Below are 72,089 nucleotides of genomic sequence, written 5' to 3'. Positions count from 1 at the left end.
AAATGGTCCTTTCGGGTGGCTGCATTTAATTTCCTATATTCCATGCAAATCCGCCACCCTGTGACTATACGAGTTGAGATTAGCTCGTTCTTCTCATTCTGTACAACTATCATTCCACCCTTTTTCGGTACACACTGGACGGGGCTTACCCAATTGCTATCAGAGATGGGGAAGATGATGCTCGCGTCTAGCCACTTGATTACCTCCTTTTTCACTACCTCTTTCATATTCGGGTTCAGCCTTCATTGATGTTCCCTGGAAGGTTTTCTCCCTTCTTCCAAACGAATCTTGTGCATGCAAAAGGCTGGGCTGATACTCTTTATGTCTGCCATGGACCAACCAATGGCAATTTTGCATTCCTGCAACACCTGCAATGATTGTTCTACCTGCACAGCTAGCAAACCAGATGATATAATAACAAACAAAGTAGAATTGGGACCCAAGAAAGCATATCTGAGGTGGGCTGGAAGCGGTTTCATCTCCAGTTGGGGTGGTTCCTCTATTGATGGTTTTGCAGGTGGTGTATCTCTCTTTTCTAACTCAAGGGACTCGAACTAAGGTTCCCTCTTCCAAAATCCTTAGCCTTCGAGTGCCATGACCCGCTCTGCCAACCCTTCATCATCCATCTCCTCTAAATTTGTCAAGCAAGCTCCCAATGGATCTTTAGAATTCAGGATCTCACCATCTTCATGCAGAATCACATCCACAGCTTCCACTAGTGAGCAATTTGCATATTCACTGGGTCTCCTCATGGATTGTTAAACGTTGAATATAACTTCTTCATCGTTCAACCTCATTTTTAATACCCCAGTTTCACAATCAATCAATGCTCTCCCAGTGGCCAAAAATGGCCTCCCCAAAATGATGGGTATCTCCTCATATCCAGAATAACAAAGTCCACATGGAATACAAACTTTCCCACTTGTACCAACACATCATCAAGAATCCCCGTCGGTCTTTTAACCGTGTAGTCAACCATTTGTAACAGCATCAAAGTCGGTCTAGCTCTGCCAATGCCCAGTTTTGTGTATATTGCCAAATGTATCAAGTTTATGTTGGCCCCTAAGTCACACAATGCTTTTGCAAAAGCATAACTCCCAATAGTACATGGAATAGTGAAGCTACCTAGATCAGACATCTTTTGAGCTATGGGTCTTGTCACTACTGCACTGCATGTCTGTGTCAGAGTTACTGTGGACAGGTCCTGAAAGTCAAATTTTCATGACATGAGGTCCTTCATCATCTTTGCATAGCCTGGCATTTCCCTCAAAGCATCCATCAGAGGAATATTCAATTGAATTTGATGAAGCATCTCCATGAATTTCCTGTATTGATATTCTTTCTTTTGTTTTGCCAGTCTCTGAGGGAATGGTGCAGGTATCACCCTTTGTTCAATGCTTGATGGCTTCTCTTTGTTGGGGTTTTGTGTCACAAGAGGTACCACCTGTTCTGCACCTTGTTCACTCTCTTTAGCCTTACCCTTATCAACCTGAACCTGTCCAACCACCACTTTAGTGAGTTCCGCTGATTTATCTATATCTAATGGAACTGGAGTGGCTGGCGTAGTCTCTCTTCTGGATTGAACAACTTCTTGATCCCTGTCTAAATCTCTCCCATTCCGGATACTTACTGTCATCAGCTGATTCGGGTTTTGCTCCTTGGGGTTAATGTTGGTGTCAGCTGGCAATGTTCCTTGGGGGCGGTTATTTAAGGCCATGGACTGATGCCCCAGTTGAGTTTCAATATTCTTTATTGCTAAGTCATGCACTGCCAACTTTTCCTACATCTTACCATTTGTTCCAATGAGTTCTTGCAGCATACCCCTGATTTCTACCATGAAGCCATCTTGTTGCTGAGGAGGTGGCTAATATGCCAGCTATTGTTGGTGCTGCTATTGATAGCCTTGTTGTCTCTGATATGGCACCATTTGGCCTTGGGGCTGCATACCTCCAGGTTGTGGCATGTTCGGTCTGTACTGCTGATTGGGTGTTGGTCTCCATTGTTGTCCTCCTTGTCTCTAATCCCCAAATTGTTGACATAATTCATATCCTCTCTTAACCCTTGGTTGTCACCTTCTCCACTCCATGAACACACATAAGACTGATTAATGCAAGGTGTACACAGTCCTCCATTTGTTGTTGTCAACAATATGCACTTGCTTTGTACCCACCTCATCAATCTTCTTTGTCAATATACTCATCTGAGTCATGAGTGTGGCTATGTTCTCTATATGTGAATTATTTGGGTCAAGAGGAACTGAATGCACTAGTGGTGTCAGGGTCGTACCTCTCGTCATCCACCCCGAATTCTGGGACATCTTGTCAAGAAGGATTTTACACTCTGTGAATATCTTGCTCAAAAATGCACCCCTAGCTGAAGCATCTACATTGTCTTTTAAATTGTCTGCTAACCCCATGTAGAATCTCTGGCCTAGCATCTGGTCTGGAATACCATGGTGGGGATACTTCACTAGCATCCCTTTGAATATTTCCCAAGTTTTCTGTAAGGTCTCAGTAGGTTGTTGCTTGTACTGCAATATCTTATCAATCTGTCTTGCAGTCTTGTTGGGCGGGTAAAACTTGTTCAGGAACTGCTTGACTAATTCCTCCCAAGTGGCAATGGAATTTATTGGGAGCGAATTCAGCCAAGTATGTGCTTCCCCAGTCACAGATAACGGGAATAGTAACAACTTGATGGTTTTTGGGGTCACATTTGGCTGCCTTTAGGTCACACAAATCGACAGAAAATTTTTCAGGTGTTGTTGATGGTCTTTAATGTGTGACCTGGAGAACAATCCCTTATTCTGCAGAAGATGCAGCATGGTGTTGGTGATCTGGAATGTCTCTGCTTGTATTGGGGGCACAGCAATGGCGGTGGCCAGGTTGTCAGTTGTTGGTTGTGCCCAATCATAAAGTGCAGTTTTTGGCACAAGAGGTGCCACCACTCTGACGTTTGGGTCAACTTGATCATCCCTGATGTTCTCGTTGACGTTATCTACATCACCCATTTCAATTTCAAGTTGGTGTGTTTGTTGTGATTGTTTGTTCTTGTTGTTGGCACGGTTTAATGCCCTGAATGTTTTCTCGAGGTCTAAGAGTCCTTCAAGCAGTTCACCAGTCCTCGAAGAATCTCTATGCATACACCTGAATCACACAAGAGTTCAAACGTGAGAATTTCAATGAAAAATTATCTAACACCGTAGAAAATTGATCTAAACTAATAATTCTAGCACTACTTCTAAGTTGTAATAAATAACATTGTTAGTTCCTCGGCAACGACACCAAAATTTGATCACGCCCAACTATGCCTTATAAAAGACAAAGCGGTCGTTGCAAATATAATTTGATTTTCAAGTCCGGAGTCGAATCCTCAAGGAACTAACCTATCTATTACAACTCTTCGTGATGCTATTACAAGCTCAAACAATTTCCGGATGCAAGATTTTTATCAATAAATATTGGGTTTTGTTTAACTAAAGCAAAATATATTAAAACTAACAATATTCTAAATCAAAGATAATTCAATGGTAAAAAGATCTAGGGTATTGATTTTCCCAATTGCTAGTTTACTTCTTAACTCTTTTGCTATAATCTCACCGTAATACTCTATGGAGATTATGAGCTATGAGTTACCGCAATTATCTCTTGATCAACTACGATAATTTACTAGAGCATTCTCTCGAACTACTCTAGCTGATAATTTATACAGCTCTGAATTATCCCACCAAAGTTTCGTTATCTCTAACCCCACTTTTAAATTCAAGTAATGAATCTCTTCAATCACCCAAAAGTGGTATTGTTCAATAACAATCTAACCTAGTATTCTTTCTCAAGCAACACAAGGCAATTAGACACGATTAATCAAGGGCACATTCAATTAATTACCATACAAAATATAATTGAATAATCATATAATAAACCCGGCTCGATTATAACAAAATTGAGTCAAAACTTCATCTAACAATTAGTTCCATCAACCCTAGATTAAATATTTAGCTACTCATAGTAAAGCAAGATAAAACCATAAAATCATTCATAATTCACAAATAATGATAACAAGAAGAAGATTGAAAACTCTAATGGTGTCTTGATATTCTCACACTTGTTCTTGCCTCCAATTCAGTCTACAAACAAGCTTAACCTTGACTTGGGCGAGTTTGTTGAGTTTATATAGGGTTAGGATAAGTTTCCCACGATTTACACTTTGGCCCTTAAACTTCTTGGCTTCCTCCAGATCGACCATGGCACGACCGCGGTCATTTCCAACCATTCTATTTTTCGCCTTCTTTCACCACGTTCCAGTCGCGGTCCCACCGCGGTCGCGGTGGGCTGTTGCCTAGTTTTTCTTCATCTTTTCTTGCTCGTTTTCATCCGGGCTCTTCTTGATTGGCCTTATCTCTACATAATTGACTCCAAAACACTCTATATCCTCCTCTTAATTTGTAGTAGTTCCTGCGAAGCATAAAAACCTCAATTAGAGCATTTTGTTATCATTTAGCACTTAAAACATCAATAAAGTATGGTTAACTTCGAGCATAAATAGCATCTACATCGCATAATATAGGCTACTATCAACACTCAGGTCTAATCTTCATTAAAACACTCTCAAAATTGAGATATAAACTTCAAACCATATTCCCAATTGTTTGCAACAACACTCAATCCAAACAAATAATGATTTTTGATAACCTAATTCGAATTCAAAGCTTCAAAGCTTTTTAATGGCTGTCAATGGTGGAACTGTTGCTCTCTTTTCCTTTGCTTTACATTACTGGAATTAGGGATTGAGAGATAGAGAGAGACGTAGAGAGAATTCTCAATTGTTTGCAACAACACCCAATACAAATAATATTTTTTGAAAATCCAAATTCGAATTCAAAGCTTCAAAGCTTTTTAATGGCTAGCAATGGTGGAATTACTGCTCTTTTGTGCAAGATACGTGTGGGAGAGGGGTAGGATGTGGAGAGAGAAACATGGGGGGGGGGGGGGGGATGTGTAGAGAGAAACGTGGGGGAGTGGGAGTGATCGTAGGAATTGATTAATTATACTTAAATCCTAAAAATATACATAATTGATAATGTATATAGGAGGTAATTAAAGTGAAACTTGAGGAGAAAGGGTAATAAAGTTTCCAATAGTGTATATGTATGTAAAAACTAGTTATTTAAACACACAAAGAAGTAGTTACTGCTTCCAATTATTTTTAATCCAGTAATTCTCATCAGCTTTGTTTCTTCTAATATCATTTAATTTATTATTTTTAACTAGCGGACGTGTTCTTTTTTTTTTGTTGGTGAAAAGGAAGAACTGAAAAATCAATAACTGAACTAGTATAGCATTTTACGTTTTATATATGTTAGATAATCCAATATATTCGTAAAAATTGCACGGGGCACCTTATTTGATCGCCCCCATTTAACCTATACCTTATTTGATCGCCCCCATTTAACCTATACCCATATTTTGAAAAAGTTTTAACTTGTACCCACTTTTTAAACAACTTCTGCCCCCTTTCTCCTCTTCCTTCTCCTCCTTCGTTTTCTTCTTCTTCTTCTTTCTTCTGCTGCTGATGGTGCTGCTATGAAACATCAGTTCATATGATGATTGCCATAAGTATGTTTATCAAATTATTTAAAATAAATTATAAATAATTACGTAAGTTAGTAGACAATAATTAATGAATATTTTCACGTACGAGAAGTTTAAGGTCACATTTAGTGATTCTTTTTATGATAATTCTGTTCTTTTCACGTTTATTGTTTCCAAAATTTATGATTTAGATATTGTTAGCAATCTGATTATTTATCTAGTATGCTAGAAAGCTTTTTCAAAAACTTCAGCTTATATAGTGCTGAAGTTTTTACAAATGAACTAATAACTTCGGCATCTTCTGCTGAAGTTTTTGAAAAAGCTTTATGACTAAACTAATGAATCCAGGACAAAAAAACTTCAGCTTATTTGGTGCTAAAGTGTTTATAAATGAACTAAATAACTTCAGCATCTTCTGCTGAAGTTTTTGAAAACTAATGAATCCAGGACAAAAAAAACTTCAGCTTATTTAGTGCTGAAGTTTTTATAAATGATCTAAATAACTTCAGCATTTTCTGCTGAAGTTTTTGAAAACTAATGAATCCAGGACAAAAAAATTTCAGCAAATAGAGAACAAAACTTCAGCTAATATGCTTAAGTTCAGCAATTACAAACAAAAACTTCAACAAATAGAGAACAAAACTTCAGCTACTATGTTTATGTTCAGCAATTACAAACAAAAACTTCAGCACACTTGGTTTAGCAATTTTTGTTGCTTCAGGCTCGTCTACTATAATGCTGAAGTTTTGCGTGATTGCCTTTGCTACTTTAGCCTTGTATGCTAAAGTTACGCGAAAAGTGGGTACGCTTGCAAATTTTTTTACAAAGCGAGCACAAGTTAAAACGTGACCTAAAAAGCGGGTATAGATGCAAATGCCCCAATATATTATATAAAGTAAAGAAAAGAAAAAAGAGAAATACAGGACAAGACTATTGGAACCGTGAACCCTTGGAATTTTCTCTTGATGATAGAAAACGACTAACGAGGACTTAAAAAAAGGACCTAAAAGGGGGTGGGGTGGGGGTGAGGGTGGGGTGGGGGAATAGCTCACAAAGTATCACGTGTTCACACAAGGTCGAGGAAGTGACCGTATGTCCTCATCGCAAGGTGATATGATATAGACAGTCTTCCTGATATAAGTATTAGTGGTTGATTTCACGGCTCGAACCTGTGACCTATAGACAACTTGACCGTTGCTCCAAGGCTGCTCTTCACATTAAACAAAGAGAAAAAAATACCAAGAATGAATTTTGATATTTTCAAAAGAAAACTAGGCTCAATAATATTTTGAAATTCCATTAGGAGAATACGAATTTGTAAAATTCAGCATCCATAAGTCGTATAATTAGTGATTTAATGCATTATAAAATTCTAAAATTAATCTGATTACTGTTGTCTATTTACGAATTTTAAAGTTATATCCCTATTTTCGTACTACATTATCTTTGAAAAACTCTTGAAAGGTAACTGCTACCTTTGGGATATAATGGGATACTAATCTTAGGGTACGCGCGTTGCGTGTACCCATATTACAATCAAAATCTTTATAAAAATCACATAAATATTATTAATCTAGATATAGAATTTAAACTAAAGGAAATAGTTAACTTCCTAAAAATATGGATGTTAATTTTGTTTAACTAATTTTATAAGAAAAGAAATGTCGCCCCACAAAGTCCTGATATATTTTATTGGATTTCGATATATGGGCTTTGTATTTAATTTAAAAGCTCAGAATAAGCACAATACGTTAATTTGTATTAGCAGTAATTTCTAAATTTCTTTATAGGAAATAACTTAAAAGGTTAAACTGAATGTAACAAGTTTGTATTATTCTAAACAAAATGAACAATAAAGAGGATACCCCAATTATATAAGGAGCCATGAATATGCTATAGTTTTATTTATTATTCATTATTAAACAATTTTATATTTTTGTATGTATAATGTTTTGAAGAAATAGTACATCATTGAAGAGTAATATGATTTATTAACATTACAAAAAGATATGTTCATCCATAAATAATTGTTTGTGTTATAATATTCTTGCTTTTGGAGACAAAGAAACATTAACTATAATTTTATAAAAAAGCAAGGGTGGTTCGTTTCTTACATTGAATTATATGAACTTGACACTTCCCACAAAAAAAAAAGTTCAATATAAAAACATAACATTTTTTAAAAACAAAATGTTAGGAGTAATTAAAAATGTAAATAAACCATTCTTAAGTTTTTGTTTGATAAGTAGCAAAGTTGCCGAGAATTTGGAATGGCAAATAATTGATTCTTCCTTAAAAAGATATTTTTCTCTTTCAGATTTTAGAAATTAAAGACAAATTGATTCCTTCTTGAAAACTATTTTTCTCATTTATTTATGGTAGGAGTGTTAGGGTATCTTTTACCTTTTTTTATTATTATTTATATTTATATTAGAATCTAACCATGTAAATCAAAGTGTATTTCATAATTCATTTTAGAAAAAATTGTAATTATACCCAAGATATTTCTTTTTTATATAAATTAGGGATTGTTAAATACTTTAAAGACAACATTGTTCCTTCTTAAAAAGATAATTTTCTAGTTTATTTACATTTAGGATACTTTTTTTCTAAAAAATTATTTCAAAGGAATCAAATTGATAAAAAAATTTGCTACAGATCCCTGGCTGCTGCTTGGTTGTCAGAAACGAACATCTTTCAAAGGCGAAAGTACATAAAATTTCCTTCCTACGCATTTTGAATAGTTTAATTCAAATTAATTTTTTCTTTTTCTAATTTTGAAGTACGTTGTTTTTTATGGGTAAAAGGATCTAGAAATGTCAAAGTTGTTTATTTATAGTAAATTTCAATAATTCTAAATATTATGAGCTAGTTCAAATAAGGAAAGATTTAATAAATAAAATTTTATTTGATTTTAAAATCCTATATATTAGGAGAATAATTAAATTACAATTTTGTCTAATGTGAAAGTGATTTTTAAAGGATAAAAAAGGCGAACGACATTTCGCTAAGGGCCTTCGTGCTTTTAATATAGTATAGATAACCTGAGTATATTAATTAAGCATAATATTGAATGTTTTTCTCAAAGTAGATATTTCAAGATAAAGTATTTTACACTTATCCATTATACATTGTCTTTTAGAATTAATACCTTATTTTAGAACTAAACATTTGTTGGGTTTTTAAGCTATTAATGCTTAAAATAGGGTGAATGGGAAATGGAGGGAAAAATAAAATATTTGAGTTTCCCTCCTTGATTGTCCCATATGGGAAGAGGAAAAGGTTTTTGATGGGTATATAAGCAATTTCTCTTCTTCTAGCTCATAAAGAGTTGAGAAGAAGGCAAGCCTCGCGCCTCGTCGTCGTCGCTCGTTCGCTCGGCTCTGCTTCGGCTTCGGAGAGTTGCACCTCTTCAGATTTCAGCCTAACTTTGACTATAAATACAAGTCCATTCTCTCAGATTTTCCATATGATTTTTTGAGTTTCTCCTCCTTCTTCTGCATACTTTTAACATCAAACAAAGCAATAGTAAATGTGATTTGCTACCGAACTTTGTGTTCGCTGTAACACCGGGGTTTGAAGTATCACTACACCAATGTGTAATTCGTTCTATCCTAGGAGGAAATAATCCATAACCTTAGGTACTATGAGGGGATTAAATTCCTTAAGGAAACACTGTGAATTCAGTGGGCTCGGATTAACTTTTGTTTCTTTACATTTTCTGTTTATATATTATTCTATTTTTTCCAGAATTAGTTTACAAATACAGATTACTAACAAGCTTAAGGAATTTAATTTGTATTCTGTATTTGTGTTATATTCACTATTTTGGAGTTTAAAACCTTTGTGGTTTTCTACTCCATTGGAGATTAAAATCTACGTGATTTCAATATTTATTTGTGTCATTCTTGCATAAATGACTAATTATAATGGGAACCAGGCTGTTCCAATGGTGACTGCCAATGCATCAACAAACCGAACACCGGCGTTGGCACCGGCGGAGAAAGCCGGAAAATTTTCTGGGTTAGATTTCAAGCGGTGGCAGCAGAAGATGTTCTTGTACTTGACTATTTTAAGTTTGCATAAATTCATCAAGGAAGATGTTCCTGTTCTGCCCATTGAAACTCCAGAGAATGAACGCTTTCTCGTGATTGAGGCGTGGAAACATTTTGATTTTCTATGCAAGAATTATGTTCTTAGCAGACTGGAGGACGATTTGTATAATGTCTATAGTGGCGTGGAGACGTCAAAAGAATTGTGGACTGCACTTGAAAAGAAATATAAAACTGAAGATGTCAGGTTGAAGAAATTAGTTGCCGCCAAGTTTTTGGACTACAAAATGGTAGATAGCAAGTTTGTTATTACCCAAGTCTAGGAATTGCAAGTGATTATTCGCGATCTCCTTGTTGAAGGTATAAATCAAATTAATATTGATGTTGCAAGTAGTAATCTTAGTATTTTTACTAACAGAATTTTCATTGAAGGTCTTGTCATCAATGAAGCATTCCAAGTAGCAGCGATGATTGAGAAGTTACCTCCTTTGTGGAAGGACTTCAAAAACTACTTGAAAAACATACGCAAGGAGATGTCCCTTGAAGATCTCATTGTTCGGTTGAGAATCAAAGAGGACAGCAAAGCTGCTGAAAAGAGAGGTCGTGGAACCTCAACAATAATGGGAGCAAACATTGTTAAGGATACTTCTCAAAATAAGAGAAAGAGAAAGCAAGCTTCTGGACCGAAAAGCAACCCAAGCAAGAAGCGGTTCAACGGAAATTGCTACAACTGTGGAAAAGCTAGGCACAAATCTACAGAGTGTCGTGCTCCGAAGAAAGACAAGAAGAAGGGTCAAGCAAACATGGTTGAAAAACATGAAGATGTTGATGACTTGTGTGCCATGCTTTCTGAATGCAACTTGGTGGGAAATCCTAAGGAGTGGTGGATTGATTCTGGAGCCATGTTTGTGCTGTTAGGGAAGCCTTTGCAACATATACTCCTGTTGGACCCGAAGAGACTCTTTCTATGGGAAATGCTGCAACCGCCAAGATTGAAGGATGTGGGAAGATCTTTCTGAAGATGACTTATGGCAAGGTGGTGACTTTGAACAACGTCCTTCATGTTCCCGAGATTAGGAAGAATTTAGTCTCTGATAGACTTATTGTTAAGAATGGTTTTAAGTGTATTTTTATTTCCGATAAGGTTGTAATAAGTAAGAACGAAATGTTTGTAGGAAAAGGTTACCTCACTGAGGGCCTTTTCAAGCTGAATGTAATGGTTGTTGAAAATAATAATAAAATTTCAGCTTCGTCTTACTTACTTGAGTCAAATAAATTATGGCATATATGTTTGGGTCATGTTAATTATAAAATCTTGCAGAAATGATTAATTTGGAAGTATTGCCTAAGTTTGAATGCGACAAATCAAAATGTCAAGTATGTGTGGAATCTAAGTATGTTAAACATCCTCATAAGTCAGTTGAAAGGAATTCAAATCCTTTAGACTTAATTCACACAGATATTTGTGACATGAAGTCAATACCATCTCGGGGTGAAAGGAAGTATTTCATAACTTTTATTGATGATAGTACTCGATATTGGTATGTTTACTTACTTAATAGTAAAGATGAAGCAATATACGCATTCAAGCATTACAAAAATGAAGTTGAAACGCAACTTAACAAGAAAACCAAAATGATAAGAAGTGATAGGGGTGGTGAATATGAATCTCATTTTGAAGAAACATGTTTAGAATATGGAATTATTCATCAAACAACGGCCCCTTACACGCCCCAATCCAATGGAATTGCGGAAAGAAAGAATCGTATATTAAAGGAGATTATGAACTCATTGTTGATAAGTTTTGGTTTGCCACAGAACTTGTGGGAGGAAGCCGCTCTTACGGCTAATCGAATATTAAATTGAGTGCCTCATAGCAAAACACAATCCATTCCATATGAAAAATGGAAAGGAAGGAAGCCCAACTTGAATTATTTTAAAGTGTGGGGGTGTTTGGCAGAAGTGAAAGTTCCTAAACCCAAAAGGGTAAAAATAGGACCGACAACCGTTGATTGTGTTCTCATAGTATATGCGACCAATAGTAAAGTATATCGATTTCTGGTTCATAAATCAGAAATCCCGACATTCATAATAATACGGTTATAGAATCAGATAATGTTGAGTTCTTTGAAAATATATATCTGTATAAAAAGAAATGTGAGTCGATTGGTGAAGGATCTAAACGACCTCGGAAAGAAACAAAAGAAAGTACATTTAATCAGAAGGATCAAAGACGTAGTAAACGTCAAAGAACGTCTACTTCATTTGGACCAGATTTTGTGACTTTCTTATTGGAGAATGAGCCTCAAACATTTAAAGAAGCTATGTCTTCTTCAGAATCATTATTTTGGAAAGAGGCAGTCAATAGTGAAATAGAATCCATGTCGAACAACCATACATGGGAATTGGTTGATTTTCCTCCTGGAAATAAACCGTTGGGTTCTAAATGGATATTTAAGAGGAAAATGAAAAATGATGGCACTACTGACAAATATAAGGCAAGACTTATGGTCAAAGGGTATAGACAATGAGAAGGTCTTGACTATTTTGATACATACTCTCCAGTTATAAGAATTACGTCCATACGAACGTTAGTAACGTTAGCTGCAATTTATGGTCTTGAAATTCATCAAATGGACGTTAAGACGACCTTCTTAAATGGAGGGTTGGAGGAAGAAATCTACATGGAATAACCTAAAGGGTTTGTGGTTCCACGTAAAGAAAAGAAAGTATGTAGACTTGTTAAGTCCCTTTACGGACTAAAACAAGCACCCAAATAATAGCATGCGAAATTTGACCAAACAATATTGTCAAATGGTTTTAAAATAAATAAATATGATAAATGTGTGCACATTAAAAATGTTCCAAATCACATAGTCATTGTTTGCTCATATGTGGATGATATGCTGATAATGAGTATTGACATTGCCAGCATACATGCGACTAAGCGCATGCTAACTGGCAAGTTTGATATGAAAGACTTGGGAGTTGCTGATTTAATTCTGGAAATTAAGATCCATAAGACTTCTCAAGGTCTGACATTGTCACAATCTCATTATATTAAGACAGTACTTGAAAAATTCAAGCACTTGGGCTTTAAAGTTGTAAAGACTCCAATTGACGTGAATCTTGCATTAGCAAAGAACAAAGGCCAAAGCATATCACAATTGGATTATGCTCGTGTGTTGTGATGCTTAATGTACATCATGAATTGTACACGACCAGATATAGCTTATGCTATAAGTAAATTGAGTCGATATACGAGCAATCCAGGTCAATCTCATTGGATGGCAATGAAACGAGTTTTGGGGTATTTAGAACATACCCAGGGCTTTGCTTTGCACTACAGTAAATATTCTACGGTGATTGAGGGATATTGTAATGCAAATTAGATCACCGGTTCAGCTGATTCGAAGTCCACAAGTGGATATGTATTCACTATTGGTGGAGGAGTGGTATCTTGAAAGTCGTCCAGACAAACTTGTATTGCCCACTCTATAATGGAGGCTGAGTTCATAGCCTTGGATAAAGCCCGTGAAGAAGCTGAATGGATCCAAAATTTCTTGAAAGATATTCCATTTTAGCCCAAACTGTTGGCACCAATATGCATACATTGCGATAGTCAAGCGGCAATTGGAAGGGCTGGGAGCGTTATGTATAACGGTAAATTTCGTCATATACGACGAAAACGTAAAACCGTTAGGCAATTACTCTCTAGATGAATTATCACGATTGACTATGTAAAGTCAAGTGATAATGTGTCGGATCTACTTACAAAAGGCCTAACTAGAGAGGTAGTTGAGAAATAATCAAGGGGAATGAGACTATGGCAAAGAACAAGTCATAGTAGCGGTAACTCTACCTAGAAGACTGGAGATCCCAAAATCTAGGTTCAAGGAGATCAAACAAAGTCATTAATGACGGTTCAACATTGTCAACTAAACTTTTGGTCCATTATCGTGATGAGACAATGTTCAGTACCAAGGATAAACATTAAGGCTTTTTAATGATTTCTAAATTTGATACGGGGTATATCAAATAGTGTATCTACGGGATGACACATTTAAGAATCACATATGGAAGTGTGAAGTGTTAGCCACTTCAAGTAGAATTATGCAAGGCCAGTTCTCTATGAACTTATGAAACCACGCGGTGTTCATGGCTGAAATGAATACAACAATGAGAATCAAAGACGGTTAAGGGTTGGTTGTGTGACTTGTGGTTGTCTAGGTATACACCAAAGTTCGACGGTTCAAAGATATCAAATCTACCGATTGATCGAGTATATCCGACATAAGTTCACTACGGAAAGTTCAAAGGAAAACCTACTTATCCATATGCAATTAATTCTTGCTTGCCAATCATACCGTTTTTCATGCATACTTTCGTGATATAGTCATTCCCATTCATGTGGGCGATTGTTGGATTTTTAAGCAATTAATGCTTAAAATAGGGTGAATGGGAAATGGAAGGGAAAATAAAATATTTGAGTAATATTTGAGTTTCCCTCCTTGATTGTCCCATATGGGAAGAGGAAAAGGTTTTTGATGGGGAGTCCGAAACTTTTTTAATGATTTTTTGGACAAAAAATACTTTTCTACTACTTAAAAAAAAGTTACATAAATGAGTAAAACACAGTACTATACTGCGAATTATTTTAACGAAAATTTAGCCGTTAAAGTAGTACTGCGTTTTACTTTATTTTTTTATTTTTTTTGTAATTCGCAGTACTATATTGCGTTTTACTAAGAAAATTCATAAAACGCAGTATAATACTGTGTTTTACACTGAAACGTATTATTATACTGCGTTTTACTCTGGTTTTTGGCCCCACCAATAATGAACTGACATAACAATAATCCAATACATAAAATGTAGTATTGTACTGCGTTTTACATAGAAAAATTCTACACCCTAACGTCGGACTTGCCTTATTTAAAGGCGTTTCAATTTTATGAAAATTCATTCAATACTTTACTTCAAACTTACGTTCATACTTCTCTCTTTTTCTTATCAATCATTTTTTTACAATGTCTGGAGTGGCAAAAATAAGGGTTTCACTATATTAAGGGGGTGAGGTTGTGTTGGAGAATAACTCTATGAGGTATAGCTCACCTCCACAATGTCATGTTAAATTGCCGCTTACTATGAAGTACGATAAATTGGTATCGTTGTTACGTAAAAAAATGAATGAGAGGTCGCGTTCGGTTAACCTTAAAATAACCGGTAGATTTCCGTATTCAGTGACTCCGCAGGGGTTTACTTATTATTCTAAGTTTAACATCGAGATGATGAAACTCTTAGAGATTTTTTGCGGATTCCGGATGAATACAGGGAATTTATTGTAATAAAATTATTGGAAATGTATGTCAAGGTGGAAGACATTCCCAATAATGAGAGCGTGCATAGTAGGGATAACCCCCAGTCATCGGGTGGTTATTCTGGAGTAATTTTTGTTAGACAAATTGCTGATGAAAGAGCTTGCCTTGATTTAAACTTGTCACCACCAGCGAATGAGCAGCCACAAAATAATTTTTCGACTTTATATAATCAACAAGACGACTGGTAAACTTCAATTCCGTGGGTGCTTTAGCAATGTTTATTTTATGTTTTAATTGGATTTGTATTAACACTCAGAGTCATCACCAACAAGCAAATATCCATCATGAAACGTCAAGACAGTACAACTTGTAAGTAAAGTGATATAGCTATATCTAAAGTATTTATCTAGTTGGGTATATTATCATTTTGTTATTTTTATGCAGTGAAAACGAGATTCTTGAAGCTCCTAACCTCACACAGTTGCCCATAGACTACGTATTTACTCGTGATTTGACAGATGCGCAGAGTCAGGAAGATGATAGTGATTATGACAACAATGCGGATGAGTCTGGGGATGACACACCCTTCCATGATGAGGAGAAAGTGAATGTTGAACCTGAGCTGACGAGGGAGCATGTTCCTCCACCTCCCGCTAGACCAAGAGTGTACGAGTCCCACGTGCCATTTCATGAGCGGAATATTCCCTACCTTGATAATTTGCCAAGAATGCCGAACGTGGATGCCCTCACAAGGGATGATGACGCATTTCGGTCAGCGATGTGGGATGAGTCGAGACCAGCTGTTCTGACAAAGGGCATGTATTTCCCTGATAAAGCTCGCTTAATTAGGGCTGTAAAAATCTACAGTATAAGAGAGTGTCGTGAGATGACGGTAAGTGAGTCAACTACGGAGAAATACAAGGCTGTATGCCGTAGAGACTTTATGGGTTGTCACTAGATGTTGCGTGCCACCAAGAAGAAATCAGGTTTGTGGAAAGTGGGTAAATTTATTAGCGAGCACAAATGTGAAATGGACACATACAATGAGAATCACTTCAACTTGGATTTGGACTTGATTTCTCTTGTCTTGATTCCATATTTGGAAGTGTCCATTAGGTTCAAGATTAAAGAGTGTATTACAGCCTTCCGCCAGGAGTATGATTGTACTATAACCAAAAAAAAGGCATATCTCGGTCGCAAACATGCCTTTGAACTTATTTATGGCGACTGGGATAAGTCTTTTTCAAATCTGCCCAGGTACATGGCCGCACTGCAACACTTTAACCTTGGGACTGTTGTTGAATGGAGGCGTGAGCAGAGTCTGGACAGACCCGAATATATTTTCAACTATGTGTTCTGGTCATTTAAACTAGCAATTGATGGTTTTGTGCATTGTCGTCCTGTTATTTCCATAGACGGTACTCATGTTTATTGAAAGTATGATATTAAGCTTTTGATTGCAGTTGCAATAGATGCCAACGGGCAAATATTTCCACTAGCTTTTGCCATATGTGCCAACGAAAGTGAAGAGACATGGACGCTTTCTTTGAACCACTTGAAGCAGCACGTTGTCAAACAACGTTCAGGTATTTGTCTAATATCTGATCGGCATGGTGGTATTTTAAGTTCTGTACGTCACTTGCCTGAATGGCAGGAACCATATGCATACCACTGTTACTATGTGCATCACCTGAAGGCCAATTTCCAGAAGAAATATCCTGACAAGGCATTGCATGACTTAATGTGGATGACTGCAACTGAGCACCAGCAGTGCAAATTCACCAGCCGCATGGAAGCGATCCGGCAGATAGATCCACGAGACTATACTTGGTTGATGGGACTTGATCTTCACATGTGGACATTGCATGCTGATGGCGGCAGACGATGGGGAGCCCTCACTACAAACGTGTCGGAGTCATTCAACGGCTTGTTGAAGTCTGCCCGTGGACTGTCTGTCACTGCCATAGTCCGCATGACATTCAAACAGAGTGCGGAGAGGTTAGTTGAAAGGCATGGAGCTGCATCGGCATTGATGAACAAGGGTGTTCAATTTATGCCAATACCCATGAGAAGATTTGAAAGGTACAGGAGGCGAGCACAGTGGTATTCGTTAAGACCATTATCTGCGGACACCGTGGGAATAATCTACAGACGGTGAATGAAGCCAGAAGGTTTTGTTCATGTGGGAAATGGACCATCTACCATATGTTGTGCGCACATGCGTTGAACTGCTTTCAACAAGTTGGATATGGGGCAACCAACTATATTGATAGGCAATACAGTGTTGCTAAATACGTAGACACATATAGCGGGCAGTTGCAGCCATTAGGTGCTGAGCATTATTGGCCGCCGGAACCTTTTAAGATGGTATGTAACAAGGAGTATTTGCGCAAGCTGCAAGTGAAAAAGAGAACGTGTATACAGAACCAAATAGATGTTGGTGACACCGTTTATGCGCGTAAATGTGGCATATGCTCGCAGCCAGGACACGACCATCGTAAATGTCCTTCAGGTGGTGTGCGTGGCGGTGGTAATCCAGTCCCTGGTGCAAGTTCGTCGAATGTACCCAACTATCAAGGATACCTCTAGTCTTTTATTTTGGTATTGTTTTTTGTAATACGTGTTTGTACTTGTGTATGTTGCAATATATATCAAATAAAATTATGTTCCACAATTTGGAATGAGTGAAGAAAAAGTTATTTAATTGTAGGAAAATGTAAATAAAACATTACTACAGCACAAACACAAACATAACAGGCCAACATAATAAAAATACATGAAATATGAAAAATACACTAAACACATACATGCCAATGTTTAGTCCCGGTTACCATTTATTCTCCGCTCCAACTACTTAAATCTTTCTTCCATTCGTTCTTTTTCTTCTTCTACCTCTTTCAGTTTCGCCTTCACCTCCGCAAGTTCTCGTTTATATTTTTCTTTTCGTTCATTTTGTGCTTCACAATTCCATTGTGCTTTCCATTTTTCTTCTCCCACCTCCTTCAGTTTCGCCCTCATTTCTATAATAATTCTATCGCTTTCTCTTTGTGTTTCCCGTTGGCATAAACACATATTATGAAGAAACTGCAGTTGTTCTCTGTAGCATTCTTGATAACATGGTTCATCAACCCATTCCTCAAAATCACAAATAGGTTCGCCGGGAACCTTGTATAACTGGTTCATACAGCACCAGTAGCGGCGTCCAACTTCACCACCGTCCCAACAATTTTGCATCGAGCATTCTTTTCCACAATTGCACTTTGGTGGACGAAGAGGTTGAGCCATTTAATGAAATATTTGCTTTTAGTAAAAAAAAACCTTACTTTTAATGAAATATTTGCTTTTATTAATTTTTTAGCACACAAAATAACTACAATGATGCCATTATTTATAGGCGAGACAAAATACATAAAGCGTGGTATAGTACTGCATTTTATGTAGTTGTCTTGTCGTTCTGAAAAAGATGAAAACCATGTGAAAAAGCTGATTTATTGCAGAAAAATTTAATACATAAAGCGTGGTATAGTACTGCGTTTTATGGAGTTGTCTTGTCGTTCTGAAAAAGATGAAAACCATGTGAAAAAAGCTGGTTTATTGCAGAAAAATTTAATACATAAAGCGTGGTATAGTACTGCATTTTATGGAGTTGTCTTGTCATTCTGAAAAAGATGAAAACCATGTGAAAAAGCTGGTTTTAGTTATCCTTTGTGCAGTGATGGTTTTAGTTCTACTGTTTGTTTTTGTGTTACGTTTGCAATGTTTGTGTTTCTTGTGTACTGTTTAAGTAAAACTGTTGTTCAAACGCAATTAAAATAAAAATGTTGTTAAAAGATAATTGTTATCATTATTTACATAATGCACTATTTATACAAACTAAAAACCTAAGTAAATCAGTGAGTCCCGCAGCCTCTATGCTTCAGTGCTGCTGCTGGCCTGAGTCGCATCCCCTGTCGCCCGGGTACACTATCTGGATCATCATCATCAAGCTGCCTCTTTATGTGAGGATGTGCAGCAGCATCGACACCACAGCTGGCAGGATCAGAAGAATAGGTCGTCGGGCCGTCAGCAACCTACAAAACAAGTACTAAACTTAGCAGGTGACAAAGTATATTTGTATTGTACGTGTTAAGTCAAAAAATATTTTTCCACCGTGGTCTCGTCGGTTTCCTGAATATATGCATCTGTGGTGTCCTCATCAAAACATGTAGTGGCCTCAAAGATGGGCTAGGACGAAGCCTTCATAAGAAAGTTAAAAATTAATTAATGGCAGCTCATTAAGGAAAAGAAAACAAATTGAAATTTTAAAGTAATACAAACATACCTGCGCCTATGGTAGATCTGCATCAACCGCCGGGGATGAGGCATAACTCAACCTGCGCCCGCCATCCATGTCCCGGGTGGGCCGATCCTCAGCTGCGGTAGATGGGCATGCAAAGTACTGGTATACATCCCCGTCGAATGTACCGGTGATCGACAATGCTCCTGACGGGGGTGACCTGCGATGCTGGCAGAGATAGCTGAAGGCTATACGAAGGCATGCTGCTGGAAGGCTCATCTTCCCGAGGTATATAACCCGGCTGATCATCTCCAAGCACCAAAACTCCAAAGTCCTCATCATGTCCCTCAACAGGTGGGTCGACAGGTGCCTCAACGCCTCCTTGTTGGGGACCACCTCCTCACCGTCCCCCACGACCCCGTGGGGCACCCCTACCTCGTGCCCTACCCCTGCCTCGTGGGACACCCCTACCCCGATGGTAGTCCTCTGGCGTCGTATACTGAGCCTCGTGGTCCAACCTCGCGGCATCTCTCGCCTGAAACAGGGTCCGACGAGCCAACTGTGCCACCCGCCGGCCATAGTCAACGACTGCAGGGATGTCGGTATGTTGCTGCATCTCCTGTCCCAACTGGTAGAGGTGATGATGCCCAATAGCCTGTGAAATATTTAAAATATTAATTAAATAACGCTATATCACAATTATACGATATTAATAAGCCAAAAAACATACCAGTGCCTCGTGTCTCCCGGCGTATGGTCTGTAGCGCTCGCCAAGTACATGAATGGGGTTCCCGATAATCAGTTGGGTGTGACGGCGGTACCATGATGCATACATATGAATAGTGGCCTCCTGGGTAAATGTAGGTGCTGGCGGAATACGGTCAGCTCGCTACTCCTCCCAAATAAGGACGCAGCTCTAGCCATCCTATATATATATCGTCCAGCCTGGCACGATTATCCCGCTGATAGTGTATAGCCACCCATCCAGGCTCCCTCGGTATAGGCTGGGGATGGTGAAACTGGTGAAGCACACGCTCTATGGCATGATACTCAACCATATCGAAGAAGATCATCGGGACGGAGGTGCTCCAAAGCAGTCGATCGACTGAGTAATAAAAGGGCAGCTGAGCTACCAACTCGTCGTTGTATAGCGTCCAGATGAACTACCAAATAATAACATAAAAGTGAGTATGCGCAACACAACTCAATTTAAAACAAGTAAGTGTAGGTACATATTTACCTGTCCGTCCACCAGCATATCTAGCACATCCCTGATAAGGGGGAGATTATGATGAGCATCGGTCCCTCGGTAGTTCCCACACCGGAGAATCCACCTAGAAGCTAGAGGGAGAAACGGATAAGCCTCACCAGGCGCAAGTGGTGGTAGAGGTGGCTGCAACGGCATGATCCGCTGCCAGGCCCAAACCTAAGATAAAAGGTTGATGTAAAATTTATGAGTCATTTCGACCATATAGAATTCGGAGAAATGAACAGAGTATTCGAAAATGTTGTCACCTGTAGGAGGGGTAGAAAACCACATATGTCCACCGCTGGGCCCATGCTCGCCCGGCACATGCTCCTATACAGGTATGCGAGAACAGCAGCACCCCAACTGTACTGGGGTAAACCATCCAGCTCCTGAAGATGATGGAGAAAGCGTATACTCACTTTACTCCTCGAAGTGTTCGGGAACAAGACACACTCGAAAAGCAGGAACAACGCCAACCGCGTGTACCTCTCAATATGGAGATCCTCCGTCTCGCCGGTAATATCTGGGTGCAAAAACGCCATATGATCTCTAATGGCTGACAAAGCAACGCGACTGCCCCCAGCGTCACCCTAAGGTCTATAACCAGTAAAATGCCCCATCATATCCAAAAACTGTGCACGCGTCATGGATCTAATGTACTAGGGCAGTGCTACGGCCCGTCCATCGACGCGCAGCCCGTACAAAACCTGAACATCCTCCAGCGTGATGGTGGCCTCTCTAGTGGGCAAGTGAAAAGTGTGTGTCTCCGGTCGCCACCGCTCTACCAAGGCCGTGATGAGAGACCAATCAAGATGCATCCGTCCAAGCTCAAAAATCGTATAGAAGCCCGTAGCCTGTAGGCACGCGACTACGCGGGCATGGAAAGGATGCTCCCCGATGAACTCCCATAAATCGTCAGGTCTCCTGGGGCGGAGAGGCTGCATCGATAGCTGTCCCTCCCATACAAATGAGGACCTATGGTCGCCCTGCAACACTAGTAGTTGATCCTCGGCAGGTCCGGGATGCGCAGGCGGAGGAAAGTCCATATCGTCTAGTATAATTTAAACAAAATTAATTGTGTGTGTGTTAGCTTAATAAATTAAATAACTAATTATGTTTAAAATTGGACTGAATAATTATGTATGGGTTCCAGGCTCGATATTTGAGGCGCGGTAGCACCGAGTTATCCTTAATTATTATGCGTGTCAATTTCAACATTTTTAGAATTGTGTGTTAGCTTAATAAATTAAATAATTAATTATATTTAAAAATGGACTGAATAATTATGTTTGGGTTCCATGCTCGATATTTGAGGTCCGGTAGCACCAAGTTATCCTTAATTATTATGTGTGTCAATTTCAACATTTTTAGAATTGTGTGTGTTAGCTTAATAAATTAAATAATTAATTATGTTTAAAATTGGACTGAATAATTATGTATGGGTTCCAAGCTCGATTTTTGAGGCCCGGTGGCACCGAGTTATCCTTAATTATTATGCGTGTCAATTTCAACATTTTTAGAATTTTGTGTGTTAGCTTAATAAATTAAATAATTAATTATATTTAAAATTGGACTAAATAATTATGTATGGGTTCCGGGCTCGATATTTGAGGCCCGGTAGAACCGAGCTATCCTTAATTATTATGCGTGTCAATTTCAATATTTTTAGAATTGTGTGTGTTAGCTTAATAAATTAAATAATTAATTATATTTAAAATTGGACTGAATAATTATGTATGAGTTCCAAGCTCGATTTTTGAGGCCCGATAGCACCGAGTTATCCTTAATTATTATGCGTGTCAATTTCAATATTTTTAGAATTTTGTTAGCTTAATAAATTAAATAATTAATTATGTTTAAAATTGGACTGAATAATTATGTATGGGTTCCAGGTTCGATATTTGAGTTAATTTTACAACATATATTAATTTGTTACTTTTGTAAGTTTATTGTTATAAATTAAATAATTAATTTTGTAAAGTGTAATTGGATAGAGTTTGCAGTTACTACATACTTAAACTACATAGACTCTACGCTAAAAGGCTCTATATTTTACTACGCTAAAAGGCTCTATATTTTACTACACTAAAAGGCTCTATAGATTACTACGCTAAAAGACTATTTATTTTACTATGCTAAAATGTCACTATTACATATAAAAACAACTAACATAAAATACAAATATGAACAACAAACAAAATAAATAATATTATTTTTTTAACAATACAAATAATTTATCAAATTTTAACAATTTTTTGTACCAAAGCTAATAAATCAATACGGGTATAAATAAGATACAAATTTAAACACAAACATAACACAAATTAACATGGAAACACATTAAACTATACAAATATGGATGTACTATACGAGTTTCGACATAAACAAAATCGAAATACCTCGATTTAAGTTTTTTGAATTTGATTGAAATCGAATTTTTGCACCCGAAAGAAAGAATTCAAAGCTTGTCTTGTATGTTGGACCTACACTCCTTGCTCTTTAGGTGACGGGTGGGGCCCAAAATTTATTTGATTTAAGTTTGTCGCGGGGGGGGGGGGGGGAGAAGGGGGACCAGCAGAATCGAAACTTTTTAAAAGGGTGTGCGTCGGTTCTGTGGTCCAAGGAAGAAGAAGGGGGTTTATTTTATTAAAGTTGTTCACAGTATTATATTGCGTTTTACTTAAAACGCAGTATAGTACTGCGAACAACTTTAATAAAATATAGTTGGGCCCAGATTTTAAGTAAAACGCAGTATAGTACTGCGAATTACAAAAATTTTTTTAAAGTAAAACGCAATATAGTACTGCGTTTTACTTTAACGGCTAAATTTTCGTTAAAGTAATTCGTAGTATAGTACTGCATTTTACTCATTTATGTAACTTTTTTTTAAGTAGTAAAAAAGTATTTTTTGTCCAAAAAATCATCAAAAAAGTTTCGGACTCTTTTGATGGGTATATAAGTAATTGCTATTCTTTTAGCTCATAAAGAGTTGAGAAGAAGGCAAGGCTCGCGCCGTCGTCGTCGTCGTCGCTCGCTCGCTCGGTTCGGCTCGGCTTCGGCTTCGAATTCGAATTCGAATTCGAATTCGGTCAAATGATCGATCGATTGATTAATTTTTTGGACCAAATTTATTTGTTAAAAGTAAATATTAACATAAATGTTATTAAATATTTGGTTTAATAACAAAATATTAATATTAAAATAAATATTAATATTAAATCCAATTCAGTTATCCAATTTTCAGTTTTCTGTTTTTGTAACAGAAAATTAACTACCTTTCAATTTTCCCTCTTTATTGTTGAATAAATAGCCATTTATATTATGGCATTTATTCTTTGGACGTTTTGCAAAAACAACTATTCTGAAGAGTTGCACCTCTTTAGATTTTCAGCCCAACTTTGGCTATAAATACAAGTCCATTCTCTCAGATTTTTCATACGATTTTCTGAGTTTCTCCTCCTTCTTCTGCATACTTTTAATATCAAACAAAGCAACAGTAAGTGTGGTTTGCTACCGAGCTTGTGTTCGCTGAAACACTAGGGTTTGAAGTACCACTACACCAGTGTATAATTCGTTCTATCCTTGGAGGAAATAATCCATAACCTTGGGTACTAGGAGGGGATCAAATTCCTTAAGGAAACACTGTGAATTCAGTGGACTCAGATTAAATATTGTTTCTTTACATTTTCTATTTATATATTATTCTGTTTTTTCCAGAATTAGTTTACAAATACAGATTACTAACAATATTTCTATAGTAATATTGTTGCTAATTTAATCAGATTAGTTACTCAAACTTTCGTCTTGATTATGCATTAGTAATATGGATTTAATATTTTGGTAGTATTTTGAAATTACCATGTTAAACTTTGACATTTATTATCATCCCATTGGCGTTTATGTAGCAGCTTTCCTCTTTAATTTTACTTTTGGCATTTTGTTGTAATTCTTTCTTCTTTTTGTTTTGGTAATATTTTGCTGTAAATTCATTTCACTAGATAATACGTCAAAAGTTCAATTTCCCATTTGTAATTTACTCCAAAAGCATAACGAGCAATACCATTTGCTTTTTAAAAAATATCTAAAATTGTAGAAACTAGATACTGCCTAAGGGATCGTTTGGTATGATGGACAAGTAAAAATAATTTTGAAATAATAATTTAGTATTGTCTTACTCCTTATTTGGTTACTAATTCTGGGATAAATTATCCCAAAATTAAAAATAATATTGGGATAACTTGTACCTGTCAAATGGTGGAATAGTAATCCTAGGTTAAGTTATTTAAAGCAGTAAAATTGGCTATTTCGAAATTAATATAACATATCAAACAATTAATAAGAAATAATACTAGAATACCTAATTCCAGCATAACTAATTCAACTATAACTAATCACAACATAATTAATCCTAACTTGTGTTCAAACCAAATTATCCCCAAGTCCTCATTGAAGTGAAATCTATAGAATACAGATTTTTGTTGTGAACTCCGCATATAATTTTTTGAAATTTCTAAAAATTAAATTTTGATATCTAAAAACTAAATGGAAAAAATTACCGGTCAAACGTAGTTAATAAATCAAATTATTTAAGAATAATCCAAAAAAATATATAATTTAAAAAACTATTTAATTATACAACTTGTTACACCTCCACATAAAATTAAACGAATTTAACTAAACCCTATAATAAAACCAAACCAGTAACAAACAGTAAAAAAGCCACCTGAATAGTCATTTCTTATCTCGTTATATACTATACTCACACTAGTCAATGGTCAAGTACTATGGTACAAAAATAATAGTATTACTTACACACTAGTATTAGTACTCGCGCGGATGCGCGAATACTAATCATATTAAATATTTAAGTTGTTTGGATTGTATGTAGATAATTTTAAAATTTACACTTTCTCAGTAAATATAGATAATCATTGGATATTAACTACATAAAAAAATTTAACCATTTTTTCTATTTTTCTTTTTTGATACCATTCTTGCTGGTGTCATTGAATCCTAAAAATAGTCAGGAAGCAAAATAATAACTCATATTTATGGCAATATAATCAAATGTTGAGACAATGACTCTTTGGATAAGACTTAACTCTTTTACTTCTACTTGAACTCTTATTTGGTGTATTGATATATCTCTTAAAACCTATTTCTTTCTTAAAATTTAGTTTCTAAAACATTATTTTTTAATAATAATTATTTTTATAATAATGTAATTGAAAATATTATTCTTAGTTCAAAACTCATTTTAGTTGGCTATCTAAAAATATAAAAAATAATTTAGCGAATGATTTTTTTTACTCCATTTTTATATTTGACATTAACCATGTTAAATATCTGAGTTATTTAAATTATATGTAAATAACCTTAACATTTAAACCTTCTAAATAATTATAGATAGTTGTAAGATATTAATTACGAAACACTACATGAAAAAGGACTAACATTTTCTCAATTCTCGTAGTGATAATTTTATTTTTGCACTATTTTTATAGGTGTCATTGGAACCTAAAAATAGACACAAAGTAAAATAATAACTCATATTTATGGCAAAACACAAAGGTTGACACGATATAAACGATTTTTTGATTACGACGTGATTCTTATACTACGATTTGATCTCTTATTTGGTATGATTTAATCTTTCAAAAAATATTTCTATTCTGAAATTTCAATTTCTAAAACATTATATATATTATAATAATGATTATCTTTATAATGATGCAAATGAAGATATTATCGTTAATTTAGAATTCACTTTAATCGGCTACCTAAAAATTTAAATGATTCTTTGGCCGGATTTATTTTAGTATGACTCCGCTTTAAATTTATCGATATCTCTAGCCCCAGAATTTGAATTTTTAATACCCTATATATACAAAAAATTTGTTATTTGAATAATCAAGTGTTAAATTAGTTGATTATTATTATTATTATAAAACAATGCATATATTGTCTTAAAATTGTCAAATAGTTTATTTTTCGATACCATACTTGGCTTAACCTCAATGCAAACTACTCAAATTGCATTCCAGTTCAAATTCGAATATCATATTAGTTTGTTAGTAATAGTTTTTTTAAAAACGACACATAATGTAAATTAAAAAAAATATTCTAAGATATCCTTATCTTATAATCTATGTATTTGAGTTGGAAAAAAAACATTTGAAATCAATGAGATTAACTTTCAAATTTTTTATATTCAACAAAGATGAAACATAAGAAAAAATTTGTTGTCATCTTTTATTTCTCGTTTTTAGATATTTCTAACATTTTTTTTCAATATTTATTTTCTTTTATCTTATTTTTTATGTCATTATATTTCTTGTTACAAAAAATTAATTTATTTCACTATAAAATGATGAGTTTTAATAAAAATTATCTACATATGAACTTTAATTATATTTTTAGTCTTTGGTTGAAATTATTTCATATTTTTCTTTTGGCTTTATCTAATCAACCTAAATAGGTGCTCACCCGACCACTTAAATTTAAAAATTGAATGATATGTAATTTATATATAATCCATATATAATATGTGTATAATCGTGTGTTATCGGTATAATATATATTTATATTAGCTATAAAAAGTAAACAATAAATATGACAGGATATTATGTAAATATTCCATAAGATTTCGATTTTTTGAGTTTATCCATGATATAATTTCTATTATAATAATTTTAAAACTCTCTACTAATGTTAAAAAATATCTTATCTTTTTATTATCTTTGAATTAAAAAAAAAAGTAAAGATTTTTTTCGAAATAATTTGTTTACATTTTAAAAAAAATAAATTCACGTCATACCAATTTTTTCTTTATATTTATTCTTTGTTACACTTAAAAGTCGCTATAGAAACTATCAATTAGAAACCAATTTCTCTCTTGTTGAGTTTGAAAAAAAAAACTTTTCACATAATCTAATGATTTAAAGATAATATTTTTCAACGAAAAAAATATTATACCCTTGCAATATTGGTCTGACTACAGCTAAATGAAGGGATTTCTGCTTATACCCTTCAATTCCTTGAATGTGCTAAACTGAAATTAATGATAACAATTGTATAGCTAAATTTTTGTTATTTGTTTGATGTCCATTTATGCAAATTGACTCTTGAAACAAATATTTTTCAAGAAGAAAAAAAAACAATTTTTTTTTAATATTGACTGATTTTGTGATGTTTCTTTCTCTAGCATGTATGTTTACTTTATTATATATGTAAATAAATTTTTATTGGTTTTGTAAACTCTTTTTTGTTATTTAGATAAACATAGACGTGTACCCTATATATTACATTTATTTTAAAAGAATTTCGTTTTATTCAAATCTAGCTACAATGTTTTAAAGAACTATACTTACAGAATTTTAAATGTGAAAGAGTTTTATAGTTATATGGAGTAGTTTTTTTTTGTTGTTGCTAGAGGCGAAGTAATATTTAAATAATTAGAAAAAATAACAAAAGTTCCTAACATGATTGCATATGATAACATGATAAAAAAAAGATAAATTTTAACCGAATTAAGTATGATAACATGATAACTTATCTATAAATTCAAAATTATATTTTAATTCAAATTCCGTATATATATATTATATTTGTATTTAACTAAAATAGTCAAATATAGAATAAAGTTACCATATACTATTGATATTTATTAGCTTGCCACTTGGCTTAACCATAATGTCAATTATATATGGTAACTTTCTTGCTTTAATATATATATAAATATAGATTACATACATTCAGTGCATTTGTAACATTCCATAAATAATATAAATAAATAAAAAAAACAAATTCTCTCTCTCTATTATTACTTCTTCCTCTCACCCACATAGTAATAGTAAGAAATAAAACCTAGTCAGTAGGATCTGCTCACGCGGTTTAGTTCCCTTTTTGCCCTTTTACGCGTTTATTTTCCCATTATATTTTCTGTTTGAAGATTTTCTCAATTATTGTCCTTCTATTGTCCCTCTTTAACACACAAAATATATACTAACATATATTCCCAACACACAAAAATTGTGACACTCCCTTTTAAAAAATTCCCAAGAAACCAGCCAATACAACTCCATAGATTAATCTTCTTTAATTTTTGCTGTTATAATAATACAATACATACACACAAAATAAGGGGTCGTTTGGTAGAGTGCATAAGAATAATACTGAATAGAGTGTATTAGTAATGCTGGTATTAGTTATGTCTGCATTAGTTATGCTGGTATTAGTTATGCTGACATATTTTTTATCCATTGTTTGGTTTGATGTATTAAAGCATTGCGCAGTTTCTAAAAGAATTGTTTGTTTACAAAAATGCCCTCAAAACTAGTCCACACTCTAACTTTTTAAAAGAAACATATGTTGAGAAATGTTTTTACATGAAAAAGTTTAAAAAAAATTATTTTATTTGTCTACCTATATTGTAAAATAAAATTAAATATTTATTTATAAAAAAAAAATATGCTAAGTATTTATTTATTTACTAGGGATATAATTTTATTTTTCACTATTTGGATTATTTTAAACTTGCATTAATATACTAACTAGCAGCAAACATAAATTTTGAAGGACAATTTTATCTTTAACTAAGCTAATGTATGCATTAAAATCCATTGCATTGCTAATACCATTGTTTTCTATGCATTAGTTATGCATAAGATAATACCAAATATGATATATAACTAATGCTTGCATAACTAATGCATAAATTCAAAATATTTGCCAAACAATATATTATTAATACACAAAGCTAATGCATGCATTAACTTATCTATTGCATCCCAGCAAACCTAAGTGTAGTGAGAAACAAGATAAGGAAAGGAAAGTAAAGGAAAGGATAGATAGAGTGTACCAAACTTTTCTTTTCCTCTTAGCTGGTTTCTTGATTTTTCCTTTTTTTCTTTTGTGGGTTATAGAGCTTTAATTGCTACCAACTCTTTGTGGGGACATAACACTGAGGAGGAGGCCACCTTTACTAATTTCTGGGCCCCACCTCAGTTCTTTGCTTATATTGTTACATACAAGAAAGAATCACATAGATATGCAAGTTGGTGTTTTGTGATCTTAACCTATATCAATAACTAAGGGGGGTGGGGGGTTGAAAAGACTCTATTCTACATCACACCCACCTTCACATTCTGTGTATTTCAGTCACTCGGTTGGTTTTGGTTTTGGTTTTGGTTTTTTATGTGTCCATATTTCAATACTATTCTCTTAACTCGTGTCATTGTGATACACTGTTTCCACTTCTCCTTTCTTTCTTTTCTTTATAGTACCACTTCCAGCCAGATTACAGTCAAGTCTTAGCTTGTTGTAAAGAAAGAAACTACTTTTATTTTTTTGTATTTTTCTTTTCTTGGCAAACACCATTATCTTTTTGGGTACTTTTTATTGTGTAACAATATTGTATTATTGTAGTTTATTTCTGGGGTTTTCTCCTAATTGGGGTTTGCCCTTTTTTAATATATTGTGCTTTTCTCAATGTTGAGGGGTCTTTTAGTTTTGGGTATTTTCTGATGGGGGGTTACTATACTCTTGAGTTTCCCAAGATTTAGTTTTTAGTGTAAAAGGTGGCTCCTTTATTCATTTTGGGCACTGAAAGGTTGAATTTTTGAGGTGGGGTTTTTGATAAATTTCAAGATTTATTATTTTTCTGGGATTTTTGATTGTGAAAAATGGCGATGAATACTGGAGGAAGGCTTATTGCTGGTTCACACAATAGGAATGAGTTTGTGCTAATCAATGCTGATGAAATTGGAAGGGTAAGTCTCTAAAAATTCCTCATTTTTGTTATATTGTCAGTTCTTCAGATACTCATTTGCCCTTTGTCGGTTCTATTTGTGGTGGGGATTAATATTTAATCTGATTAGGGTTTTTATGGCAAAAAATTTCTGTTTTTTTATAAGTAAACTTTCTGCTTTTTCTTTAGTTTCTGCATCTGGATTTTTTGGTTCATTTGACTTGCAGGAGATTTGTGCTGAGAATGTATTTTGCTTTTCTACTTCTTTTTCCCTTTGTTTTCATTTCCTTCGTTAATTGGAGGAGTTTATTTCAGCTGTACTTTTGTGATTGTTAGTTTTCCTTGATATTCTTTGAACTTTTAATTTGAGTGGTTTTGGACTATTTCTTTTATTATATAATTGTAGTTTGTCTTATATTTTGTCAGCATTTGTTTACTAATTGGTGTAGGCAAATTTGTTAACCTATGAAATTACAACGGTTCATTCTTTGTTTTTCTTCAATGTTCTTATTTTTTTAACCTGTCCTTGTGATTTTAATTTTTATTTGAGGATCATTTTGAAATGCAGACCGCTTTTTTCTAATTTTTCTTGAGGCTTCTTGTTCTTAGCTTTACTCCATTTTCCTGCTGTATCAAATGATCTTTATTACTTTGTGAATAAAAGTCAACCTAAGTTTTACTCTTTGCACTGGTGATTGGATGCTGACTGCAGTAAATTTTTGTTGTGGATGATGTTTGTGTTGTCCAGATAAAGTCAGTGCGCGAATTAAGTGGACAAGTTTGCCAGATTTGTGGGGATGAAATTGAAATTACAGTGGATGGAGAGCCCTTTGTTGCTTGCAACGAATGTGCTTTCCCTGTTTGTAGACCATGTTATGAGTACGAAAGAAGAGAGGGAAATCAAGCTTGCCCTCAGTGCAAAACTAGATACAAGCGAATTAAAGGTATGCATGTTTTGCTGTTTTATGCGAACGTCAGAAGATGCCCGGCTGAGTACATCGGACACATTACATTTATTCAATATATATGGGTTTGATTCAGGTAGTCCGCGTGTTGAGGGAGATGAAGAAGAAGACGACATTGATGACATAGAGCACGAGTTTGATTACAGTGTTGGGAGTTTAAGCCGCCATGGTTCAGGTCCTGTTCCTTCTGTTTATGGGGGAAGTGGTCATGCTGGTTCATACGAAAATGCCACGTCCTCAAAACAAGATTCATCTACTCCTGGAATAGAAATACCTCTTTTGACCTATGGCGAAGAGGTAAATTTATCCCTTTAAGCCTTTAATTTGAATAATGAAAAGAAGAAAAACGATCACTTGCATAATCTGGAGAATGTGTAAGTCTAATATTTCCCATTTTCACATTCCAGGATGCTCAGATGATGTCTGATCAGCATGCTCTCATAGTTCCTCCATCTACTGGCTCTGGAAATGGGGTTTATCCAACTCCTCATACTGAGTCATCAACATCCTGTAAGTTATTTTAGCCCATTCTTATTGTGTATTCTCTCAATTGTTGTACCTGATTACATGAGAGTGATGCAACACTTTTCTGGTGTCATAGTGCATCCAAGGCCAATGGTTCCACAGAAAGACATTGCGCTATATGGCTACGGAAGTGTTTCTTGGAAGGACCGAATGGAAGAGTGGAAGAAAAAGCAGATCGAGAAACTCCAGGTGGTCAAGCATCAAGGAAATGGTGGTGGAGGCTTTCATGGGGATGATCTGGATGATCCTGATTTGCCTATGTACGTAAATAATTTTGATTTTCCTTTTTTATTGGCGGCTCAACTGGTATAAGTGCGGAAGGGAAACTATGCAGTTTTTTTAATAATGTATGCAGGATAAAAAGCACGATTGTTCTTCCTGAGTTATAAATACTGTCGTTCTAACTCACTAATGTTTCAGTGAATTTTAAGCAAGCTTTTCTTAAATGCTCTTTCTCTCAGGATGGATGAAGGAAGGCAGCCACTATCTAGAAAGTTGCCCATTTCTGCAAGCAAGATAAGCCCGTACAGAATTCTAATCATACTCCGTCTCGCAATTCTTGGCCTCTTCTTCCATTATAGAATTCTTCATCCAGTTAATGATGCTTATGGCTTGTGGTTAACATCGGTTATTTGTGAGATATGGTTTGCTGCTTCATGGATTCTTGATCAGTTCCCAAAGTGGTGCCCGATAGTGCGAGAAACATACCTTGATCGGCTTTCACTCAGGTAGGGTTCTGCTGTTATAATATTTTGGGGTCTACTTGCAATTGAGGAGATCTGCAGATTAATTTATCCTGACTTTTGGCATAGCCTTAATGGGTTCATTCGTTTTTAGAGAATCTGTTGAGTATTCACATGCTTTATTGTTTCAGGTATGAAAAAGAAGGAAAGCCTTCGGAGTTGGCTCCCGTCGACATTTTTGTCAGCACAGTCGATCCCTTGAAAGAACCACCATTAATCACTGCAAACACTGTTTTATCCATTCTTGCTGTGGATTATCCAGTGGATAAAGTTACATGCTATGTGTCAGATGATGGTGCTGCTATGCTTACTTTTGAAGCCCTTTCCGAGACATCTGAATTTGCCAGAAAATGGACTCCTTTCTGCAAGAAATACAATATTGAACCCCGTGCTCCAGAATGGTATTTTTCTCTAAAGATGGACTATCTGAAAAATAAAGTTCATCCTGAATTTGTAAGGGAACGCCGAGCCATGAAGGTTTGTAGCACATATTAATCTATCCGTTTCTTTTGACATGCATCAAAACCTGTTTCAGGCATTTAAGTTTCTTCCTTCTGGTTGGCTTGATCTGAATATGTTGTTGTGTTTATGGCTTGCAGAGAGAATATGAAGAGTTTAAAGTCCGCATAAACGGTCTAGTGGCAACTGCTCAAAAGGTTCCTGAGGAAGGTTGGACAATGCAGGATGGCACACCATGGCCCGGGAACAATGTCAGAGATCATCCTGGTATGATCCAGGTAAGAGCAATTTTTTGTCATGTATTCACTATGCAACTGACTGAGACTTCTTTTACCTTCAAACATAGTCTTTCTTCAAAATTCTATACAACTGACTGAGACTTCTTTTACCTTCAAACATAGTCTTTCTTCAAAATTTCTGCTGGCAAGTTATACATTACCCATCTAATTTATTGCAATTTTATCATGTACGTCTTATTTATCTTTCCCTGGTCATTCACTATATCTTCTCTATCTTCCCATAATTTCCACTAAGTAACAGCACGGATTCAACACTGAGTTTGTTAATTTAAAAAAAAAAATCCTGTCCCTGCCACGGACCATCAAACTCTATAGTCAGCAAGGATATTCTAGATGAATCCCAGGGCATAGACAGCTTCTGATTAACTCTTCTATAGGTATTCCTTGGTGAAGATGGTGTTCGAGATGTTGAAGGAAATGAATTACCTCGCCTGGTTTATGTTTCCCGTGAAAAGAGACCTGGGTTCGATCACCATAAAAAAGCAGGCGCCATGAATGCTTTGGTAATTCAACTGACCTTATGTTTCCTAAATAGGGAAACAAAAAGAAAATTCTTATTCATGAAAATAGGGTGTTCTGATTTTGTCAATGTTGTCTTTCCTTCTGGTATATAGATGAGGGTTTCAGCAGTCATATCAAATGCTCCTTACCTGTTAAATGTTGATTGTGATCACTACATCAACAATAGCAAGGCATTGAGGGAAGCCATGTGTTTCATGATGGATCCCACCTCAGGAAAAAAAATCTGCTACGTGCAGTTTCCTCAAAGGTTTGATGGGATTGATCGTCACGACAGATACTCAAACAGAAATGTGGTATTCTTTGATGTACGTATATATACCCCTTGTTGCATTGACAAGATTTGAATTCTTAATCCATCTAGGCAGAAACTGATTTCTTGAAAATCTTTACAGATTAACATGAAAGGTTTAGATGGTATACAAGGACCAATATATGTTGGTACGGGGTGTGTTTTCAGAAGACATGCACTTTACGGATATGATGCTCCTGCCAAAAAGAAGAAACCAAGCAAGACCTGCAACTGCTGGTCTAAGTTGTGCTTTTGCTGTTGCTGCTTCAGATCGAAAACGAACAAGAAAGGGAAAACGAAGAAAGAGAAGAAGCCAAAGCACAGGGAGACATCAAAGCAAATATATGCTCTTGAAACAATTGAAGAAGGAGTTGAAGGTTACCTTTATGCTCTTAAAGAATAATAGTTCTTGTCGTTTATGCACTGACCAAGTAGAGGTGAAAAGACTAACTTATGTTACTGCATTACAGTAGCAAACGTGGATTCACACCTGGCTTCCCAAGTGAAACTAGAGAAAAAATTCGGGCAGTCTCCTGTTTTTGTTGCCTCAACGCTTTTAGAGAATGGTGGTCTTCCAATGGAGGCCAGTACCTCATCACTTTTGAAGGAAGCCATTCATGTTATTAGCTGTGGTTACGAAGATAAAACAGAATGGGGGAAGGAGGTAAGACCCATTCGTTACTTTTTTGTTACGGAAGAATGTAGTAAATTTGGTTCAATAACTCATGGCATCTTTAACCTTTTAACCAGGTTGGGTGGATTTATGGCTCCGTCACGGAAGATATCTTGACTGGATTCAAGATGCATTGCCACGGATGGAGGTCCGTTTATTGTATGCCTCAGCGGGCTGCTTTCAAGGGTTCAGCCCCTATTAATCTTTCGGACCGTCTCCATCAGGTTCTTAGGTGGGCTCTAGGCTCAGTTGAAATTTTGCTGAGCAAGCATTGCCCAATCTGGTATGGATATGGAGGTGGATTGAAATTTCTGGAGAGATTCTCTTACATAAATTCAGTTGTATATCCTTTGACGTCCATTCCCTTGATTGTCTACTGTTTCTTACCCGCCATCTGCCTTCTCACTGGAAAATTCATCGTTCCTGAGGTAACTTAATTCTCTTGTTCCACTATTGACCTGATAAATCTTTTAAAAAGAATTACTAAAAAAGCAATGATTTACATGCAATGATATATATATATATATATCTTTCATTGGCTTAACCATATATTTAGAAATGCTTGTTTACATGCATTTCATAGCATTAGTGAGACACCTAATGATACTTCTAAATACTTGAGGATCGCACTTCCACTCCCATTTTCTGATCATTTATTTCATCCGCAGATCAGTAATTATGCCAGCATCTTATTCATGGCACTCTTCATATCTATTGCTGCCACTGGTATCCTTGAGATGCAGTGGGGTGGTGTTGGTATAGATGATTGGTGGAGAAATGAGCAGTTTTGGGTTATTGGAGGCGCATCCTCGCATTTTTTTGCTCTCTTTCAAGGATTGCTCAAGGTTTTGGCTGGTGTGGAAACAAGTTTCACTGTCACATCCAAAGCAGGAGACGACGGGGCATTTTCAGATCTCTATATCTTCAAGTGGACATCATTATTAATCCCACCTACTACTTTGCTAATAGTCAACATGGTTGGAGTTGTGGTTGGCATCTCGGATGCAATAAATAACGGTTATGATTCTTGGGGACCCTTATTTGGTAGGCTATTCTTTGCCTTGTGGGTTATTATTCATCTTTACCCATTCCTCAAAGGATTGATGGGAAAGCAAGAGCGAACACCGACCATAGTTGTTGTATGGTCGATTCTGCTTGCTTCAGTATTAACCTTGTTGTGGGTACGAGTCAACCCGTTTGTCTCAAGAGATGGCCCTGTGTTAGAAGTCTGCGGATTGAATTGTGACGATTAGTCTAAAATGATCCAGCAAGCAATTGTTGGGATTTCCTTTCGCGGCCAGACATTTGATTTGTAGTACTGTGGGAGGGTTTTGCAGGAAGAGATATTAGTATACAAGGTGGTAGAATAAAAAGAGAGGAGTATAGGTGGGAAGTCATCAGTGTAGATATTAAGCAGCTGGAGCTGACACATTCATATTTGTTTAAATTTGTTCCATTTATTCTTTTTTGTGGAATACTTCTTTTAACCTTTTGGTGTTCCCTCTATTTGTCAGTGAATATATACTAAATCATAAAGTTATTATACCCCTCTGTAAAAGGGGCATTAAATTTGTATACTCTTTAGCTAATAAGTTGTATGTTCTGCTTTGTTGGACTTAAGACTCAAATGTTTTGTCTTTGGTTATCCAAGTTTTGAAGTTTGTGTATTTCAGAAGTCAGATTAATGTTGAGTGAAACACATATACTAGTGTGGAATCATTCTTGGTCTAAATCTGAAGTTTTGGCTTGTGTGTGTATCATTTCTGCTCATTATTTTACACATAAAGATGAAATTTGCCGGTCTTTTAAGCCGTTTAATATGTTGCTTGATATGCTGTGGTAACAAGATTTTTTCTAGCGTGTGAATACTGAATACTCATAAATATGTTGCTGGAACTCTTCAAAAAGGTTGTTGGGTGTGTGTTAAATTCTCCAAATTTAATACATTTTCGGAGGATCCGACGTGGATGCAACAACACTTTTGGAGAGTCCGAGCAATATAGCTCATAATTGCATCGGATTTGAAATCACATCATATGATTTGCAATTTCTCCCACCAACCATAAGTACATGCTTATCAATGGCCTAATAGTTAAGGTTTTATCCATAAAATTGAATATCCAAGGTGCAAGCCACATTAATAGCCTGTTTGGCCAAGACGCAAAAATCAGCTTATTTTAAGAAGTGTTTTTTTTCAAAAGTGCTTTTCTCAAAGTACTTTTGGTGAGAAGCAGTTTGTGTTTGACTAATTAGTTTGAAAAGCACTTCTGAACAGCAATTAGTGTTTGACCAAGCTTTAAAAAACTGCTTCTACGTGTATTTTTCTCAAAAGTGCTTCTCAAAAAAGTGCTTTTGGAGAGAAGCTACTTTTTTCTGCTTCTTCAAAACTGCTTCTGCTTCTCTTCAAAAGCACACCTTTTCCTTCCAAAAGCTTGGCCAAACACCTCAATTTTTGTCCAAAAGTGTTTTCGGCCCAAAAAAAAGCACTTTTGGCCAAAAAGAAACTTGGCCAAACAGGCTATAACTCATGCATAGATTAGCAAGTAAAGGACTAAGGGGCGCGAGTATTGAATCAAAAACTAAATAATGTGTTTGAGTTATAAAATAAAAATTTAAAAACTAAATAATGTGTTTGAGTTATAAAATAAAAATTAAGAAAAGCGTAAGTTCCTGAAAGTGATGAATTATGCTCCATTTTAGCTCGCTCAGTAAAAAAAAATACTGCTCCACATGTCTTTAGAATAATATAGAAAATATACGGGTAAAACAAAAATAAATTTATAAGATTAAATACCTCATTTATAATCCATTATATTGCTTTTTAATTTCTTTTTTATAGACGATCAGAATCCTAATCAAAAGGTAAATCATATTTACTCTGCCTTCATAAATTAATATTTACTTTCTTTCAAAAATTAAACTCTGCCTTCAATTTTGAACAATAAATATCCCGGCGAGCATAAAGGACTGCAACTGTTTCAGGTACATATTTAAAGGGCTTTTGTACATCAACTCTCATACATAAGGACTTGTTTTGAGCCCGTTTTGGATTAGCTGATTTGAAGCAGCTAATAAATATTAGGTGCTGAAAAACACTTTTAAGTGTTAAAAGTGATTTAATAAATAAGCAGTTACGTGTTTGGATACAAGTGCTGAAATTGATAATAAGTTGTTGCAGTATTTGAGAAAAAAATGTTGTTTCTGTTAAAATAACTTAAATAACCTTAGAACTGTTTATACTTATAAGAGTATAATTTCTTCAAAATTTTAGATTCCAGATCGATTTAAATACAAAATATTCTATTTATTATTTTATTTAAAATACAATTGTGTTTAAGATAAGAAAACTTTTATGATAAGCATATAGTCATAAGTTATAATAATTAATAAATTGACAAAAATTTCTAAGTAAAAAATAAACCTAAATAAATATTTGGAGAGAAACAAACATTGTCTTCGTCGCCGCAAAGCAATGCATCAAACATTTGATATGTGCTTGCAAGCTAGTTTGACGAGGTTATATATAAGCTTAGCCAAACACCTTTTTTGTCATTTTCTCCTTTTATTCCAAAGCCAAAAACCCTTGAACACAGTTTCAAGTTTCAACCTTCTCTTCTTCGGCGATTGAACGGCGAAATTGCTTTTCTCCATTTTCTCTAGTGAAATTGTAGTTCTCATCTCATCTTTACAAGTTAATTTTGCATTCTTTATTTCTCTGATTTGTTTTACTGATAAATTTTAAAGGGGAAGAAGGAAGAAATAAGATTTGGCCAAATATGGACATGAAGGAACCAAAGATGGATTTTAAGTCGATACTGAAGGAGGTCGAATATCTTGGTAAGTAGTAGGTCTTACTTCGACTTGACCAAAACCTAAATTCATATGTATTTTACCTTTTGTAGAGCATGTTTCTAACATCCTATTGATCCTTTGAAATTGTAAACTGGCTGAATTTATTTAATTTTTTTTGGGTGATTTGTTAAACTGAAACATTCAATTGGTTTTTATATATATTCTCTTGTTTAAGATTGAAACTTTAAGTGCACTTGGCTGAGTTTAATGCGCATATGATAGCGTCTTGCATGAATTATTATGCTAATGTAGTTCAGTCATTTAATTCTACACGTCTACCGGGTATGAGGTTGTGGAGGAATTGAATGGTAGAAAGTGTTTGCGAGAGTCTAGACCTTCTGAAATGTGATAAAATTCTCTAACTAGTGAATGCCTGCAAATTTTGAAGAGGATTTTTGGGGTGGAGGAATAATGAGCTGAGTTCAAAGGCTGGTATAATTTAGCTTTTTTTTTCTCTCCATGAGAACTTGATCTTAAGTAGTGATGTGTAGGAGCTTAGACCATCTCCAACCCTAACACGAAATTTCACACCAAAATGGTGTAACACCAAATTTACTCCAACCATTACACCATTTTTTACACCAAAAAAGAATATTTCTTTTTATATTCTTCTCTCTCTTCTATATTTATATTATTATCTTCTATTTAATTTTTTTTTATTTCCTTCAAACAAATTCTATCTTTTTACTTTTTTCCATATTCATCACATATAATTCACATTCACCACTTATATAATCATTTATTACAAAATTATTTTAAAGGATAAATCAACTAAAGTGAAATCATTGATAAAAGATAATTAAATAAATTTTAATGTAATTTCAATTTTAATGTATCCTCCTTTGATGTACTTTTAATTTTAATGTATTTTTATTTTATGTATTGTTAATTTTCTTTTTTAAATTTTAGTTTCCACTTTTCAATTTTAACAACATTAGATATCTTACATTTGCATTTTTCATTTTTAAATAATGGTTATATTTCTTTTTATACAATTATAATAATAATAAAATTAACTTATAATTTTATATAAATATAATATATACAAAAATTAATATATCAAAAAATAGGATATACAATTAAAATTATAAAGATCTCAATATAAAAATTAATTATATACACAATATATGATAAATTAAAAGTCCAAAAAGTAAAAAGATGAATAAAATAATAATAAATCAAATTTGGTGTGACACTATTCACACACTAAAATGGTGCAAAATTTGGTATTCCATTGGAGCAAAAGAACACTAAATTTTACACCAAATTTAGATTTGGTGCAAAAAATAGTGCACCAGTGGAGATGCCCTTAATATAAACATCTTAGAACCCAATTCTTTTTTTTTGATAAGGTAAATTCTATTAATAAAAGGGAGAAAAACTCCCGTATACAAGAAGTATATCAAAAAGTAGAGAATTCACATCAAAACATGATTCTCTACAAAAGACACCCAATCTTCTATACAAGTAGGGGCTACATGGGTGCACCAAAAAACAATCAAAGATAAAATACTATTCTTAAGTTGAGCTACATGGGTGCACCAAAAAGCAATCTTCAGAACCCAATTCTTTTAGGACTGGACCCAACTCTCAGTGATAATGTCTTTTCTTAATCTGGTTACCAGCCATATGATGCAATTTTTACATTCCTTTACCCGAGATGATGGTCACTACCTTTTTTATGGATAGAGTGCCATCCACTTGTTCTTGACATAGGGGTAGCGCTCGATCCACATTTTCTTTAATCGATCAAAGCAATCACATCTGTCAAAACATCATGTTCATTTGGAAGTGGGAAACTCAAATGCATGACAAAAGTATACAAGGAAAGGACAGTGATGCTGCCCAGTTATGGAGGTATAAGCTATAAGAGCCAACAGTCAATACATCGGATCAATCATTACACGAGAAATATGCCAAGAGTTAATCAACTCTGATTCATGTGAGTCAATTGTTTTTGCCCAAGTGTAGACTACAAGGGACTCTTTGTTTGATGATCCAATGAAGCTGGGGGTTCATGACACCTAGCTATCTAGATGATAACCGGAATGTGAAAGAGATTTCTAAACAAGTAAAAGTGAAAGTTGGCAAGTTAATCAGGCTGACCAGCTATTGTTATTTGTTTTTGGCTGTGGGTGACTGGGTGAAGATTCATCAGTGCGCTTGAAGTTGGGTGGTGGGTAGGTCATTATGGGGTAGACTCATGTTTGTTAAGGTGAGGTGAGGTAGAAGCAGGTAGTGGCTGCCACTATCATAAGTGGCCAATGGGTGACAAATGGTTCTCAGTTATCTACCGGCTTTTGTGACATTTTTCTCGATTTAATCTTGGTTTCCTCAATAATCTATTATTTGACCAATGTGATAGCTTAGAACCATCATTAGGAAAAAAAAGTCTATTTTGTTCTCTTTGACCGTAGTATTATGTTGGCATAATCAGGATCTTGTCACAGTTGACATAACTTTAGAGTAGACACATTTCATGCATCCAAACTCCATGGCAGGGTAACATGTTCGAGAAATTATTAATACTGCTGAGATTCTTACTTTGTCCCCCCCAAAAAAAGAGAGCTACATGTCACGTCCTTAGTCTTGAACTAAGCGCACGTGCGGCACTTGGCAACTCACTCACGATCTTGCATAACTTGCTCACGTTCTTGCTATGCCAAGTCAGCCCTACTACACTCATGATCGCTAAGAAATGTTAGAACACATGAGAATTGTCAAAAGAAGCTTTTGTATTAGAGAGAACTTGATTGTTTGCTTGGTTGATGAATTACAAATGAATGCCCCCTATTTATACTAATCACCTAGGGGCTAGTATGTAAATAATAATTGTTATACAAGTCCTTCCATATTTACAACTAAGTCCCTTTTCTAGAATATTCTACATAGCTAGATTCTTCTAAGGATTTTCCTAACAATTGTATAGGGTTCTAGGGTCTTCCTAAGGAAACCTCTATATTTCTTTAGAACCTTCCTACAAATGCATAAATATCTATAACTTTTTTAAGGAAATTCTCCATAGTTCTAGAATATTCCACCAAGATCTTTTCCTTAACTTATATAACCCTTCCATATGGCAAAAATATATGCCAAGTGACACCTATGTGGCATGATGGTGTGGCGAGTCATGACACTCTCCCTCACCCAATTTTGTGCCGCCCTCGGCACAAAGCATCGACACATATGCGCGCACCTCACCTTGGCGTCGCCAAAGATCTTTGTCCATTAGCCATGATGCCCTATGAAGCGGTTCTCCTTCCCATTTCACAAGGTACTGGCTACCTTTCTTCTTATTACGCTGTTTGTACTTTGGACGGCTAGCAATGATGGCCTCCATCCTCCGCCCATCGGATGTCCCTCCTTGCTCTTGACCTGAATCTTTCCATGACTCAACCAAGTCTAGCAGCTTCTCAAGCATCGAGTCCTGCTTCCACCCCCTATTTGGCTGCCCTCCGTGGTCCAGCTTTACTGGCAAACTTGAACCCTTTGCTTGGTGCATCGTCTGAGTCCGATAGCATGCCATTACTTTATAACTCGCCATCCTCTTCAACTATGTCCGTCCAACTTTTCTTGCTGCCACCATGCTCCATTTGCATGGTGCCAAGATAGGCTTTGGAATCCCCTATTTTCGGCTTAGATTCCAAGCGCATCCCTCCAATACAGGCGGTTCCCCTGTGTCATCCTTATGTGCTTGAGCAAAGTTCCCTATCATTGCTGCAAGCTTCCCCAGCTCTGAGCATTCACTTACCCGATGTGATCCTTCACAGAAGTAGCACTACCCTCCCTTAGGCACGTACTCCCTACTATTTTCCGGCCCTTTGCCGTTTCTCTTGGACCCCTGTTCGTTATGGGATGGCCCCTTGCCATTACCCTTGTATACCTCGGCTATGCATTTCCCGTTGTCCTCATCATGATCTCCCTCATCCCTCTCGGCGTTGCCTTCTTTGGACTTGGAAGGCTCCATCTTGAAGTCAACAAGTGACTAGGCTACTCCGATGGCCTCGTTCACGTTGGCTATTTGATGTCTTCTTAACTTATGCTTTGCCCAATTTTGCAACCCATCCATGAAGTAGAAGAAGAAATCTTCCTCGGACAATGACGAGATTTGCAACATTAAGGTAGTAGACTCGTGCACATACTCCCGAATTGTGGCCGTCTGTCGGAGCTCCCTTAGCTTCCGCCTAGCCTCATACACCACATTCACCGGTAGAATTGCTTCTTCAACTCCTTCTTGAACTGCTCCCACGTCTCAATGTTGCATAGCCCCTTTTCCATGTCAGTACACTTTCGATGCCACCACAGCCAACATTTTCTGAGAGGTACAACACAGCAGTGTTGATCTTGGCCTCGTCGTCTCTCACCTTGCCATGCCTGAAGTAGTTCTCCAAGTGCCAAAGGAAGTTCTCTACTTCTTGTGCATCACAAACACTTTTGAACATTGGCGGTTTGGGAGCCTCGATCTTGGTCTCCCTCGTCACAACAACGTTACTGTTTGCCTTGGTCACGCTAGCGTCAGCGTGCTCCTCGAGCGACTCTATCTTTGCCTTCATGGCATCGATAATGTTGAATGCCTCCATAAGTCTGCACTCCAAGGTAGTGATGGTTTTCCTTAGCTCCATCTCGACTTGCGTACGCCCCTGCAAGTCATTTCGGATGCTCTCAATTTCTTCAAGAGTGTGTACCTCAAGAACTCTAAGGGTGCCTTCCACCTTCCCCTAGTGTTGGCCAAAGGTCTCGACGGCGTCCATCCCCACATTCACCTTCATCACCCACTCTTTACCGAGCAAGACGTCCTCAGGCAGGACCTCCACTTCATCCTCGCTCGCCTAGGTGGCAGATGGTTCTTGGGATGTAAGCCTCTCGTTTGGCACAACCTCGGGTGGCACCTCCTGGCTCTTGTTGGTTGTATTCCTCTTTTTGTTACGGTCACTCTTGCCAGCAGCATCCTGGATGACGTTGGCTTGGGTGTTGGCAGCGTTAACTTCTCCGATGTTCGCCATTCCCTTAGTTTCAACCTTTGCTCTGATACCACGTTGTCACGTCCTTAGTCTTGAACTAAGCGCACGTGCGGCACTTGGCAACTCACTCACGATCTTGCATAACTTGCTCGCGTTCTTGCTATGCCAAGTCAGCCCTACTACACTCATGATCGCTAAGAAATGTTAGAACACATGAGAATTGTCTAAGGAAGCTTTTGTATTAGAGAGAACTTGATTGTTTTACTTGGTTGATGAATTTCAAATGAATGCCCCCTATTTATACTAATCACCTAGGGGCTAGTATGTAAATAATAATTGTTCTACAAGTCCTTCCATATTTACAACTAAGTCCCTTCTCTAGAATATTCTACATAGCTAGATTCTTCTAAGGACTTTCCTAACAATTCTATAGGGTTCTAGGGTCTTCCTAAGGACTTTCTCTAGAACCTTCCTAAAAATGCATAAATATCTAGAACTTTTCTAAGGAAATTCTCCATAGTTCTAAAATATTCCACCAAGATCTTTTCTCTAACTTATGTAACCCTTCCATATGGAAAAATATATGCCAAGTGGCAATGTGGCGTGATGGTGTGGCGGGTCATGACATACATGAGAGATAAGTTTCAGAGGAGAGGAAAAGGAGAGAGAGAGAGAATGTGAATATTCCCATTAATGAGATAACTTAGTGGTGAAAAATAAAACCTACCTTAGTGCTTTTTATTTACAGCAAAAATTATCTTTTAATCAACAAATTAACTAACTATTAAGTAGCTTTCCTACTCTAATTCATTGGTGACATTATTTACATTGAAGCTTTTCGTTATTCCGTTTCCATAGGCTTCAACATCTTAACACATGTTAATAGAAGTGGACAGTGCAATATAAACAATCATTGTTACTGAAGAAAGAAATGCTGTGATTAGATTGTGACTATTGATAACACTGATTCACTGGCTGTGTATTGCTTTTATCGTTACAACCCATTTTCTTTATCTCATCATATATACGGTCAACTGTTCGAATGTTTAAAACCTAAACCATTCATTGAACCAGAAATTTGAATAGAGCAAAAATAATTGGTTTAATTATCAGGTTGATCACACAATCAAAATAATGCATAATAAACATCTCATACGTTGCAACTGTAAGTTTTATCCTTCAAATACAAAGCAACTGAAGTTGTACGTATTTTCACTGTGCACATATCGGAGGAAGAATGATATCCACTATCTTATATAAAGAAGGTAGCCCATGTAACTTAGTCGGTGAAGGTTCCAATGCACCGTAGTATTGAATATGGTATTCTTTCATTTTCTCCAGTCTTCCTTGGCTTATATCACATCCCATAAATTAAAACTTATGTCCATCATAATTCTTTCCAGTGCCAACACTTTTGTTCTTGTGACTTTGGCAGCTTCACTATCCAGGTCTCTGTCTTAGACAGCTATAGCCCATAGCAGTACCTTACCAAAATTAAAATGCAACAGATTCATCACTTTTAGATTTCCAGTTATACTGGATGTGCCTGATTAGTATCATTGAATATAGGAGTTTTTCTAGCAAAGAGTTTTCTAAGCATGACTAAACTGGAGACTTGGCTGTTTGACTTTTATACTAATCCTATCCGGGTGTCAACATTCTGCTGATGGGAGGAGCTTTCGTAAAATATGGTAATCTTTATTTTGTAATTTACTTGGTTGTCTAAGAGGGATGAGATCCTGAGACGAGGATCTATTGGAAACAACCTCTCTATTCTCACAAGGTAGGGGTAAGGTCTGCGTACACACTGCCCTCCCCAGACCCCACGGTATGGGATAATACTGGGTATGTTGTTGTTGTCATAGAGGGATGAGAATCGAGCTCTGTAGCTTTCACTTCATTACATACCGGACCCTTTTCATGTATGGCATGTTGTATATGAATTTTAGTTGATGTTAACTGGGATGCTGTCTTATGAGAACAGATTTATTGCTTCTTTATTTTCTTGGATAGGTTGGCACTGACTAAGTTCTCTATCCTATTCTCAGGCTCCGCGCATATGACATGGAAAGAGAAAAAGGAGTTGGAGAACAAGAAAATAGTTTCGCTTGGTGGGAAGGTGAGACACAGCCTTTATGAAGAATAACATTGGCTATAGTAATATTCTCTGCAATTTTTTTTTTGATAAATGCTGTAATATTTCTGCATCTGTTAATAATGTTCCTGTTGCGGCAGCCTCAGAAGAAACAGAGGTTACCACTAAGTGTTGCACGAGTAATGATGAAGAAACAGAAGGAAAGGGAGGAGAAAATACAAGAAGAGGTTGAAAACTCTGCTTTCTTTCAAGTTTGCTCACTCAAAGGTCCCTTAACATAAGTTGCTAACTTATTTGTCTTACAGAATTTGATACTTGGACGTTTTGGGGGAAACAATGGTAGCAGTTCAAGAAAAGCAGCGGGAAGGCGCAGACCTGAGGATAGGGTGCTGAAGTCAACTGAAGGTCACTTCAGAAATGGGGTGCTTGATGTTAAGGACTTATTAAAACCTTCTGCACCGAAAGCATTCGATTCAGAGCAGTCTTTTGCTAGTAAAGGGAAGAAGAAAAAGGGTGGTAAAAAGAACAAGGGCAAGAAGAAAAAGGGTCCTGGTAAGAAGCGCCATTAAACATGGGATAAATGGCGACACCTCCTTGTTTTCTTTATATTTTTAAGCTTTAGATTCCAGTGTAGTAGATTATATCTCTGATAATATCTTAAAATTTTGTTGTAGTCTCCTGAATTTTCTGTGTTCTGATGATGAGTATAGTAATGCTTAATGGATGTACACTTTTTCCGTGGAAGAGAAAGTGAACATTAACTGACATCCTTGTATGTGTTTATCGAGCAATACAATGTCAATTCTCAAGTTCACTGGTGTCCATGGATTAAATCGACTGCTTTTGTCTTTGGAGTAAGCGTGATTTTGCTCTAAGTGTTTTCACTTTCTTTTGGTTGAATATTTGATTTATTACTATTCTGCTTCTGCGCTCTTGTGAGAGAATGCTGCTGTATTTAGAAACTGGCAAATTGGTAGAAATTATGTTAATGCAGACACAACTAGTTGAAGACACTCAAAATAACGGAGAAATTGTGGGAGTAATGTAGTCTTAGAGTAACAGATGAGGTGTGTGCTGTTTTTCAAACTTTTGAGTTCATTTCTTTTTGACAAGTACAGTTTTCAACAGTTAACAATGTACACGTCTTATTAGATTCTGATTACTGCAGCCCAAATGGTTCTCCAACCAAAAAAAGTGCTTATGAAAAGAGTACTTTTTGCGTTCCAAAACTTACCCTATAAGGCTATGAATTTTCTAAATATTCACGACAATTTGGAAGTGAGTTGGATATACCTTTTGTTGTTGTAATTTTCAAACTTCTCAATCGTTCAATCATTTCGAGAAAAAGTGGAATATAGAGGGTGTTTGGCTAAGCTTATAAGCTGGTCAAACTGACTTATAAGTACTTTTTGGCTTATCTACACATTTGGTAAAATTAAAAGTGCTTATAAGCCAAAAATAAGTCAAAAGCCATAAGTTGGTCTCCCCCAACTTATCAAATTTCAGCTTATAAACACTTTAAGTTTGACCAAAATATTTACTATTCTATCCCTAAAATACTTCTTTTTAAAACAACTCTTCGTATACCCAGTTCTTCAGGTGCATATTATTAATTTCAGCACTTTTATCCAAACACATAACTGCTTATTTTTTAAATCAGTTTCAGCACTTAAAAGTGCTTTTCAGCACTTAGTGTTTATGAGCTACTCTAAATCAGCTAAGCCAAACGGGCTCATAGTCACATACACTGTTCAATTGGTCATTAGGATCAGTGTATGTTTAGTCTTTAAAAAAAGTTGCAATAAGCTCCGGTTGTGCTGCTCTCTTTTACACCTTGTTTGGTGGTTGTTATGTATCTTTTCATAATGTGTCGTATAATATTGTTGTATTATATTGTATCGTTTTAAATAAATTGTATTGTTTATCGTCATTTCGTGATGTCATGCACCAATAATATGAAAAATAAATTTGCAATATTATAAAGAAAAAGTAAGGTGCGAAGTAATATTATTTTATAAAAATATAGGGTAAAGGATAAAATAAGATTATTTAATAATAAAAAAGGTCAAGATAAGAAGAAAAAAAGATAACGACGCGACTACACCAAATCGGTCGTTCCATAAAAGTGACACTTGACGGATCTAACGATATACAATAAAATTTAAGTAACAATCAAAACAAATATTATATTTAAAATAATAATAAGATACAATACAACATGTAACAACCATCCAAACAAGCTGTTAATAGTATTTATCTTTTAAAATTGAAATTTTCAGTTTAAAAAGAAAAGTTTCCAAGGATATTGTTGAATAAATTGGTGCATAAGCTATCAAGGAAAAATGTCCAAATTTACCGATATATTTTTTACTATGGTTTAAAATTGTCTTTCATTATATTTGTGGTTGAAATTTTGTTAGGAGTCAAGATTAAAACAAGATTTTTTCTTAACAATAGTATGATTGTTATAAAATAAAGACTGTAAAGTAAATAAACTTAAGACAAGTATAGAGAGAGATTAATATATTATTCAATTTCAAACTGATGTATATAATGAACTGAAATCTCCTCTATTTACAGAAGAAATGAAGTAGCTACGAGGCTTTTCTTGAGTTGCTTGTAAGCTGTCTGTATGAGCTGCTCGCAACCTGCATGTTTAATAAGAAGCTGTTGCAAATCATTTCATTGACTTGCTTGCAATCTGACTGCATCAACTGCTCGTAGATAAACTTCAATGGAATACTAAAATGGATAATCTTCTTCAGGAAGATTATCTACAGCAGAGTAATAAATGGACATCCACAATAATATTTTTATAACACTCCCCCTTGGATGTTCATTATTAAGTGTCTCGTTAAAACCTTACTAGGAAAAACCCTGTGGAAAAGACCTAGTCAAGGAAAAAGAGTACACTAATAATATACATTGCAAGCTGCCTCATTAAAAACTTTACCAGGAAAACCCAATGAAAAAAAATCTGGGCAAGGAAAAAAGAGTATAGGGCATACTTTACTCCTCCAATAAAGACGTTATTTCAAATACCTAAGTCTCCGTATTCCAATGTTGTATAGCATCTTCTTGAAGGTTGCAGTTGGCAAAGACTTGGTGAACAAATCTGCCTGATTTTCAGTCGAACGGATTTATTGCACATCAACGTCACCATTTTTTTGAAGATTATGTGTGCAGAATAATTTGGGTGAAATGTGCTTCGTCCTATCTCCTTTTATAAATTCTCCCTTCAATTGGGCTATGCATGTAGCATTGTCTTCGTATAAATTGTGGATCTTCTATCACATTTCAAACTACATTTTTCTCGAATGAAGTGAATCACTGATCTCAACCATACACATTCCCTACTTGCTCCACATGTAAACACGTAGCCAGTTTGGGATCAACTTTATAGGGATCAAATATGTAACTTGCATCTGCATAACCAACAAGATCTGCACTACCTTTGTCTTTGTTTAATGGGAACTCATATCAAGAGTTCCCATTAAATATCACATTATATGCTTAATCCAGTTTCAATGTCTCCGTGTAGGAGAAGAGCTATATCTTGCTAGTAAATAAACAGAAAATGTTATGTCAGGCCCTGTAGCATTACCAAGATACATAAGTGCACCAATTGCACTCAGATAGGATATTTCAGGACCAAGGAGTTCCTCATATTCTTTTGGAGGTTGTAACGGATCTTTATTCACTTCAAGTGATCAAACAACCATTGGTGTACTCAATGGGTGTGATTTGTCCATGTAAAAGCATTTTAAAACTCTTTCTATATAGATAGATTGATGGATAAAGATTTTATCTGCTAAATGTTCAATTTGCATACCAAGATAAAGTTTTGTCTTTCCAAGATCTTTCATCTCAAATTCTTTCTTAAGATATTCAATTGCCTTTTGGAGCTCTTCTGGAGTTCCAACAAGATTTATGTCATCAACATAGACAACAAATATAACAAATTGTGATGATACTTTTATTATAAAAATACATGGACAAATAGCATCACTTACATAACCTTCTTTCAGCAAATATTCGATGAGGCGATTATTCCACATGCGCCCAGATTCCTTTAAACCGTATAAAGACCTTTGTAATCTAATTGAGTACATTTCTCGAGACTTTGAACTATATGCTTCAGGTATTTTAAATCCTTCAGGGATCTTTATAGAGATTTAATCAAATGAGTCATATAGGTTATGACTTGCATTTAAATGGCATGACATCTTCAGGTGTCTGGACTACTAGTCCGATCCTATCGTCGATGATCATTTCGTATCGGTTCGCAAGCGACATAACTTGTTGAGATCTCATCACTTTCTTTATTTTCAGGTACCTGCACACTTCTTCTGGAGTTTCATGAAATGTTATGTCGTGAGCTCTTCTAGAGCTTATTTCCTCCTTATTATGATCATTTTGATCATTTGCTCCTATCCTTTTCAAGGATTGTTACCTTTGGAACCGATTAGTCTACCACGCTTCATGCATACAGTAAACTCTATCCTTCATGGACTTTAATTTTAATAGGAACATTTGCAGCTGAAATATGATATTTTATTTTGGATCAACAAATGCTTCTAACATTTGACTTGAATTATCTTCTGAATGAGGATCACATTGATGATAATTCGATTCGTATAACATATTTTTCAGATGTTTATTCCGTCCCCTAAATATTAGAAAAACTAACATATATCCCCTATCTTCTTTGGGGAACCTATCTTTATGTATTGTGGTAGAGAAATTAATCATATACCACACTTCAAAAGTTATTAGATAGTAAAAATATTTGGTTTCTGATCCTAAACCAATTGTGAGGTGATGACTTATCATATCTTGTTGGTCTGACACATACAAGTGCTGCTGCATGCATTTCAGAAAATTATAGACCAACACATGAAGATTTGTTCTCATAAGCAATGATTTAGATATTAATAGGAGGTATTCAATGCTAAACCAGCTTGGATATAAACCAACATTATCAAGATGAACTGTCTTGATTTTATAATCTGAAAATTTTGCTCTAAATTGAGAAAAGCAGTTTCAAATGCCAAACTGCAGGTTGACAATAAACACACATGTAACCATCTCATATATGCATCTATAAGTTGTTCACATGATAGGTGAATGAGCTTATATTCATATTTTATATATACCAGAACTTAGGGGTCTAAGTCCTAACTTTAGCTGGTATAATCAATTTATTATGAGAACAAACAACCAACATAAGAGAATTCTTGAAGAATCTTTTAGTTCTTCAGTATATGCTGATCTGAATTCTCAATTAGCTCATTATATATAAACCGGATGGAAAATGATAACTTCAAGTGTTTCATGACATGTGCTATATTTTAGTAAACTTTGGTTTACTATGGCATAAACTTTTGTATCAATAAACTTCTGATTTATTGTGGCTACTTTTATATCGGTAAATTTCTGATTTACTGTAGTTACTTTTACCTCAGAAAAACTTCTGATTTACTATAACACGTGATGTAGTATAAATTGAAGAATAAAACGGGTATCTTCTCACATATATATTTACCTCTTATGATTGTGGAAACGAGAAGATTTTCAATCTTTCAATCATTCATAATCTCAATATGATAATCATTTGTATTAATGAACTTCGGGTTTATCTTAACATATGTTTGACCATAATAATGACAAATAAGCTCTTCGGGAGCCTTCAATTTATTGTCCACAATCAAATATTATTCAGACACTACTTGTGTCATGTGTCTTCTAGACAAACAATTAGCTCTTTAGGAGCTTTTAATAAATTTTGTACTACCAAATAGACACTTCTAGTGTCATGAGAGGAAATCATAATCAAATGGACAATATAAAGACAATTCTAAATTTATAAGTGACGAAAATTAAGATTTTAATATTTTTACTACTACATAATATTTTCCTGCTTCAGGAGGAAATTTTAATTATTTACTACTTCAGGAGAAATTTGAAATATGAAATATTGAGTATATATTCTCTCAATCATATTACTTCTTTTGGAGGTGAATTGTGATATCTTCACACTTAAGTGCGTGTTCATATTTACAAGTTTTATTAACATTGTCACATTCACTTCTGGGAATTAATCAATACTTTTCAAAGTTCTCATCCTTCAGGGAATGGAACATACTTATCTAAACGTGCATAATCACATCAAATTGTGATGCTTCGAACCTCTTTTAAGATATTTGCTACCTCAGGAGCAAATCGATGTATGCATATAATATAGAGAATTTTCTCTAACTTATCTTTATTGTACCCATAGCAAGCCTAAATTGCCATTTCTGGTGGTCATAGGTATATACCACTTCTGATGGTTAATAAATTTAGTTACAATGAGATATATGATATCTACCCTTTTCTGGTGATCGTATTTTACTTTCAAACTCTACCAGAGTTGCAAGCAAACTTATTGTCTTTGCTCGCCTTTAGAATTAAGTTATAAGACTTCAATTTAAGTTAAAAACCTTACTTGATAAGCATAAAATGCTTTTAAAGTGGTGCTTGAGTTTTAAAGATGATAGGCGATGATGCTCATGAAATCATCGTAACTAAGAGCGTGACTTTAGTTGGAACACTTTCAAACAATATAGCCAAGCAAAATTTGATTGGAATTAAACAGTTATGAGCATAATACCACACAAGATAATCATGTCATGCAAAGCTACCATATCTTCAACCGGGAAGGACGTTATTACCAGCATCTCAACACCTTAGTTGGTAAGAACTTAAAATTAATTCAAAGCTCCACTATTCACCTTAAAGATATAATCTGACTTATAATGTTCGGAATGAACAAGATCTAACCACGAACGTAAGAGCGTCGCCTTACATCAGAGATGAACACTGAAATAGAAAATAAATTCAAAGTAAGTGCTCAAAATGGCAAAGTCTCATGCTGATAACGTGTTATATAATAAAGACCATAAAGTAAATAAACTGAACACAAGTATAGAGAGAGATTGATATATTATTCAACTTCAAACTGATATACATAATGAACTGAAATCTCCTCTATTATAGAAGAAAGGAAGCAACTGCGAAGCTTTTTAGGAAGCAGATGAAAGGCTTTTCAGGAAGCAACTGCGAGACTTTTCTTGAGCTGTCTGTATGAACTGCTCGCAACCTGCGTATTTAGTAAGAAACTACAACAAGTTATTTCATTGAGTTGCTTGGAACCTACCTGCATCAACTGATTGTAGATTCAGTTGTAGAGGAACTAAAATGGATAATCTTCCTTATCTATATCGGAATAATAAATAGACAACCACAGTAATATTTTCGTAGCAATGACCAAATTGTTAAACTTAAGTAGTACAAAAGTAAATTTGACCATTCCTAAAAAAAAAAAAAAAAAAAAAAAGAGTGGTTTACAAATTGTGTAATGTTACAAGTTGGAATACCGCTACAGCAGCACCAATGGCAAGGTTAATCCGAAACCTTTTCTTTCACTCTTCCACCATTCCGCCACCGGTACCTCCGCCGCTCAAATTCCACCACCTCCGCCGTATCCACGCCGGCAACAGCTTATCCGCTTCCGCTTCCGCTTCCGCTTCAGCTTCAGTTCACAGTAAACCTCGGAAAAACAAAGTAAAAAAGGTGGAAAAGACCAGTAATAGTAGCGTAATTAGCCAGAACAAACTTTCACAAGTGAAACGGAGGACCCGGTCGGAGAAAGAGCTGGATGAGGAGACCTTCCTGAAGCACTATGGAAATGACAACTCTACCCCCCATGTTCCTGTCTTGCTCGGCGAAGTTTTGGATGTTTTCGCCTCCGTCACTCTCCGCTCTTTCCTTGATTGTACCCTCGGTGCCGCCGGCCATTCCTCTGCTGTTAGTACTTTCCTGCTTCTACACTTGTACTTCCTTCGTTCCATATTTTTTGTCCTTTTTGAAACGAGAAAATTTCTAGTTTGTAATCTTTTAAATTTCTAGATATTTTCCTTGTATGGTAAATAAGTAAAATTGAGTCATATCATTTTGTTTATACCTCGTTACTTTCGTGTTGTTTCATGGAACACAACTTTGCAATGACTTTGTTGTTTCAATGTAAATGTACCTTGCATTTCTGTTAACAAAATAATTTGGACAATGTAACAAGCAGGTGCAATTTGGTTACTTGCGTGATTTATTTTGATGTAGTGATTCAACTATGTTAAATTTCATGTATATACAGATAGTTCGGGCTCATTCCGAAATGCAAGTATATGTTGGGCTTGATGTTGATCCCATTGCACATCAAATGGCTCAAACTCAGCTGAAGGGTATCCAACCTAAGGACTCTTATGATACGGCTTCTGCCTTGAAAGTGCATGCCTTTTTGAAAAATTTTAAGGACGTCAAGTTTGTGCTTGGTGAAGTGTCAGATGACTTATTGGCCTGTGGAGTTGATGGGATCTTGATGGACTTGGGTATGTCATCTATGCAGGTCTGCACTTGATTCACATCTTAGATACCATTGCAGAACTTAAAGTGTTTTGCCTGATAAGTTTTGTGTCTGCAAGCTTTATTTCCTAGCTTTCTGCTTCCTGTGCCTCGACGTTTCATTTTTCTTCTTTGCGAATGAATTGGCTGTAAATCAGGAAAGTTATTCACATTAAATTCTCGGAACCCTAAAAGTTAGCATTCCTGGCTAAAATTGGTGCATTTGATTTGAATCTGACTATTCCTGTCAAGGTTGGTTCAGAGAGTGAAATTCCTTCTAGTTAACCATCTGTTGAAGTAATAATTTTTTTTTTTTTGATGAAGTAAGGATAATTCATTAAAAAGTATCCAGAAGATGCAAGCAAAAGATTACAAGAAAGAGAGATAGTACCTGCTCATATACACAAAAAAACAGTCTATCACTAAGGAGCAGACACAATCCAAAAATTGAACACAACTAGTTACAGGGGCCTGATTAAGCCAACTAAACAAGTTCAATAAGCATTTTGCTTTGAGTACGAGTAGGAGTTCAGATTCCTTGTCTTGAATCCAATAAGCATTCGTTGGAGTAATATTTTGAGACTATTAGGATGCTGATTTCTGATTATAGTATCAATTTCTTGAATATTTTTCTATATTTTACTCAGGTAAATGATGCTGAAAGAGGTTTTAGTGTGCTGAAGAATGGACCTCTTGACATGAGAATGAATCCAAAGGTAATTAATTTCCAAATTTTGCGTGAATTTTGACACTCATTCTGATTAGCGTAGCTCTAAAATGCTAGTATCTTATGCTGCATTGCACATTACCTCGTGTTCTAAAAATGCCTATATTTACACTTTGGAAAACTATGTTGATTTTGTTTTGCATTCTTCTGGTTTAATGGACAGTAAAATTCTACGAGGTTCATGTTTACTCTGTGGTAAACTATGCTGAATTTGAGATTGTATTCCTCTGGTTTAATGGGTGGAAAAATTCTGCAACAGGCATATTTAAAGCATCATCGATGGTTGTATTTTTGGAACTGTTAAGTACATCTGCTTGTAGTTGGTATAGTAATCATTTGATGTGTTTCTATTTTGGGAAATCTGTTGGGATTATCATAAAGGTGGGTTTTAGGTCTTTAGAGTTTAGACAACTTGAAGAGGCAATTCAATAAAAAAGTGGCTCATATATCTTTTAAGTGGTAGATATACTGAATGCTGGGAACTGGGAAGTACTTAATGGTAATATTGTCAGCTTAGAAATTAATGGGAGATTACTGGTTTTCTGGAATTGAATTAATAATGGAAAAGGGTGAATTCAATAATTCTGTTGTGGTAGAAGTTTGTGGTAAGGATTAAAAAACTATAAGTTTGACCATGGTAAAAGCCCTCCCCTTTTTCTTGTACATAAGATTAAACGTGGATAACTCTGATAGTGAGCAAAGGCTATTTCTGGTAGCATCTTCGATTGCGAAAGTACTCTCGTACTTGCAACTTGCAAGAATGAGTAAATGAATTTTGATCTACATATGCATTACAACAACAACAACAACAATTCAGTGTAATTCCATAAGTGGGGTCTGGTGAGGGTAGGATGTATGCGGCCTTACTCCTATCCTAGGAGGGCAGAGACTGTTTTCAATAGACCCTCGGCTAAGAAAAGACTGAAGGAGCATTGATAGCAAGTAATAGCAAGACAATATATTTAGAAAACTAAATCCAAGGTAGCAATAAAGAATATGAAAAAAGTACTAATAGCAAGTAACAACAATAAAAGGTATGAAGTGATAGCCACAAAGGGAGTACTGGTGGCAAGTAATAATTGTACAAGATATGTGATGATAGCAAACTAAGGATAAAAAGGGTACCATACTGACACTAATACTAATGAACTAATGAAGACAAAGAGAAACACTCGACTACTTACTAACCTTCTACCCTAATCCTCAGTTTCCACACCCTCCTATCAAGGGTCATGTCCTCGATCAGCTCAAGTTGCGCCATGTCCCACCTGATCACATCCCTATGACTTCTTTGGCCTACCTCTACCCTTCCTCTTATCCCCAAGACCAACCGCTCACACCTCCTGACTGGGGCATCTGTGCTTCTCTTTTTAACGTGCCCGAACCATCTCAGCCTCGCCTCTCGTATCTTCTCCTCCACAGGTGTGACTCCCACCTTGTCCCGAATAACTTCAATCCTAATTCTATCTAACCTAGTATGCCCGCACTTCCATCTCAACATCCTCATCTCAGCTATTTTCATCTGCTGCACATGAGAGTTCTTGACTGGCCAGTACTCTGCCCTATACAACATAGTCGGTCTAACCACTACCGTGTAGAACATATGCATTAAGCTGGTGAATCACATTATGCACTGTTGAAGGGTTAAAGATTTTGTTTGACTTCTCTTTTCTTTTGTTATTTTCCTTACTTTTTTTGTTCAGTGGTCAACTGGTGGTCATCAATGATGCACATAAAATCTTACATCAATTATCAGTTATCACTTATCATGATCGCATTCTATTCAAGTTTTCATTGTTGATATCACTATTTGTCTGACGTCAAGATGTCTAATTCTGTAGACATTTCTCGTTCCTATACTTTCTATAAAGAGTTCATAGATGTGAAAAAAATGGTTCGTAGATTTTTCCTTGATTAACTGACACAGGACTGTGACAGGCAACTCTGAGAGCTGAAGACATATTGAATTCCTGGCCAGCTGATGAACTAGGACGGGTTCTGCGAGACTATGGAGAAGAAAGCAATTGGTACTCTCTTCAAAACAGAATTGTTAAGGCTCGTCTACATGGAGGGTTACATTCTACCAGTGAGCTGGTAGACCTTATTCAGAATTCAACTTCTAGGACTAAAGGTGGTTATCTCTTCCAGGTGGCCTTGTCTCTATTCATATTTTAAGTTTGTCTGTGAAATTTCATAAATTTCTTAACCATTACAAAAGAGGCTTGGTGTGATAGGCACTTTTTCATACTCAATAATCCTCTGCACATACTTGTCAATGGAAATGTGATTATACTTTGGTTCCTTGCTTAAGCAGGAAGACAAGGTTGGATTAAGACAGCCACAAGAGTTTTTCAGGCTTTACGAATAGCTGTTAATGATGAACTCAAGACACTGGAGGATTCCATCCGTGATTGTTTTGAGTCTCTTAATTCTGGTGGAAGGCTTGCCGTAATTTCATTCCACAGTTTGGAGGACAGAATAGTAAAACAGGCATTTCTCAATATTATGAACTGCAGCGAAGTTGATGGAGGTGGGATTGAAGATGAAGAAGGGAAGTGCTTACGTGAGCTGAGGAAAATTAATCTTGATACTGTTAAAGAAGAAGCATGGATAAAACAAGTGATACAAGGACAGAATGGAACTATCCTTACAAAGAGACCCATAACACCATCTGAAAAGGAGGAGGCATTAAATCCTCGAAGTCGGAGTGCTAAACTACGAGTGATTCAAAAAGCCTGAAGAAAGGTGGATGTCATAGACGTAGCGCATAGCGGACCTTGAGGAGATTTTCTGCTCTCAAAGATGAGGAGCTCTATAAATTGTTTCAACATCTCAAGTTAAGTAACCACAGCTTATTCTTGATTGAACTTGTTCATCAGGCATAGTTGTCCTCTCAAGGAAGCCTAGTGAAGCTCCATCTCTTCTGGGGACTTGTCATACAATTTAATGATTCAACAATTGGCTACCACATTCCGATCAGCTTATCGTCACATTTTTCCATCATTGTGTATCAAGAAGATCGTTGCCAACTGTCAACTAAGACTGGAAATAAAGCTTAAAGTTTCGCTTGATTTTGCTACATTTCACAACAAGCTCTCCATTGGGTACCGGTGATGCCCCAAGTGCATATTTATTGAATAGGGGATTTATGAATGAAGGTAGGTATTTTTTATACCTTATGTAACATGTCGAAGGAATTTGGATATCTTTTCAAGCTCTTAAATATAACTTCTAGTAGCTTAAATTTATCCCAAGGGTTTCAGTATTTGAAATCCATGTTATCTTGATATGCAATAGCATGAGGATCTTGATCTATGCTTTACTTGGTTCGCTCGAAGCAAGTGCCTTAGTGCAAGCTTTGTATGTTCACAAATATCTAGAGTGAAGATATATATATGGAGGAACTAGTGGCATTCAGGTATGTTGTGCCCAGTTTTAATTCCACCTGCCAGGAGAACCCCTTTCTCTAACGTTTAACCATTTACGCAAACATTGAGAGAGAAAGATGCAGACCTAATAGTATTATTAATAATTAAAGAGGAAATGATTATCGCCCAATACCTTAGTCAATTGATAGAAAAATCAACAATCAGTCAAATAATAAATCTAGCCCAAATCCCACAGTAAGACCATGGAGCATCTAACAGAGTAATATGAGTTTTATTGACGGGCATGCAAACCCCAAAGAAAAAGGAAATAACTAACACGAGAGCTAGGTAAGTCTGAAACGAAAGCCTCCACGAACAATGCGGTGGCTCACCTCAGCAATAGGGTCAGCTCGAACAAACTCGTCAGCCACTAGCTCTATCTCCCGCAACGGTATCTGCATAAAGATGCAGGTAAGGAATGCATAATACGCAAATATAACCCAGTAAGATCCTCGACCCGCCACTTTAAATAGCTCTGGAACAAGTGTTAGAAAATCCAAACACATCATAACACGAATGATATAATAAATATGATAATTATACAATAACTCAATATATGTGTATCAACAAGTTATTAAGAATTAACCAACAAAATACCCACTAAGGAATTATCATAATTGTAGTGAAAGAAATTTACCAACACACCTATGAGTCCACAACGGCACCACAATGCCTCAAATACGTAACAGAGCATACACAATGCTCGGGTGATGTACAAAGGCATATACAATGCCCCAACATCATGGCGCACAACCGTATCAAACTCGACATTATGGCGCACAGCCGTATCAAACTCAACATCATGGCGCACAGCCGTATCAAACTCAACACCATGGCGCGCAGCCGTATCAAACTCAATATCATGGCGCACAACCGTATCAAACTCAACACCATGGCTCACAACCGAATCAAACTATAAGACTCAACCTCATGGTGCACAGCCATATCACACTATCAAACAACTTATAAAATAATATTTTTTTCATAAAATAATATATTTGCGGCTAGTCTAAGACCACCGACTCTGTCAAGCGCACGCTTGTCCCAACACATGGACCAGACAGAGAAAATACACTTTCAAAAAGGGTTTTAGAAAAGCAAGTATCAAAGCTTAAAGTCTCACTTACCTCGCTAACGACAAGTTCATCAACCTTGCAAAGTCTAGAACGCCAATCAAACAATCTCAATGGCCTCAATATATGCAAAATATTAATTAACAAGGTTAATTGTGCTAATCGAGTCAAATCTCAATATCCTTAATTTTCAAGCTTAGAGTTGAATTTTAATATTCCACCTATCAAATACCATATATATTTTTAAAGGTAAAAATATATTTCAATATTTCATGTGCATATCCAGTATGCTAATATTCATGTCCCGAAATAATAATCATAGAGTATAAATCGGAAACAACACAGTGGCGTATAAATCCAACAGTGTCCAAAACCTCTCGAAAACATAACTGTTGGCTCATGTTAAAATCAGCAACTACTATATACATAATCTAATATTATATTTCATTATCATTACCAAATCACTCAAGCTAATCATTATGACTCCTAGGAAAAGGGTCAAAATTGTGTAGTATCAGTCGTAATTCTTCTAAAAAAAAATTCACAATCAAACCTATCCTTTAATTGCTTAATCTTTAATATGGGTTAATGATGACTATAATTTTCCATATGCAAATACACCACTGTATCGGATGGGAGTAGATATACTACCAGATTATCCAAATTCCTTCTACGAAAGATTGCATCCATTGACCAATTTATAATTCAAATAGTAATTGTCTTTTCATTATGACTACTAAGCATTATCAATCATTAGGTCGTTAATGCCACGATAAATCTTACTAAAAATATCACAATAATACATATTCAAAGTATAGGCTACTGAACCAAAGTAATCTCATTACCTGGAGCTCTAAAACTCATGCTGCTAGCTTCCAACGCAGCCAGCGAATTCCAGAAAGAAAATCCTTTCCTTCTGTTGAAATTTCCTTGTTAACAGCTATAAGCCCTAGTATACCTAATGTCTGCTAGGAAAATCTCTCGTGAGGGTGTTAAAAGGGTAGGCTTGGCCCACATGTATACCTTTTAAATACTATTAAATTAAAGTTACTTACTTCTAATTCTTAATTGTACTAATATGTAACTAGCCCACTAATCACTTATTTGATACACTATTTTACTATCTTAGTATCTGACTCAATAGCTATAAATAAAGTTAATTCCAATCCCATAATTAATAAGTATATAAAAAAATATTTCAGGTTATTAGATTCTTCCCCACTTAAATTCTCGTTCGTCCTCGAACGAGTTAGAAAGTGTACCTATAGTATAGAATTACTGCGGGTATTTACTCGACACATCAACCTCGAACTCCCTTGTAGTTTCATCCATCAAATGTGAGCCACAACACCTTTACTTAAGCAACATTTTTCGACCTCAAGTTCACACTATTAATAGTAACTATGGAACCTCCATGATTTAAAATTTTCATCTAGTTTCACTTTCTCGGACTGAATTATATAACTTTTGTCATAAACACACACCTTAAACACGGGCACATAAAATACAAGATGTATAGCTAAAAATTCCGAAGTCAAAGCAAATATATACGCAGCAAATATTTATATGCCACTCACCCAATCTAATAAAAAATGTCATAACTCCTTTATAGGAAATCCTACAAAAAGACTTGTTTACCTTTCAGGAGCTCTCAGTCACTATCTTATCTATTGGTATATGATATTTGTCTGCTCTAAAAATATGAAATCGATCCCGTATTCAACCTAACCCTTTTCAAGGCTTGCTGGACCAAATTTAGACTCAATAGTTGTGACTCCTCAACTTTAAATAAACCAACCAGCAAATGGCATAAGAATCTGTTTAAAACTTCAAACAACAAGATTTGTATACTGACTTAATGTATGTATGGACTCAATCAAAACCAACTGATTACAAACCACTCACTAGGTAATATTTATCTGGCTAGTGTTTGGTTTGGATACTTATACGCTCATATGACTCTACTATCCTGAAATACATCCAAGCGCTATGACCACAGTTCAATAGTGGAATACATCCACTGCTCTTACATACAACATTGTGGAACACATCCAAACATTTCTACATACCGCTCTTATGTAAGACAGTGCTAGAACATATCTATACACCCCTACATAATGCTCTCACACACTGCGGTGCTGAAACACATCCATACACCCCAACGTAAATATATTATATATTGTTATCCTTATAACACATGGCGATACAGGCATCTCGTACTATTGCATAATATCTCTAACATATCACTTTATAGGATAGTATGATGTATAAGTAATTCAGACTGAATTGGGCATGGAATCTTGACAAGCCTATCACGATAATTGCAAATAGGATCATAACTTTCTCGACAAATATAATAGAATAACCACGAAGTCTACAATGGTAAATTTTTGCCGTATTTCATATTAACCGTCTTTACGATATTTCTTGAGTCTCTAACACTCGTATTTAATATATGTACCGTTCAAAAACTAGAGAACAATAATTTTTAAAATCTCGTATCACCCTCTATCGTTATTAGCTCTCATTCTCTGATGCCAAGCCACATTTATAGATCTTGAAATTACTAAATTTATAAATATTACATCTCTTGGAGTACAATCCTCCTCAAATCTATCCCCACGATTGTATACACACTTAACCCCTTTAGCTATAATGCTCTATAATTATTAACTCTCAAGTAGGTCTCGCCTCTAAGAGTTGACGCCTAACCCGACAATAAGGTCAGGACTCTTAGACCGATGAACTTTGCTCGCTCAAACAAAGACAATTATGATGTTACATGTACTCTATCCTTAGTAGGCTTAATACCATCGATCTATATCACCCTTTTAGTAGATATCTTGAGGCCCAAACTATCATAATATAAGAATTCATACTTATAACCTCTGTATTTGATCGGCATTATCATGATGTACATAGGACCATCCTCATGAAAATATTTCCATATGTTATTAATAAACATATTAACTAAAAGGGTTGGGAACAATTTGAATACTCAGATTTATTTAGTCCACAGCGATTATTAATACCTTCGGTTATCTAAAAGATATCGCCAAAAAGTTCATGCTAGCCATAATATATCTTAGAATATGTTCTCGAAATATCTAACTCTCCCCGTCGAACATTTCCCTTCAATTTTTTTTTTCTTTTTCGGAAACTTAGGGAGACAATGCAGTTATCTCCCACCCTCCTTTTTATTTCCTATCTACTTAACTTTGCACATATTTAAGGCACCAAATTTGATCATAAATATAACGACTGCATTTCTTTATTAAAATATACACGCGAAGCATAACCTATCAAAGATCCCTTCAGTTATTAATGTGGAAGGACTTGCATCACAAATAAAAGGTTGTGCGTGTAAAAGAATTTCTTTTTAGGTACTCAAACTCTTTTTATGGTTAATCTATTTTTCTCATGGTGCATGGCAATTTTATTACTTCATGTTCTACCTTACTTTAACATCTAATCATGCCATTGTGGCTAAGTTTCATACTCAACCCTTGCATACCTTGGTCTCATCCTCTCCCAACGATTGGAATTAATCCACGGACTTTCACTATGAACATGTATGCATCATGTAGTGCCCCTATCATGCTCATATTCATTGCACTCAATGGGCCTACTTACGCCATAGTTACACTATAATATCACCATCATCATATCACTAACACTAATGACTTCAAGATGCATTAAGTTAAGAACTATATAAGCTACTTCCTCAAAAATGTCTGTCATTGCCAAAATCTAACAACCTAAACGTGGTTAAATTATAACACTTACTTATTTCTCACTAAACTTTTTCTCTCCTCATTAAACTAATAACGAAAAGTTATACCCATAACGTCGAATATTGATAAGTCACTCTAAGGAAAACCCATATTTTAAAACCATTTTACAGTTCACACAACTTCCCAATATTCAAAATTTGATTAACTCTCAAACTTATTAAGAATTTTAGTAGAGTTTCATATGTAATTAAAGCTACCCTAGAATGTATGACCTGTCTAATATATTGATAGGCCTTTAGACACATCTCTGAAAGGTAGTTACTTTCAAAAGCTCCACTACATGTTGCCCACCTCTTAAAATATTTATCAGATTTTTTTTTCAGATGTAAAATTCAGGATGCCACTTCCTGATTCTTTTCATTCACTTTATCTCTATCATTAGGCTTTGCCACTACATAATGCCAATAAGTGGTGAAGATGAAACTAATGCTGTAAAGAAGGTGGATGTGGGTAAAATTCTTGACCCGAAAACAAATGTGGTAAAGTAATGCTTCATATATATTAGAAGCTCGTGAAGACTACAATGTCGCCAATCATACTGCCATTAGGATAGTCCCTCACTTCAGGGATTTGAAGAAAATAATGTTGAAGCAGCATTCGCGATTACAGCTAATGCACACAACATCACACGTACTCAAAGCCACTTTTAGCACCACTTAATTTATTCAAATACCTCTAAATAAATTGCATCATCGGGCAAACGAGGATACACGTATCCTAACTTTATGTGAAAGGGACATTTCAAGGTTCCACTTGATACGGTTCAACGCACGAAGAGAGAATGAAACAAGGGAAAACATCATAAATGCTTAGTTGCCTCAAGGTCATAAGTATGTGCGCCTACATACCCATGAATAAGACTCTGCTAAACACTGCTCCATGACCCGGGATTTAAAGCCTACGCTCTGATACCAACTTTGTCACGTCCCGAACTACCCCCTAGACGTGACTGGCACCCAGCTAATACCACCTACCAGGCGAACCCCTTTCTCTAACGTTTAACCATTTACACAAACACTGAGAGAGAAAGATGCAAGCCTAATAGTATTATTAATAATTAAAGAGGAAATGATTATCGCCCAATACCTTAGTCAATTGATAGAAAAACTAACAATCAGTCAAATAATAAAACTCTAGCCCAAATCCCACAGTAAGACCATGGAGCATCTAACAGAGTAACATGAGTTTATTGACGGGCATGCAAACCCCAAAGAAAAAGGAAATAACTAACACGAGAGCTAGGTAAGTCTGAAACGAAAGCCTCCACGAACCATGCGGTGGCTCACCTCAACAATAGGGTCAGCTCGAACAAACTCGTCAGCTACTAACTCTATCTCCCGCAACGGTATCTGCATAAAGATGCTGGTAAGGAATGCGTTATACGCAAATATAACCCAGTAAGATCCTCGACCCTCCACTTTAAATAGCTCTGGAACAAGTGTTAGAAAATACAAACACATCATAACACGAATGATATAGTAAATATGATAATTATACAATAACTCAATATATGTGTATCAACAAGTTATTAAGAATTAACCAACAAAATACCTACTAAGGACTTATCATAATTATAGTGAAAGAAATTTACCAACACACCTACAAGTCCACAACGACACCACAATGCCTCAAATATGTAACAGAGCATACACAATGCTCGGATGATGTACAAAGGCATACACAATGCCCCAACATCATGGCGCACAGCCGTATCAAACTCGACATCATGGCGCACAGCCGTATCAAACTCAACATCATGGCGCACAGCCGTATCAAACTCAACACCATGGCGCGCAGCCGTATCAAACTCAATATCATGGCGCACAGCCGTATCAAACTCAACACCATGGCTGGCAACCATATCACACTATCAAACAACTTATAAAATAATATTTTTTTCATAAATAATATATTTGCGGCTAGTCTAAGACCACCGACTCTGTCAAGCGCACGCTTGTCCCAACACATGGACCAGGCAGAAAAAATACACTTTCAGAACGGGTTTTAGAAAGGCAAGTATCAAAGCTTAAAGTCTCACTTACCTCGCTAACGACAAGTTCATCAACCTTGCAAAGTCTAGAACGCCAATCAAACAATCTCAATGGCCTCAATATATGCAAAATATTAATTAACAAGGTTAATTGTGCTAATCGAGTCAAATCTCAATATCCTTAATTTTCAAGCTTAGAGTTGAATTTTAATATTCCACCTATCAAATACCATATATATTTTTAAAGGTAAAAATATATTTCAATATTTCATGTGCATATCCAGTATGCTAATATTCATGTCCCGAAATAATAATCATAGAGTATAAATCGGAAACAACACAGTGGCGTATAAATCCAACAGTGTCCAAAACCTCTCGAAAACATAACTGTTGGCTCATGTTAAAATCAGCAACTACTATATACATAATCTAATATTATATTTCATTATCATTATCAAATCACTCAAGCTAATCATTATGACTCCTAGGAAAAGGGTCAAAATTGTGTAGTATCAGTCGTAATTCTTCTAAAAAAAAATTCACAATCAAACCTATCCTTTAATTGCTTAATCTTTAATATGGGTTAATGATGACTATAATTTTCCATATGCAAATACACCACTGTATCGGATGGGAGTAGATATACTACCAGATTATCCAAATTCCTTCTACGAAAGATTGCATCCATTGACCAATTTATAATTCAAATAGTAATTGTCTTTTCATTATGACTACTAAGCATTATCAATCATTAGGTCGTTAATGCCACGATAAATCTTACTAAAAATATCACAATAATACATATTCAAAGTATAGGCTACTGAACCAAAGTAATCTCATTACCTGGAGCTCTAAAACTCATGCTGCTAGCTTCCAACGCAGCCAGCGAATTCCAGAAAGAAAATCCTTTCCTTCTGTTGAAATTTCCTTGTTAACAGCTATAAGCCCTAGTATACCTAATGTCTGCTAGGAAAATCTCTCGTGAGGGTGTTAAAAGGGTAGGCTTGGCCCACATGTATACCTTTTAAATACTATTAAATTAAAGTTACTTACTTCTAATTCTTAATTGTACTAATATGTAACTAGCCCACTAATCACTTATTTGATACACTATTTTACTATCTTAGTATCTGACTCAATAGCTATAAATAAAGTTAATTCCAATCCCATAATTAATATGTATATAAAAAAATATTTCAGGTTATTACAGTTTCTCTTACCTGCTCACGACTTGCATTTCTTCAGTCTGAGTTTGATGTTGCTGTATACACCTGAATTCTCATCGACTTAGGGGGAGAGAATAGCGAAAATGATAATATGAGACTGAACAAGCGCATTGGTGTTTTGCTATTTTGTATATTCGGATCTTTCTATAGGCTCTGGGTTTGTAACTTAATGAATATGATGATAATGAATAGTGATTATTTTGTCTAAAGGGCAGCAATTTGGTAAATGCAAAAATGATGTACTACATATTTTTATTTTTAGGCGTCATCATCCTTCTCCGGCACAGGTATTCATCAGTTCAATAAATGCAATACAAGCGTCTTGCGTAGCTAGATACCACGGTATGAAATAATACTGAGTATGTTGTTGTTGTAAGCGTCTTGCATATACATTTTAATCATAGGTCATCCTCCGCGGAGCAGCTTTTCCGTTGAACCATGATTAAGTAATATATATTCTCACTTTAATTGGTGATTCTTAAAGTTAATTTGTTTGGTTTGATGCGAACAATTAGTGTGGATTGGGCACATTTCACACTCCCAAAGAATGTCATGTTTATTAGATCACATAATTTTACGGTTACCTTTTATATATCCCAGAATTTGCTTATCTTTCTCCTTTCAATTTACTTTCATTTATTTTATTTTACCAATTTTAGAGATATTGCATATCTACATTGCGCTTTAAAACGATAACTTTTCATACTCATAGAATAGCTAATATACTATAAATATACAAGTAGTCAAGGTATTCAGTTGAAGAAACTTGTAAATTAGACAATTTCGATGTGGGGAAAATGTTTTCTGCCTGAGAAAAACATTTTATGGATCACTTTTCCAATATTTGGGTACATCTGCTTTTAAATTTCAACTAGTATTAGTATCCGTACGATTTACGGACACAAATTATGTAAAATTATAATTTGGGTTATTTAAAATAACATTAAAATATGAACCTTTCAAATAAAAATTATATGTAATTATTGGATATTACTTAAGAAGCAGGACATGAAATTATTTCTCAAATCAAAATAGTGTATACCTTATTTTAACCCAACCCCTTAATTTTAGTACTTGCATTTCGTTTCACTGTCAATATTAAAGAATATTAAATATGTCATATTGTGATTTGTCATGTTTGTGCACATTAAATCATATTATTTTAATAAAAATTTTACTATCAAAATTCTTCAAATAAGTCTTATTCTTCATATTATTACCCAATTCTTTATTTGTTATTTGCTTATAGTTACTATTCATTACTTAATATTATTATACAATCATGTGATCTTTTATTAGCTTATCAATTGACTTAATGCCTTGTTATGACAATAACAACAACAACAACAATAATAACAACAACAACCCAGTATATTCCCACAAGTGGGGTTTGAGGAGGGTAGCGTGAACGCAAAACTTACCCCTGTCCTGGGGGTAGAGAGACTATTTCTGATAGACCATCGGCACAAGAAGATGAAATGTGACAATAGAATATTAACAATAACATAACTAGAAAGATAGTACCAGCGAGCTAAGAATCATAAAATATATCTGCAAAAGCAATATCAATAATCAATAAGGTGACAAGGTCCTAGGAAGATAGTACGACAAGTACCATTAGCATACTAAAACATGACACTGACCGACTAGCATACACACAGAACGGAGTAATCCTCGATAAATATAAAAAAAATTGTTCTTGGATTTAATATTTTTTTGTAATTTTATCATCTTACTCTGAATTCTCTTATCATTTATAGCTATCAATAATATTCTTAAGTATTAATTAATTATTTAATTTATTTATATTTAAATTAATTAAAAGTATAAGTATCTTTATACTATCACTATTTTCCTCTCAGTACATTCTCTTTCCTACTATAAATTTTTAATTAGTTTTTTATATTAATATTTTATCTATAATCAAAATAATATCACATTTTATTGCAAATTGTAACTTGAATTAATCTAAAATATTAATACATAATTTTTTTGGATTATTATATTCCAACTCTATTGATATTTTATAATTTTTTATTATTATATGGAACTAAATATTTTTTCTCTTTTAGTTTTAAGATACAAAATTGACTTTTAATTTTTGTTAATAAAATTACCTACATTAGACATTTATTTTGTGTTTTAGTAAGACTTCAATTTTGTGGTCCTATTTATAGTTTGAACGTTCTCATTGTAATTTTAAGAATTCTCTAATCTCAAGTTCAAATAGTATTTTCCCACAGTTTCTAATATTAATTTTTAAATATTTTTCTTAATTTTTCTATTATGATATCTAGTGTATAGTTTGTCACATTTTCATGTGGATTTTCATTAACTTTTCACTTTATTTAATATTATTATTCACTACTATTCTTTAATATTATATAGGTAGATATTTAATCTTTTAATCATTAAATAAATATTTATTAAAATTTGAAAATATTGCTCGATGTTTTTAAATTATTTAAATTTATCAATAATATTTTTAAGTATTGTATAAGAAAGCTAGGAAGGAGGCGAAATTGACGGTCATAGAGGCTAAGACTGCTGCATTTGGTCGGTTGTATGAAGAACTGGGGGCAAATGTGGGGACAAAACGTTATTTCGGCTGGCCAAAGCGAGAGAGAGGAAGGCTCGTAATCTGGATCAAGTGAGGTGCATCAAAGACGAGGAAGGTAGAGTATTGATGGAAGAGTTCCAGATTAAGTATAGATGGGAGATGTACTTTCATAAACTTCTAAATGAAGAGGAGATAGTAACATCGTGCTAGGGGAGTTGGCACTTCGAGAGTCACCGAAACTTTAGGTACTGTAGGCGTATTAAGGTTGAAGAGGTCGTGGGAGCTATGTGTAAAATGAGTCGGGGCAAAGCGACCGAACTAGACGAGATTCCTATAGAATTTTAGAGGTATGTGGGTAGAGCAGGCTTGGAGTGACTAACTGGGGTGTTTAATGTTATTTTCAGGACGAAGAGGATGTCAGATGGGTGGAGATGTAGTACGATGATTAGAACAAAGGTGAAATCCAGAATTGTAACAACTATAGGGGCATCAAGTTACTAAGTCATACCATGAAAGTTTGGTAGAGGGTGATGGAAGGGAGGGTAAGAAGGGCGGTGTATATTTCTGAAAACCAGTTCGGGTTCAGGCTGGACCGCTCTACTACGGAAGCTATCCACCTTATTAGGAGGTTGGTGGAACAATACAGGGATCACATGGTGTTTATTGACTGATAACTGTGATTTCTACATGTTTTATACCCATTCTTACCTAAGCTTTGTGCATTAACTGCCAGAAATTAGTCCCAAAATGCTTACAAGTTGCGCTTGATTGCAGGTTTGAGCGACAAGATGACAAATACTAAAGATCGGCTCAAAAAGGAGTGAAATCTGCCAAGTGTCAAAAGACAACTGAAAGGGGGGATCAAAAGGACCTGCGCGGTCCGCACTGTTTTGTCACGCGGCCGCGCAGGAGAGTTCAGAAGCTGGACATCTTCAAGTTCAACCTGCGCGGTCCGCACTGTTCTGCCACGCGGCTGCACAGGAAAGTTCAGAGGCCATGATATCTTCAAGTCAAGCTGCACGGTCCGCGCCTAAGAGTATCAGAGACTCAATCATTAAAGGCAAAAGCCCACGCGGCCGCGCACCTAATCAGTGATGTCCGCGTGGAAGAAGTTCACGCGGCCGCGCGTCACTTTTGTGCGGTCCGCGCCCCCAGTGCCAGAAGCAAGATATGAAGGCCCAAAACCCTACGCGGCCGCGCGTCATTTGTGCGCGGTCCGCGCCAGACCCTCAGGGGTATTTTTGTCCTGTTTTTTCTGTGTAGTATAAATAGAACATTTTACTTTTTAGCAGTTTTTTTTCCAGATCTGTTTTGAGAGCATAGAGCAGCTGAACTTGGGATTTCATGATTTTAGCCTATTTTGGGCAATTTCTTCTAGTATTAACGTGGATTTGAGTAGATTAACATTGTAGTTATTTGTTATGTCAATTTCATCTATTATTTCTTCAATTTCTGTTCCTATTATGGCTATCTAAACCCATTAGCTAGGGTTGTGGCTCAATCCTAGTATGGGTAATTAATGGGTGTGATTGTTTAGTGCATGAATGATGTTGGGTATTTGTTATTTGAATTAATCTTATGTTTTCATTAAGATTTGGTGGTTGAAAACACTAAGTCTAGCTTAGTGAGTCTTGACTCTTCTTGAGAAAGAGAGTCTATGACCCCAAGATTAATTCTAACAAGGAATTGGGATGGACCCATGAGAATGGTAGTCCCAATTAACGGGTTAAACCTCGAGAGAGTAATTACCCAACTTGAACCATAAGTTGCTTGGGCAAATTGGCCTACCCAATTGGTCTCGAGAGAGTCAATTGGGCAAAATCACTCTCTCTACCGAGAGGTGTGAGAGTGAGTGCAAAAGTGCAACGGTTATAGCATAAGTCCCATAGTCATCATTCTTGCATTAGGAATCTCTACCCGTTAGTTGACCACCTAGGTACATGCCACGACCCTAGTGTCTTTCTCTATATTGCATACAACTTAGAATCATAATTTTAGCATAACTTAGTTTTACAATTGTAGTTGATAAATTGTAGTTATTAATCAAAAGAAAACCAAAAATGTTAGAAGATCAATTAGGAGCTAAAACATAGTCCTAGACTATACAAACACGCAACTCCAAATTGAAGTTCCCTGTGGAAAATTGACCCCGATACCGCTATTGGGTAAAAGTATTAGCGCCCACTCTTCCTCAGGTTGAGTCCGCTGTGATCACTTTTTGGCGCCGTTGCCGGGGAACTTTACGGTGTTGACTATTTATGCAACTAGTATTGTGTTTTGCTTCTCTTTCCTTCTTATTTACTAACTTGGTGTGTGTCAATCAATCAGGTACAATGGCTCTTAATGAAAATGACCCTCTCGGCAATGTGATAGCGGGGGAGGAGGTAGAAGATCTAGAACAAGATGAGGTCTTACCTCAACTTCCACGGAGAGGCCAAAATGTCCATATAAATGCAAATGAGAACATCAACATTCCAGACCCTTCTCCACAACCGCCGAGAGTGGCTCCCAGAGTTCTACCAAATCAAGGATACGCCAGTGCTATTGTTCCTCCCCGAATCCGGGCGGGGAACTTTCAAATCACAAATGTTATGCTGACCTTGCTCGAGCAAAGAGGTTATTTCACGGGTGCCTCCGATCAAAATGCCTACAAGCACTTGAAGGGGTTCGTGGATACATGTTGGAGTAGCAAGCAGACAAACGTGTTCGAGGATGCGTTGAGATTGAGGCTTTTCCCGTTTTCTCTTCGGGGTAAAGCATTGGATTGGTTAGAAAGGCTCCCCAATCATTCTATTACAACATGGGATGAATTGGCGGACAAATTTATTGCCAAGTTCTTCTCTCCAAGTTATATGGCAGCTCTTCGGGATGAAATTCTAGCTTTCAAGCAAGAGCCAACAGAACCTTTGTATGAGATATGGGAAAGATATAGAACAATGGTGAAAGAGTGCCCTAATAACGACATGACCGAGGCTATGATTCAACAAACCTTTTATCGGGGCATCAACACCACAAATCAATGCATTGTGAACCAATTGGCCGGAGGGAATTTTATGAAACTTTCTTACCAAGAGGCATGTGATGTACTTGATGAAATGGCCGACACCTCTTCGGCATGGCAAAGCCGAGCAAACGTGCCCCAAGGTGACCCCACGGTCATCCATTTGCACAAGGAATTGCACGATCATGGCCAAGCTATAGCCGAGCTTACAACAACTATGAATCAATTGGCAAA

The 72,089-nt window shown here is 35.7% G+C and overlaps 3 protein-coding genes across 3 annotated transcripts; all 3 read left to right on the top strand.

Annotated features, from left to right (window-relative positions):
• Positions 1–29,529: 29,529 nt before the first annotated feature.
• LOC107769737 (cellulose synthase A catalytic subunit 2 [UDP-forming]) lies at positions 29,530–36,284 on the top strand. The gene is made up of 14 exons (XM_016588978.2): positions 29,530–30,256; positions 30,983–31,178; positions 31,276–31,496; positions 31,607–31,709; positions 31,801–31,984; positions 32,186–32,452; positions 32,599–32,944; positions 33,067–33,204; positions 33,603–33,728; positions 33,840–34,052; positions 34,140–34,413; positions 34,507–34,700; positions 34,787–35,137; positions 35,378–36,284. Exons 1-14 carry the CDS (start codon positions 30,170–30,172, stop codon positions 35,960–35,962), a joined length of 3,285 nt encoding a protein of 1,094 aa, XP_016444464.1. The 5' UTR covers positions 29,530–30,169; the 3' UTR covers positions 35,963–36,284.
• Positions 36,285–38,219: 1,935 nt separating this feature from the next.
• On the top strand, positions 38,220–46,431 carry LOC107769736 (uncharacterized). Its single transcript, XM_016588976.2, has 5 exons — positions 38,220–38,376; positions 38,454–38,546; positions 45,571–45,641; positions 45,758–45,844; positions 45,923–46,431. The coding sequence occupies exons 2-5, from the start codon at positions 38,486–38,488 to the stop codon at positions 46,184–46,186; spliced, it is 483 nt and encodes a 160-aa protein (XP_016444462.1). The 5' UTR covers positions 38,220–38,376; positions 38,454–38,485; the 3' UTR covers positions 46,187–46,431.
• Positions 46,432–53,020: 6,589 nt separating this feature from the next.
• Positions 53,021–58,067, top strand: LOC107769735 (uncharacterized). Its single transcript, XM_016588975.2, has 5 exons — positions 53,021–53,465; positions 53,809–54,060; positions 54,704–54,772; positions 56,722–56,914; positions 57,098–58,067. Exons 1-5 carry the CDS (start codon positions 53,052–53,054, stop codon positions 57,520–57,522), a joined length of 1,353 nt encoding a protein of 450 aa, XP_016444461.1. The 5' UTR covers positions 53,021–53,051; the 3' UTR covers positions 57,523–58,067.
• The last annotated feature ends 14,022 nt before the right edge of the window (positions 58,068–72,089 follow it).

Source organism: Nicotiana tabacum, chromosome 11 (genome assembly GCF_000715075.1).
Source record: "Nicotiana tabacum cultivar K326 chromosome 11, ASM71507v2, whole genome shotgun sequence".
Taxonomy (NCBI): Eukaryota; Viridiplantae; Streptophyta; class Magnoliopsida; order Solanales; family Solanaceae; genus Nicotiana; species Nicotiana tabacum.
This window is presented reverse-complemented; position numbering and strand designations above follow the sequence as displayed.

Coding starts and splice junctions, on each gene's coding strand:
- LOC107769737 (XM_016588978.2), top strand. CDS start 30,170: ATGGCGATGAATACTGGAGGAAGGCTTATTGCTGGTTCACACAATAGG. Junction 31,179..31,275: donor TAGATACAAGCGAATTAAAG/GTATGCATGTTT, acceptor GGTTTGATTCAG/GTAGTCCGCGTGTTGAGGGA. Junction 34,053..34,139: donor GAAATGTGGTATTCTTTGAT/GTACGTATATAT, acceptor AAATCTTTACAG/ATTAACATGAAAGGTTTAGA.
- LOC107769735 (XM_016588975.2), top strand. CDS start 53,052: ATGGCAAGGTTAATCCGAAACCTTTTCTTTCACTCTTCCACCATTCCG. Junction 53,466..53,808: donor CCGCCGGCCATTCCTCTGCT/GTTAGTACTTTC, acceptor ATGTATATACAG/ATAGTTCGGGCTCATTCCGA. Junction 54,773..56,721: donor ACATGAGAATGAATCCAAAG/GTAATTAATTTC, acceptor GGACTGTGACAG/GCAACTCTGAGAGCTGAAGA.
- LOC107769736 (XM_016588976.2), top strand. CDS start 38,486: ATGGACATGAAGGAACCAAAGATGGATTTTAAGTCGATACTGAAGGAG. Junction 38,547..45,570: donor GAAGGAGGTCGAATATCTTG/GTAAGTAGTAGG, acceptor TCCTATTCTCAG/GCTCCGCGCATATGACATGG. Junction 45,642..45,757: donor TAGTTTCGCTTGGTGGGAAG/GTGAGACACAGC, acceptor CTGTTGCGGCAG/CCTCAGAAGAAACAGAGGTT.